This window comes from Salvelinus namaycush, chromosome 7 (genome assembly GCF_016432855.1).
Source record: "Salvelinus namaycush isolate Seneca chromosome 7, SaNama_1.0, whole genome shotgun sequence".
Lineage (NCBI taxonomy): Eukaryota > Metazoa > Chordata > Actinopteri > Salmoniformes > Salmonidae > Salvelinus > Salvelinus namaycush.
Window position 1 is genome coordinate 50949068 of NC_052313.1, and position 72089 is coordinate 51021156.

Sequence of the window (72089 nt, forward strand, 5' to 3'; positions counted from 1 at the left end):
GATGAGACAAGATCATAACTACCCCCTTGGATATCATGAAAAAGGGTTAAAAAAAAACCCGAAAAAGACAATGGGGTGTAACTTTTAATGTCTCAACATTATGTAGTTAGTGTCTCCTGCATTTGAGGCTTTTTCTTCACGTAGTCAACCTGTCATTTTGTTCACCTGTGCTTGTATGTATTGTGACTGGAGGTATTCTATCCCTCTCATAGGCCAGTCCAGTGGGGGGTGGGGGGGGGGGGACACGCTCAGGGATTTCACCATGAGGCCAATGGTGACTTTAAAACAGTTGGAGATTAATGTTTTTTATTTGATCCCTGTCCCTGCAGGAGGCCTTCTGGTAGACTGTCATTGTAAATAAGAATTTGTTCTTAACGGACTTGCCTCGTTAAATAAAATGGCTGTGATGGATCAACATTGTAGTTAATCCACAATACTGACAGTGAAAAGGAAGCCTGTACAGGAATATTCCAAAACATGCATCCTGTTTGCAACAAGGTACTAAAGTATTACTGCAAAAAAAATGTGATGCAATTAATTTTGTATTCAGGACGAAGTTATGTTTGGGGTAAATCCAACACATTACTGAGTACCACGCTCCATATTTTCAAGCATAGTGCTGGCTGCATCATGTTATGGGTATGCTTGTAATTGTTAAGGACTGGGGAGTTTTTCAGGATAAAGAAAGTGAATGTAGCTTAGCACAGGCAAAATCCTAGATGACGAGCTTGTCTGCTTTCCACCAGACACTGGGAGGTGAATTCACCTTACAGCAGGACAATAACCTAAAACACAAGGACAAATCTACATTGCAGTTGCTTACTAAGAAGCCAGTGATTGTTCCTGAGTGGCAGTTTTGACTTACATCTATGGCAAGACCTGAATGTTTGTCAAGCAATAATCAACAACCAATTTAACAGAAGTTTGAAAAGGATAATAGGCTAATGTTGCACAATCCAGGTGTGAAACTCTTAGACTTACGCAGGACTCTCAGCTGTAATTGATGCCAAAGGTGACTCTGACATGTGTTGAATACTTATCTAATCAAGAGATGCATTTTATTTGATGTGTATGGTGTAGCTCGTTGACAAATCTATTTGAATCCGTTCTGTGTAAAGTTAAGGGGTGTGAATACTTTCTGAAGGCACTCTAGAGCATCACTTGTGTTCATGGTTGTCACACTCACTGCTTAGTTCAGGGACCTCACATCAGACATATGTATGATCTGCTACAGGGCTCTTTGCAGTGAGAATGTGCACCACTGCAACGTGACCACCTGTTGGTGTAAAGTGTGCTTGATTTGACCCTCTGCAGGAATGGAACGCAGATTGACTTCCTGGCTGTGGATGAGAACTATATCTTTGAGATGCAGGGGTTCATCAACCTGGCAACCATTAAGACCATCAAACCAGTAAGCATCCATGTACTTCCTGTATTTCATGGGATTCTTGATCAGGTCAACTGGTATTGTTAGTCATTAGGTCTTTCTAAAAGCAGTATCTCCTTTCTGCAGGGTGATGAGATTGTGGTGGAGTGCACCTATAACACAGCCACTCGCGAGGGAATCACGCAGTTGGGGCTGGCCACCACTGAGATGTGTCTGGCCTTTATCATCTACTACCCAGCCATCAGTGTTGACCACTGCTGGAGCCAGCCAAACATGCATGCATACACGGCCATGATGGGGAAGACCGACTACCAGTAAGAGCCTTCACACTGTCAGTTTCACCCAGTAAATGCATGCTCTTCAATCGATCACTGCCCGCACCTGCCCGCCCGTCCAGCATCACTACTCTGGACGGCTCCGACTTAGAATATGTGGTTAACTACAAATACCTAGGTGTCTGGCTAGACTGAACTCTCCTTCGACTCACATTAAGCATCTCAATCCAAAATGAAATCTAGAATCGGCTTCCTATTTCGCAACAAAGCATCCTTCACACATGCTGCCAAACAAACCCTTGTAAAACTGACCATCCTACCGATCCTCGACTTCGGCGACGTCATTACAAAATAGCCTCCAACTCTACTCAACAAATTGGATGCAGTCTATTGGTGCCGTCCGTTTTGTCACCAAAGCCCCATACACTACCCACCACTGCGACCTGTATGCTCTCGTTGGCTGGCCCTCGCTTCATACTTGCCGCCAAACCCACTGGCTCCAGGTCATCTACAATTCTCTTCTAGGTAAAGCCCCGCCTTATCTCGGCTCACTGGTCACCATAGCAGCACCCACTTGTAGCACGCGCTCCAGCAGGTATATTTCACTGGTCACCCCCAAAGCCAATATCCGCTTTGGCTGCCTTCCCTTCCAGTTCTCTGCTGCCAATGACTGGAACGAACTGCAAAAATCACTGAAGCTGGAGACACATCTCCCTCACTAGCTTTAAGCATCAGCTGTCAGAGCAGCTCACAGATCACTGCATCTGTACATAGCCCATCTGTAAATAGCCCATCCAACTACCTCATCCCCATACTGTATTTATTTATTTATCTTGCTCCTTTGCACCCCAGTATCTCTACTTGCACATTCATCTTCTGCACATCTACCATTCCAGTGTTTAATTGCTATATTGTAATTACTTCGCCACCATAGCCTATTTATTGCCTTAACTCTATCTTACCTCATTTGCACTCACTGTAAATATACTTTTTGTTTTCTTTTATCTACTGTATTATTGGTAACTCTGCTGTATGTGTCGAACTGCTATGCTTTATCTTGGCCAGGTCGCAGTTGCAAATGAGAACTTGTTCTCAACTAGCCTACCTGGTTAAATAAAGGTGGGAAAAAATAATAATCTGTTTCTAATCTGTCTGGTTGGTTCAGTGGATAGTCCAGACTATGTAAACCATAATGTCTGTGCCCCACAGAGGTATTGTGGAGATGTTGAAGACTAAAGCTTGGGACCAGGCGTCCATTGCTGTGCATGAGGCCACAATGAAGAAGGTCCCTCAGATCGGGTTAATCAGCAACGAACATGTAAGCAGCCACTCAATGACAATGTTACAACATCCAAACCTCCTGTTTATTCTGCTCCTCCAGAATAACTACACCATATGAGGGAAGCATCCTCAACATGATGGCTACCCCTTCCGTGAGTTGCAGGAGTGATCCAACTGGACTGGGTCTGTGACGAGTTACCTGGCAACAATGGCTTCTGGTTCAGAAGGCTGAATATCTTCAAAATGAGTCTCCCATGCAATAGTAGAAAGTGTCAACTTGTGTTTATTCATGATGTATAAAATGTAAGAAATCCATTGACGTCTTCCTATGATTTATGTTAAATGTCTTACCATGTCATTTAGGCTATAATAATCATTGTGGAAGTAGACCACGAAGCCTGTCATGCTATTGCACAGAGTTTTTATATTTATTTATGAGTAGACTGGCTGGCTAGGTACTAGAGTTTGGCTTTATGGACCCAATAACACTGCAATATGTACAGTTGAGTGTTTGTGCTGTAGTGTTCAGGCGTCCCACCTTAAGTTTCTTGACCACAGAAGTCCAACCCTTGCTGCCATAGCTCTTTGTTCAAACTCATTTTTGGTTCTATGGCCTTATGAGTTTTGAGAATTTTCTGTGCAGTCTAATTTTGATTGTACTGCTTAAACACGTTCCATCCTTGAAGAATGCCACAAGTGAATTATACAGTCACTGATTTCCTTTTTAAAATATGTAACAGTAGGCGATTTGGCTTTCCTTTACAGTCATTAACTTGTTCCAGCCCTTACATTTATTTTAAGTGATTGTCTTTAGCTTTCCTGCTGTAGTTATCAATTGTAATATGAACTATAATTTATATTTTTATGATGCACAGAATTTTGATGCAGATTTTTATTGACGGCAAAATCTGAGAACCGGAACTCTTAACGCTAGAATCCTTTATTTTAAAATGGTGTCACCATTTGATTCTTGGAGAATATATCTCGGGCCTATAAATGCCTCGAGTTTAGTTCAACTGTCATACCCCACCAGAATCCAAAATATACGCCTTTTCTACGCCAATGTTTGTGCATTGTATCGCCTCAACGGTGACATATCTGGCCTTTTCCTCAGCTTTTTATCAAAATGAGCACTGTTGCAGAGTATCTTTAATGTGGATATTCACATGTTGCTGCTGAGAAGGTAATTACATTAATCTCCAATTGCAGCTGACGCTTCATACAGCATGTGCTGCCTTTCCAGCTGCTTGTCAGCCATCAAGTATTCATGACGTGTAACTTCAAAATACATAAATCATCCCTGTATGCTACGTTTTGTATCATGCAAAATGCATCATACATGGATGAGTTCTGTATTTTGAAAGTTGCATATTTTAACTGGATGGCTGAGAAGCAAAAACATCTCCATGAACAAACAAAACAAATACCTAAGGTCCCGCCGACTGTCTTCTTAAATGGAAGAAAACGAAACTGAGGGACCTACCTGAATTTACCCAACAGAATTAACCCAACAGTTGAATAATTAACGTAGCCGGTCAGGAGAATGAGGTTAAGGATAGGGTTAGCTAAAATGGTAGTTTTCAACAACTGTGGTCCCCGACACGGCCACTCGTTTGAGCTAAACCATTCTAGGCACAGCTTCAGAAACCATCAGTATTATAACACCGGTACTCAGTTCTGGTGAGCTCCTGCCAAAGTCATGCTCCGCACCACAATGGAGAAAGACATGACACGGCAGTGTAAACACTTTCCCCTGTCATGTTCTGAATGTCCAAAGTGAAGAGAAATTCTGCTTGTTTCTCTTCAGCATCCCATAATGTGGCACGACATCAGGCTTTTCCCTCTGCTGGTTGTCATAAATCATGAATGGGTTAGGCATCTTTTACAAAACTATTCACATGTGAACAAATAACGTTTTAGTAGAGAGTTTGCATTAGTTTAATGTGGTGCATGTCAATGCTACCTCAAACATCCTCTACATTTCTCAAGTAAAGCAAGGACCATACAGCCTCACCTTCCCAAAGACATTTCCAATATTGCACAATGTTTACAATTAGCTTCATTCATGGACAAATAACAATAGTTTTAAAGCATGTAAACAGATGTAAGTTCCCCAAAAAGTAGATGTCCGAGCTCAACTAAAGTATAGAGGGTAGGAGGGGAAACGTAATGCACAAAACACAAGTGAACAACAATGCTTTCTTCCCCCTCAATAAGGCATGAAATGCTTGAGACTGAGGAGCAGGATAATAAGGAAACACTTCCCGTTATGTCGGAATATAACTGATGTTTTTATCTGCATGAGATCTGGTTTGTCAGATTGTCGAACATTTACATCAGGTGTTACTGCGACAGCCGATGTGATACGTTCCACAACTGTTGCAGTAGAAGTACATTATTCAACTGATTGTCGTTCCCCAATGACTCGTTTAAATTGCTCAAGGGAGGACATAGTATTTCAGACGTTAAAAGCTGGTGATATTTTTCCTCAAGTACCAGTATAATTTTCATCACGTGGCACAAACAATGAGATGAATAGGATAATCCTGATTATAAACTGGGTGGTTCGAGCCCTGGAAGCTGATTGGCTGACAGCCGTTGTATACCACGGTTATGACAAAACATGTATTTTTACTACTCTAATTACGTTGGTAACCCGTTAATAATAGCAAGGCACCTCGGGGTTTGTGATATATGGCCAACAAATAGCTCTTAGCCGTGGTATGTTGGCCATATACCACACCTCCTCGGGCCTTATTGCTTAGTTAATATTGTGCCATGTGTATTTCCACCCATCTGATGTACTTGACATATACCTACGGAGACACACACATATACAACATAAAAATAAACATCACCTTACACATTAACATCAGACTTTGGCTTGGGGGACAGGAGGGAGCAGAGTGCATTTTCATTTCAAAATATATTGACAATAAAAAAAGATTATACATGAAACACACTCCTTTTTAGTCTTTCTTCCTCTGTGGATGGATAAACTTGCTGGAGCAGACATGGACCCCAAGTAGCACAGAGAGATAGTGCCACGTGTTACAGAGAACAGAGAGAGATTAATGATTGGGAAGAAATGCTTTAGGGGTAATCATGGCACAGGGCGACATAAGAGCTATGAGAGGATAGGTCCTCTTAAGAGCTATTGGAGGAGGATAGGTCCTCTTAAGAGCTATTGGAGGAGGATAGGTCCTCTTTGCTGTCCGTTTGTGCAGAATATTCCCCCTTCACAAGTTAGTTGAGGAGTCCAGCCTCGGTCACAGTCAGTGAGGAGTGTTCCCAGGGTCAGTAACACGTTCCCTCTGTGTCTCTTGGTGAATCACTGGATATACTGTACAGATGGGCACAACACTGAATGAATCTGGGATTACAATATGTGTGGATATGTTTCATTGAAGCTTTTGCTCCAGCAAGTCCTCGCTTGGTTTGAATTTTCTGGGTGTGTGTTAATAGAATGCCTGATAGATCAAAGTTCAAAGATCATAGGGAGGTCAGAGATGCAAATAGCCATGACAACCAATAAGTACATCACTGCTGGGCCAATAGGGCGCTCCGATTAGCCTTCATCTTCTCCAGGCGCTTGGCCAGGTGGCTGTTACTGGCCTCCAGCTCATCAATCCTGTCCAGGGCAGACCTCAGCTAGAGAGAATGGAGAGAAAAAGTTTAGAGTTTGAGAGGGGAGAAGCAACCTAAAGGCAACAACGTATACCTGGCGTAGACTTCATGCAAAAAAATGTGGGGTTGACATACTAGATATGACCCAATGACTTGTGGGTTCTGTGATTCTTTGGTTGTTTTTGTAAACCTGACATTATAGTAGCCTACCTCTCTCTGTAGCTTGCGTTTCTCCACTTTGAGCTCGTCCTCTACTTTCTCTGCGCTCTCAGAGGCCGACTTGTAACGAGTCACCTGACCCTCCAACCGGATGATCTGGCCAAGAGAGAAATTAGGGGGTGAATAAATAGATTGATGGATGAAATGTGATATGCCTCATACTAGACTGAACACATGACTTACGCGACATATTCCATGGAGCTCCTAGTGGAGCAAATGGTCAATAGTCTCCAACCCAGACTGTACAAGATACTGCTTATTATCTCACGTTTACCATGAGGAACGTGATTGGTCAGGTGTTTCATGGATATAGTCATACAGGTCTTCCTCTGTCTAGGAACTAAAACGGTACTTACATTCTGTTCCAGGGCTGTGACTTCCTGTTCTGATTTCACCAGTTTAAACTTGAGGTCACTGATTTGCCGGTTGGCATCCCCTGTAGAAGAAGAAATAAAGATAGAAGGATGTTGTATAGGTTTCATAATGTATACTACACTCACACACTTGACAAAGTACACTAGGGAGACAGCCAGGTAAAAGGCTAGATCTGTCTTAGTAAACGTGAGATGTGACTCACTCTGTAAGTCGAGGATGTGGGGGTCCATGCCGTTCTCAAGTCCGTCCTCCTCAGGACTCAAACCCTCTGTCCCGTTCCTCTGTTTCCCCTCCAGCTGAGACTTCAGCCTCTTCACCTGATCAGCTAAACTCTCCCTCTCATCAACTATTTTCCTCAGTCTGACTTCTGCAATACAACCAGACAGCTGACTTTGAATCAGCAGCATGAAATTCTAACAGTTGGTTAGTAAAAGGGTAGTTTGAGTAGTCGAGGTCAGTAATAGAGTAGTTTTGTACGTCAACATTTACCACACGGTTCAATTAACAGCCTTGTTTTTTAGTTTCTAATCTGTATTATTTTTTTAATAGATACAACACATTGTACTTAATTCCCCAGATTTTTTTATATATATATATACACAGTACCAGTCAAAAGTTTGGACACACCTACTCATTCAAGGGTTTTTCTTTATTTAGACTTTTTTCTACATTGTAGAATAATAGTGAAGACATCACAACTATGAAATAACACATATGGAATCATGTAGTAACCAAAAAAGTGTTAAACAAATCAAACTATATTTTAGATTCTTCAAAGTAGCCACCCTTTGCCTTGATGAGAGCTTTGCACACTCTTGGCATTCTCTCAACCAGCTTCATGAGGAATGCTTTTCCAACAGCCTTGAAGGAGTTCCCACATATGCTGGGCACTTGTTGCTGCTTTTCCTTCACTGCGGTCCAACTCATCCCAAACCATTTCAATTGGGTTGAGGTCGGGTGATTGTGGAGGCTAGGTCATCGGATGCGCACTCCATCACTCTCCTTGGTAAAATAGCCCTTACACAGCCTGGAGGTGTGATGGGTCATTGTCCTGTTGAAAAACAAATGATAGTCCCACTAAGTGCAAACCAGATGGGATTGCATATCACTGCAGAATGCTGTGGTAGCCATGCTGGTTAAGTGTGCCTTTAATTATAAATAATTCACTGACAGTGTCACCGACAAAGCACCATCACACCCCCTCTTCCATGCTTCATGGTGGGAACCACATATACGGAGATCATCCATTCACCTACTCTGCTTCTCACAAAGACACTGCGGTTGGAACCAAAAAAAAAAAAAAAAAAATGTTTTCGCAAATTTGGACTCATCAGACCAAAGGACAGATTTCCACCAGTCTAATGTCCATTGCTAGTGTTTCTTGGCCCAAGCAAGTCTCTTCTTATTATTGGTGTCCTGTAGTAGTGGTTTCTTTGCAGCAATTCAACCATGAAGGCCTGATTCACACAGTCTCCTCTGAACAGTTGATGTTGAGATGTGTCTGTTACTTGAAATCTGTGAAGCATCTATTTGGGCTGCAATTTCTGAGGCTGGTAACTCTAATGAACTTATTCTCGGGGTGGCAGGTAGCCTAGTGGTTAGAGTGTTGGACTTGTAACTGAAAGGTTGCAAGATCAAATCCCTGAGCTGACAAGGTAAAAATCTGTCATTCTGCCCCTGAACAGGGCAGTTAACCCACTGTTCCTAGGCTGTCATTGAAATTAAGAATTTGTTCATAACTGACTTGCCTAGTTAAATAAAGGTAACATTTTAAATAATACGTTTTTTATCTGCAGCAGAGGTAACTCTGGGTCTTCCTTTCCTGTGGCGGTCCTCATGAGAGCCAGTTTCATCATAGTGCTTGATGGTTTTTGTGACTGCACTTGAAGAAATGTAAAACGTTCTTGAAATTTTCCGGATTGACTGATCTTCATGTCTTAAAGTAATGATGGACTGTCGTTTCTCTTTGCTTATTTGAGCTGTTCTTGCCATAATATGGACTTGGTCTTTAACTATTTGGCTATCTTCTGTACACCACCCCAACCTTGTCACAACACAACTGATTGGCTCAAACGCATTAAAAAGGAAAGAAATTCCACAAATGAACTTTTAACATGGCACACCTGTTCATTTAAATGCATTACAGGTGACTACCTCATGACGCTGGTTGAGAGAATGCCAAGAGTGTGCAAAGCTGTCATCAATTCAAAGAGTGGCTACTTTGAAGAATCTCAAATATAAACAATATTTTAATTTGTTTAACACTTTTTTACTACATGATTCCATATGTGTTATTTCATAGTTGTGATGTCTTCACTATTATTCTACAATGTAGACAATAGTAAAAAAGAAAAGAAAAACCCTGGAATGAGTAGGTGTGTCCAAACTTTTGACTGGGACTATATAAAATAGACAGTATATACTTAATTCATTGCAATTATAAAACATTTCACCCAACTGATCACAATCTGCAGTTCATTGAAAACCTGAGAATATGGACACAGTTGCTTACCACTGAAATACTGTACAGTATGTTGGAGGGACTGTGAGTATGGATGAAAAGAGTTTAAAACAGCTGACACATACAAATGAGTGGAGATAACATGTCATGGGATTGATATATTCTCCCACGTATTACCTATTTAATCATGTAATTGTTATCTAGTATGTTGCATGTAAAAACCTGACACATGAACAATACAGAATTGTTGTTGTGTAATATAATCCTGTCCCCTGTGCATAAATGGAAGCTTGGTGAGGTTCATGGAACCCAGAAATCAGTGCAATAGTGCAAAATAAAACAAAACCAATCGTTCTTCAACATGGTTCATTTATTCAAGGCACTAAATAAGTCATTAAATAAAACATGTAATTCCTTTGAGTAAAACAAAGAAACCCACAGAGACTGGCTGCAACCCCAGTCAGTAGTCTATTACACATCAAATAACACTTTGAGAGTAGTGATCATCAACTAGTTTACTTTGCAAGGATCTTTGCCTTTGCCCTTTCTATTGCCCTTTACTCCCTTTCTTACGCCTCTCTCCTGTTTCTGGGCTTCTTCCACTGGGGGGCGCTCTCTCTCCTCCTCCACCGCCTCAGGTAATGGCTGTATCTCTTGGCCAAGTGCCGAGGGTCCGGGTGACGAGCTGATGTGCTCTTCTTCTACAGGTAGATATGTTTCCTCCTTTTTCACAAGTAGAACGGCTTCTTCACAACTGTCTATATATCCAGTGGCCCCATCGTTTAACTCATTGTCTCCCCCTGCTGGTGAACTTGTTGAAGCCTCCTTCCGTTCTGTCTGTTGCTCCTCCTGAATGGCTTCCTGCTGGAGATTCTCCTCATAGATGTTCTCCTCAATGATGCACCATTCTTCTCTCTCTACACAACTGGGTGATTCTGACCTGATCCTGTCTGGGCTGGGCTCTACCTCCTCTGTCCTGTCCGAGATAACCTCTCCACTAGAGTCGCTGATCCTCTGAGTTATAGCTACATCCAGTGAGTTTTCCGTCAGTACCTGATCACTCTCGGATAGTTTACATATACATTTACAGGTACATCCTTGTTTCTCCCTTGATTCTGCTACATCCATCTTCTGATCACCTTGAACTCCTGGTAAGGTCATTTCTAAGCTGGTCTCTAGCCTCTCTGGTAAATCAGGGATCACCTGTTTGTCTAGTTTAGTCTTCCCCTCTGTTATGATAGGTGTTACCGTTTTGTCAGAGATAGTGGATGGGGGCTCCTTTGCCTGAAGCTCTTTGTTATTTGGTTCATCTTCCTTCATGCCACATAGAGATTCCTGCCAAATCTGATCTGGCTTGCTCTCCACTGAACTCGACTCCAGCTCTTCAGCCCTCTCAGATAATTTCTGTCCGTCAGAGTCTGTGATCTTTGGCACAGTTTCCACAGAGCTTTCTGTACTGAAATGATCATTCTTATGTTGCTGAAGTTCTAGAGAATTCTGTCCATCTTTCTCAAATTCACTTAACGTGTTTATTATGAGCTGATCTGTCTTGATTCCAACCTCGTCAGGACATTCAGAGATAAACAGTTCAATAGAGACTGTAGATGAGACAGCAGATGTTCCAGTAGATGTTACTTGGCCAGTCTCTGCCTGATGCCCTGGTTTATTCTTCATCTTCATCCCTATTGTTTCTGTTTTGTTTAATGATCCCTGAGAGATGTGATTTGGGCTGGTCTTTGCCTCCCCTAGACATACAGAAATCCTCAGAATCATCTTCATCATCTCAGATTCCGTGATCCTTGAGTTTTCTGGAATGACTTGATCTTTAGTCCCAGGATCATACTCCTGGGTGTTCTCTCCTTGCAGGTCACTTTGAGATTCACTTTGGATTTGACTAAGAGTGGCCTCTGTCTCAACACAGAGAGTTGGGCCAGAGATGTCCTGTTCTTCAAAGTTAGTAGACATAGCTGTGAGAAGCTCTGTGTTTTCCCGTCCATTCTCGAGGTTTGTGTTTTCCTCACATTGTCCGTCAGTGCCACCGCTTACTGGTACAGCTTCCTTGTTACTTTCTCCACTGTTTTCCTCATTCTCTGCCTGTTCCAGAGATTCTGGTTCAAATCCTCTTTGATTCACCCCATCTCCATTGTCACCGCTACCATCTGTATTTTCCTTTTGAACCAAAATGTCTCCCTCAAGTTCAGCAGGTTCCACCAGGGTTTCTGTGTCGCAGTATTGGGGTTTCTCTACTTCATATTCAACCTGAGTCTCTTTGTCACCAAAATGCACCAAAATGGCTTCTTCAGGTGCAGCAACATCCACCTGGGTCTCTTGGTTACAGTACTTGGACTGCTCTGCTTCAATGTCTGTTTGTTGCTGCAGGCTGTCATTCAACTTGTCTTGGTTCAACTTGTCAGAAGAGTCTATCTCCAGTAGTGCCCTCTCCTGGTCATGTGAGTAGTTGTCAGCCTCATGTAGAAGTCTGCTTCCCCCTGGTGTCCTCACCTCGCCATGGTCCAACTGCATCTCTGGTGCTTCGCCTGGAAGATCACAGGGAATAGATTGGAGGGCCAAACACAGGTCATTCTTCAGCGTCTGAGATTGCAAGCACGGAAATTCAATGATTGCTGGAGGGGAATTAATTTGGAGCCATTTGTAGAGAATACAATCAAGGCCTTGATCCCGGCTGAATTAGAATGCAGAATCAGCAACTGACTCAACAGGATTAATTAACATTATGATGATAATCCCACGGAGGACAATACTGCAAAACAATGACATCAGAAAAAAGAAAAAGAAAGCCAACCATCCTCGTTTTGTATCCCATCATGCAACACAAACATAACCCTGACATTTCAAACAGTGATTCATCCAAATGACAGAAGACAAATCAAATACAAAACATGACTGCACAATATCATTCAACATGATTTGAGTAGGATGGTGGTAAATAAGCAGAGATCAGATATGAGCAATTGCACCGGTGGGTTATTTTCTTACCAAGCATGCTCTCCCCACCATGAGATGGCTGAGCCAATCGGGAGGTAGAGTCTGCACTGAGAGGCCCGTCAATCATCTGTCCTGCATCCCCATTGGTGGTTACTTCAGGTGACAGCACTATCCCATTTTTCTGATTTGGGAGAGAACGAGCAAAATAAATCTGAATAATCTTTCAGAAAGTCTTTTGCCCATTAGAACTTCCTATTGTTCTAGTGTTTGCTGACATGTGCATGGAGGCCCTCTTTGAAGTCATGATGAGGAAACCTTCACTCAGCAGTACTTCAAGGTGCTGTACCTTCAGAGTGTCTTTGAGGTGGACCACCTGATCCCTGAGCTTATCCCGCTCATCCCGCGCGCCGGCGTCTGAGAATTCCCTCTGCCTCTCTAAGGCCTGAGCCATACCCAAGCAGCAGCAGCAGGGGGAGGAGGAGGAGGAGGAGGAGGAGGAAAAGTGGGTAAAGAAGGGAGAGAAGCATTGAGGGGAAAAAAGAGATACAGTGGAAATGTCTTGGTTAGTTTGGAGCGTTAAACTTGAGTAGCTGACAGAGGAATGGAAGCGTTTTCTGTAGAACTTCCTGGAGCAATAATGCGGCTAACAGTTTGAGGTTCACCCTCTATTCCGCGAGCGTACCCCAATCTTTTTCTCCTTCCATCCGAGGGTCTCCTGCAGGTCGGAGATCTCCCTAACACAGCTGTCCCGTTTGAGACGGAGCTGGCCCACCTCCTGGCCACGGGACGAAAGCAAGATGGAGGAGAAGAAGGGACAGAGGAGAAGGGAGGGACAATCAGCATGCAGAGAGTATGCAGCAGGAAAAGAGACTACAGCAAGTTTAGCAAGAGGCCTAAGTTAGATCTATGTTAGTGTTATGTTCTGAGAGGAAGTACTGTTTTTGTTACCGTATTGTTGTTAGCAGGAAGTCTTTGTGATGACCTGAGTACTCACGGTTAGCAGTTCTTCACTCTGTTTCAGCGTCTCTCTCATCTCGTTAAACTGGCGCTGCAGAACACTGTGGGCGTGTCTCTCCCTCTCAAACTCCTTGGCCTTGTCGTTGTACTCTCGTTTAGACTCGTACAGCTGCTCCTCCAGCTCAATGAGCGAGTCCTTCAGCGTGTCCACCTGGTACATGAGGTTGGACTTCTCGTTGTGTAGCTGGGCGTTGGACACCATGGCCTTACGGTACTTCTCCTCAGACTCCACCAGGGAGTCCTGTTGAGAGACAAAATGGAGGACAGTGGAGGGGTGAGAGGTCAGGGGAGAAACAAAGCAAAACAGTTAAGCAGTTAGTATCTCAACAACAACTACGCAGACGTTGTTCGTCTTCAACCGTGGAATACTTACTGTAATAATCGTGTTTCTGGAGTCAACAAAATAATTCTAAAAACATGGACTGTAGACCATGGAACATCTCTTTCTCAGATATACTGTATGGTCCTACTCATAGAAGTATCTCTATGGTCCTACCTTTATCTCTCGAATGGAGGCCTCTGTCTCTACTGAGATAGAGGTGTCACAGCTGCCTCTGCGAGAGGAGGGCCCGCCCAGCGATGCTAGAGTGGCTGCTGAGAGGGTAGAGGCAGTCCTGGAACCCTGGGAGGAAACAAGACAGGGCCGTCTTGAAGGCTGTTTCACAACAGCCATATTCCCTACTTCATCTTTAATACATTAAAAGCTAGAGTTTCAGATCAGGTGTGTGACCCGTACCTTTTCCGGGAAGTCCCTGTCTGATCTCTCCTCCACCTGTAGAGGGAAAAACAACTTGGTTACTCTCAGGAGAGGAGATACACATATTTACAATGTCACTAATTTAGTTGATTGACACACCATAAATCGAGGCCATGCCCATACTGTATCCGTCTCTGTATATCCACACACTGCATCACAACAAACATCTTTAGAGTCATTAACCCTCTCTGGAACCCCATCTGATTCTGAACCACGGAACCACTGGACACTACAGAGTTAGTCATATCATATCCACTGGACACTACAGAGTTAGTCATATCATATCCACTGGACACTACAGAGTTAGTCATATCATATCCACTGGACACTACAGAGTTAGTCATATCATATCCACTGGACACTACAGAGTTAATCACATCATGTTCACTGGAGACTACATAATTAAATTAGTCATATCCACTAGACCCTACAGAGTTAGTCCTATCCACTGGACACTACAGAGTTAGTCATATCATATCCACTGGACACTACAGAGTTAATCACATCATGTTCACTGGAGACTACATAATTAAATTAGTCATATCCACTAGACACTACAGAGTTAGTCCTATCCACTGGACACTACAGAGTTTATCATATCCACTGAGACTACAGAGTTAATCTTATCATATCCACTGGAGACTACAGAGTTAATCACATCATATCCACTGGAGACTACAGAGTTAGTCATATCATATCCACTGGAGACTACAGAGTTAGTCATATCATATCCACTGGACACTACAGAGTTAGTCATATCATATTCACTGGACACTACAGTTAATCATATCCACTGGAGACTACAGAGTTAGTCATATCATATCCACTGGAGACTACAGAGTTAGTCCTATCCACTGGACACGACAGAGTTTATCGTATCCACTGGACACTACAGAGTTAATCATATCATATCCACTGGAGACTACAGAGTTAGTCATATCATATCCACTGGACACTACAGAGTTAATCATATCATATCCACTGGAGACTACAGAGTTAGTCATATCATATCCACTGGACACTACAGAGTTAATCATATCATATCCACTGAGACTACAGAGTTAATCATATCATATCCACTGAGACTACAGAGTTAATCATATCATATCCACTGGAGACTACAGAGTTAATCATATCATATCCACTGGACACTACAGAGTTAATCATATCATATCCACTGGAGACTACAGAGTTAGTCATATCATATCCACTGGACACTACAGAGTTAATCATATCATATCCACTGGACACTACAGAGTTAATCATATCATATCCACTGGAGACTACAGAGTTAGTCATATCATATCCACTGGACACTACAGAGTTAATCTTATCATATCCACTGGAGACTACAGAGTTAATCATATCATATCCACTGGAGACTACAGAGTTAATCTTATCATATCCACTGAGACTACAGAGTTAATCACATCATATCCACTGGACACTACAGAGTTAATCACATCATATCCACTGGACACTACAGAGTTAGTCATATCATATCCACTGGAGACTACAGAGTTAATCTTATCATATCCACTGAGACTACAGAGTTAATCATATCATATCCACTGGACACTACAGAGTTAATCATATCATATCCACTGAGACTACAGAGTTAGTCATATCATATCCACTGGAGACTACAGAGTTAATCATATCATATCCACTGAGACTACAGAGTTAGTCATATCATATCCACTGGAGACTACAGAGTTAATCTTATCATATCCACTGGACACTACAGAGTTAATCATATCATATCCACTGGACACTACAGAGTTAATCTTATCATATCCACTGGACACTACAGAGTTAATCTTATCATATCCACTGGACACTACAGAGTTAATAATATCATATCCACTGGACACTACAGAGTTAATCATATCATATCCACTGGACACTACAGAGTTAATCTTATCATATCCACTGGACACTACAGAGTTAGTCATATCATATCCACTGGACACTACAGAGTTAGTCATATCATATCCACTGGACACTTCAGTTAATCATATCACTGGACACTACAGAGTTAATCATATCATATCCACTGAGACTACAGAGTTAATCTTATCATATCCACTGGACACTACAGAGTCAGTCATATCATATTCACTGGACACTACAGTTAATCATATCACTGGACACTACAGAGTTAGTCATATCATATCCACTGGACACTACAGAGTCAGTCATATCATATTCACTGGACACTACAGTTAATCATATCACTGGACACTACAGAGTTAGTCATATCATATCCACTGGACACTACAGAGTTAGTCATATCATATCCACTCCAGTCCAGGCTGCATGTTAGTTGTCAGTGTCACCCACACACCAATGCGTCCACACAGAGGCCCACCTCACATTGGCCAGGTCGGGACCATATATTCTTTGCTTGTACCAAAGCTGCAGTCTTTGTAATGTCCACCAAGGGGCATAAGGAACCTGAGCACTGTCAGCTGTCTATGAGCATTACCTTGGTGCAGAGGACACACAGGACAGACCATAGAGTTCAGTTCTCTGGACAATACACTCTTCATTGGGATGATAATAAGTGGGCAGTCATTTAACAGAATAGAGAACAGAGAAAGGGATGTAAGGACTAGGCCTAAAGAAGGCTGCGGGTTAGAGGGAGTGACCAGTGAAGAGAGCTCACCACTGGGCTGGCACGGGCAGAGCTGGCCCTGGACGAGGCCCGAGAGTTGGAGCCCAGAAAACCACTGTAGTCTGAAGGCTGGCATAAAAAGAAGATGGATAAAATAGGAAAAGAGAAGGAAATGAAAAAGAGAGAGAGACGTTAGTCACAGAGTTTGTCAGTCAGCAAGCAGGGACAGACAGAGCGGAAGCAGGGACAGACAGAGCGGAAGCAGGGACAGACAGAGCGGAAGCAGGGACAGACAGAGCGGAAGCAGGGACAGACAGAGCGGAAGCAGGGACAGACAGAGCTGAAGCAGGGACAGACAGAGCTGAAGCAGGGACAGACAGAGCTGAAGCAGGGACAGACAGAGCTGAAGCAGGGACAGACAGAGCGGAAGCAGGGACAGACAGAGCGGAAGCAGGGACAGACTGAACGGAAGCAGGGACAGACAGAGCGGAAGCAGGGACAGACAGAGCGGAAGCAGGGACAGACAGAGCGGAAGCAGGGACAGACAGAGCGGAAGCAGGGACAGACAGAGCGGAAGCAGGGACAGACAGAGCGGAAGCAGGGACAGACAGAGCGGAAGCAGGGACAGACAGAGCGGAAGCAGGGACAGACAGAGCGGAAGCAGGGACAGACAGAGCGGAAGCAGGGACAGACAGAGCGGAAGCAGGGACAGACAGAGCGGAAGCAGGGACAGACAGAGCTGAAGCAGGGACAGACAGAGCGGAAGCAGGGACAGACAGAGCGGAAGGAGGGACAGACAGAGCGGAAGGAGGGACAGACAGAGCGGAAGCAGGGACAGACAGAGCTGAAGCAGGGACAGACAGAGCTGAAGCAGGGACAGACAGAGCTGAAGCAGGGACAGACAGAGCTGAAGCAGGGACAGACAGAGCGGAAGCAGGGACAGACAGAGCGGAAGCAGGGACAGACAGAGCGGAAGCAGGGACAGACAGAGCGGAAGCAGGGACAGACAGAGCGGAAGCAGGGACAGACAGAGCGGAAGCAGGGACAGACAGAGCTGAAGGAGGGACAGACAGAGCTGAAGGAGGGACAGACAGAGCGGAAGCAGGGACAGACTGAGCGGAAGCAGGGACAGACTGAGCGGAAGCAGGGACAGACTGAGCGGAAGCAGGGACAGACTGAGCGGAAGCAGGGACAGACTGAGCGGAAGCAGGGACAGACAGAGCGGAAGCAGGGACAGACAGAGCGGAAGCAGGGACAGACAGAGCGGAAGCAGGGACAGACAGAGCGGAAGCAGGGACAGACAGAGCTGAAGCAGGGACAGACAGAGCTGAAGCAGGGACAGACAGAGCGGAAGCAGGGACAGACAGAGCGGAAGCAGGGACAGACAGAGCGGAAGCAGGGACAGACAGAGCGGAAGCAGGGACAGACAGAGCGGAAGCAGGGACAGACAGAGCGGAAGCAGGGACAGACAGAGCGGAAGCAGGGACAGACAGAGCTGAAGCAGGGACAGATAGAGCGGAAGCAGGGACAGACAGAGCTGAAGCAGGGACAGACAGAAGGGAAGCAGGGACAGACTGAGCTGAAGCAGGGACAGACTGAGCGGAAGCAGGGACAGACAGAGCGGAAGCAGGGACAGACAGAGCGGAAGCAGGGACAGACAGAGCTGAAGCAGGGACAGACAGAGCAGAAGCAGGGACAGACTGAGCGGAAGCAGGGACAGACTGAGCGGAAGCAGGGACAGACTGAGCGGAAGCAGGGACAGACAGAGCGGAAGCAGGGACAGACTGAGCGGAAGCAGGGACAGACAGAGCGGAAGCAGGGACAGACAGAGCGGAAGCAGGGACAGACAGAGCGGAAGCAGGGACAGACAGAGCTGAAGCAGGGATAGACAGAGCTGAAGCAGGGACAGACAGAAGGGAAGCAGGGACAGACAGAAGGGAAGCAGGGACAGACAGAAGGGAAGCAGGGACAGACTGAGCTGAAGCAGGGACAGACTGAGCGGAAGCAGGGACAGACAGATCGGAAGCAGGGACAGACTGAGCGGAAGCAGGGACAGACTGAGCGGAAGCAGGGACAGACAGAGCGGAAGCAGGGACAGACAGAGCTGGAGAGACAAGGGAATACATTGATAGACAAGTCAACCAGGCCCTGTTAGACCAAAGACAACCCTCCCACACATCAAAAACCCAGACACATACAATTCCATGCGTACGCTCCACTCTCCACCATTGTAGACATACTGCAAACCCCACGCAACAAAGTCACAATCAAACTGTGACTTGACACAGTGTTTGCAAAGGTCATCGACACACAAGACGCACTGTAAGATAATTCAGGATGGTTATTGGTTGAATACAGCTAACTGAAAACATGGATTCCTTCTTCTGGAAGTCTGAAATCCACAGGTGGGAAAGAAACAAGAAACCCCAATAGAAAGAAGTAGTGGGGTGACGACACTGTCATGCAGACTTCTCCTGGGGTGGCCAACCCTCCTACTGGAGAGAATCAGGTGTGTTCAAGCAGGGCTGGAATAAAAGCCTGCACACCCAGCCTGCCGCTAGTATCGCTTCAAGAGGAGGGTGGGTCGACCCCACAATGCAATTCCACGTTGGCACATGGGGCATGCCAAGCAAGGCCCCCTCATCAGGGTAACACAGTGATACATTACATGCATGCTGTCTATTCAAGCCTCCCTTTTGATTTGAAAACCGTCACAACAACCACAATTCCAGACATACTTGAAAACCCCACACAATCTCACTAGGACTTTGCACTGTGTTTCCAAAAGTCATCAACACACAAGACAGGGTGGGAATTAGTGGAATACAACGAGTTAAAGAAGGATTCCTTGTTTGGTGTGTCTGATAAAAACAGAAGACACCACTGACCCTGATAGAAGTAGAGACTGACAACACTGTCATGCAGACAGACTATGGCCAGGGCTGGCCAACTGTCTTCCCAGAAACCTATTGGATGTGTAGGCTTTTGCTCCAGACCTGCTCCAATACAAATGGTTCTACTAATCAGCTGCTCATCTGGGTGTTGATTAGCTGAATCATGTTAGAGCAGGGCTGGATCAAAAGCCTGCATACCCAGTAGCTCGTATCTCTCCAGGAGGAGGGTTGACCACCGCTGGACTATGCAGTCCCATGTTGCCACAGGGGGCATGCCAAGCAACCTCCCTCAGGGTAAGAGAGGGGGCGTCAGCGCTTCTTACACCGCGAGAGATGGAGCCACTAAAGCGCCGTGTGCTACTCTGCACAGCCTCGTCACACACAGAGCCCTGTAGATAGGAGAGAGACACACACACACTGCATCAGACTTCACCTCACAAACACACGCATACATACACGCTCTGGATCAGACTTCAACTCACAATCACAATCACACACACACAAACACACTGCATCAGACTTCACCTCACAAACACATACACACTGGATCAGACTACACCTCACGCACGCACGCACACATACACATCCATCTCAGTAATCATGCAGGAAAAGGACCAGTCTTATAGCATGCCACCTTGAAGACACCACTGTACTTCTGCAACTCAGCTTACTGTCTCACGTTCTCCTTAACACATCAAAATGTTTTGGAAATGTAACTTTTAGGGCCAGGACTGTATGTGGGTCTTGATAACATCTAGCCCCTCTGCCAAACCATTCTCACATGCCTTATAATGACACTAGCAATGACACATCACAGATCTATCTATCTACTGTCTAAACAGGTGGTGAAGGGTCAGAGGTCATAGGAAAGAGGAACCAACCCTGTGACTCTGGGTGCGTGGGCCATCAATAAAGAGCATGGAGGGCTGAAGATGGACAGAGAGGGAAACAATCCAACATTCTACTGTAAGTGATAAACAACAGTGATTCTATCTAGTATGTACAACTGGAAAAAGCTCTACGTTTTGAGAATCTCCTATTCTGTCATTCTAAGAAACCAACAGGAGGGTGAGGTTGAGTGGGTAGGGAAGGAGGGAGAAGTTGAGTGGGTAGGGAAGGAGGGGGTGAGTGGGTAGGGAAGAAGGGAGAGGTTGAGTGGGTAGGAAAGGAGGAAAGGAGAGGGTGAGTGGGTAGGGAAGGAGGGAGAGGGTGAGTGAGTGAGTGGGTAGGGAAGGAGGAAAGGAGAGGGTGAGAAGGTAGGGAAGAAGGAAAGGAGAGGTTGAGTGGGTAGGGAAGGAGGGAGAGATTGAGTGGGTAGGGAAGTAAGGAGGGGAAAAAGGAAATGGGAAAAGGTGGAGCAGCATTGGGAAATGGAAAGAGGGATGAGACGTGAAGGAGAGAGGAATAAATGAGTGGGGACAGACCCGGCCATTTTGAGTGGAATTTTGATGTCTGAGGGAGGGGAGACTGTTGGAGCTGCAGTACAGATCAGATGAGAAGTTTCTCTACAACGCCACAACACACAGAGAGAGAGAGAGAGAGAGAGAGAGACACAGAGATGAGGGGAGAGTGAAAGAGAGAGAAACAAAATAAGAATAGAGAAATGATTCCTCTGGAAAATGAACCCAACAGAGAGAGATAAAATGTGTCAACTCCTTTGACAAGGGACCAAAACAAAAAGGCATGTTGTTATGTCTAGAGGCATTTCAGACATTCATTAGTGACAGTTATTATGACAAGGGAAGTGCGGTGACAATACAGTCGACAACCAGACCGTCCTGTTAAACCACGTTCACTGTCTGGGGTGTGCTGATAACTAGTTGGGTTATGAGCCATTTCAAGCGCATGCATGCCTTCCCGGCCAAAAGTCTACAGTTTCATTACCATAACAACTGTCTGTGTACCAGTGTTAACTTAGTCCTACTAGCCTAGCTTATAACCATGTAGTCTTGCTTGTTTGATAATGCCTCAACTCTCAGTGTGTGAACCTTGTGTGTCTTCAAAACCCCTTTTCAATAGAACACCTTCACCGTCAGTGATTCCATCATCATCACCTCAGATTTAAATAGAGGTGTTTTTCACACGACAGGTGGTGTTCCCACATCAGGCGGGGTCCCATCGCCATATTGGGACGAGGCATGGAGGAGTTCCTTTAAAAAGGTAGAGAGAAAATCGCCCAGACTTTTGCAACGGTTAAACCATGTTTCAAAGGCCACATTCCAACTCTGATACCGGAGACATGTACCGGAATGTTACCTCAGTTGTGTGTAGTATCTCTGAGACATCATGACACATGGAGGAAGAGACTTTTACAACCGTCTCATTGCTGACATTCTTGATGTCAAATATGACCGGTGGGAGTTCAATGAGCTGTGTGTTATGTCAGGGCCCTATTCAGCCTGGATAGCTGAAGCGTTACAGATTGCGTGATGGAAATGTAAAGGTGATTTCCCATTGAGCCGACATATGCAGTGCTTACGGTGAATGCAGTCTTCGCTAACGTGGGAACATTGCCTTTACTGCAGCGATACAGATTGAATGGAGCTCTTAGTCTGTCCTATATACAGTAGGCCTTATACTACGAGATGTTAGAGAAGCAGGAAGTAGATATCATAGAACTAGTCATTTAATAGGATCTCTATGGTATATACTAACCCTAAGGCTTCCTCGGCTCCCCACCGACATCCGTTCCTCATCGTCTGAGATCTGGGAGGGAAAGGGACACATAAACACAAACACACAACAATCAATCAATGCACAAGGTGTATCATTGTGCGTTGTTGAGCTGTAGCAGTGGATTGAAGCTGCCCCTAGACACTGACCTAAAAGTTCCCATTTGAATCCTAACCCAGTTCTGCTTTGGATTTGGAGAGGATGAGCTGATCCTAGAGCTGTGTATAGAGGCAGCCTCTACCTCAGAGCGTTCCGGAATCATTACTTATATACACAATAACATACAGGAAAGAAAGCACACGTTTGTCAGACAGGCCGTATAACGGTAGAGAGAGGTGAAGATGGGGGAGTCAGGCCGTATAACGGTAGAGAGGTGAAGATGGGGGAGTTAGTCTGTATAACGGTAGAGAGGAGAAGACAGGGGGGGTCAGGCTGGCCGTATAACGGTAGAGAGGAGAAGACAGGGGGGGTCAGGCTGGCCGTATAACGGTAGAGAGGAGAAGACAGGAGGAGTCAGGCCGTATAATGGTAGAGAGAAGAAGACAGGGGGAGTCAGGCAGGCCGTATAACGGTAGAGAGGAGAAGACACGGGGAGTCAGGCTGTATAACGGTAGAGAGGAGAAGACAGGGGAGTCAGGCAGGCCGTATAACGGTAGAGAGGTGAAGACAGGGGGAGTCAGGCTGTATAACGGTAGAGAGGAGAAGACAGGGGAGTCAGGCAGGCCGTATAACGGTAGAGAGGTGAAGACAGGGGGAGTCAGGCTGTATAACGGTAGAGAGGAGAAGACAGGGGAGTCAGGCAGGCCGTATAACGGTAGAGAGGTGAAGACAGGGGGAGTCAGGCCGTATAACGGTAGAGAGGAGAAGACAGGGGGAGTCAGGCTGTATAACGGTAGAGAGGAGAAAACAGGGCAGTCAGGCAGGCCGTATAACGGTAGAGAGGTGAAGACAGGGGGAGTCAGGCTGTATAACGGTAGAGAGGAGAAGACAGGGGAGTCAGGCAGGCCGTATAATGGTAGAGAGAAGACAGGGGGAGTCAGGCAGGCCGTATAACGGTAGAGAGGAGAAGACAGGGGGAGTCAGGCAGGCCGTATAACGGTAGAGAGGTGAAGACAGGGGGAGTCAGGCTGTATAACGGTAGAGAGGAGAAGACAGGGGGAGTCAGGCTGTATAACGGTAGAGAGGTGAAGACAGGGGGAGTCAGGCTGTATAACGGTAGAGAGGTGAAGACAGGGGGAGTCAGGCTGTATAACGGTAGAGAGGAGAAGACAGGGGGAGTCAGGCTGTATAACGGTAGAGAGGAGAAGACAGGGGGAGTCAGGCAGGCCGTATAACGGTAGAGAGGTGAAGACAGGGGGAGTCAGGCTGTATAACGGTAGAGAGGAGAAAACAGGGCAGTCAGGCAGGCCGTATAACGGTAGAGGTGAAGACAGGGGGAGTCAGGCAGGCCGTATAATGGTAGAGAGGAGAAGACGGGGACTCAGGCCGTATAACGGTAGAGAGGAGAAGACAGGGGGAGTCAGTCCGTATAACGGTAGAGAGGAGAAGACAGGGGAGTCAGGCAGGCCGTATAACGGTAGAGGTGAAGACAGGGGGAGTCAGGCAGGCCATATAACGGTAGAGGTGAAGACAGGGGGAGTCAGGCAGGCCATATAACGGTAGAGGGGAGAAGACGGGGACTCAGGCCATATAACGGTAGAGAGGAGAAGACGGGGACTCAGGCCATATAACGGTAGAGAGGAGAAGACAGGGGGAGTCAGTCCGTATAACGGTAGAGAGGAGAAGACAGGGGGAGTCAGTCCGTATAACGGTAGAGAGGAGAAGACAGGGGAGTCAGGCAGGCCGTATAACGGTAGAGAGGAGAAGACGCGGACTCAGGCCGTATAACGGTAGAGAGGAGAAGACAGGGGGAGTCAGGCAGGCCGTATAATGGTAGAGAGAAGACAGGGGGAGTCAGGCTGTATAACGGTAGAGAGGAGAAGACAGGGGGAGTCAGGCCGTATAACGGTAGAGAGGAGAAGACAGGGGGAGTCAGGCCGTATAACGGTAGAGAGGAGAAGACAGGGGGAGTCAGGCCGTATAATGGTAGAGAGAAGACAGGGGAGTCAGGCAGGCCGTATAACGGTAGAGAGGAAAAGACAGGGGGAGTCAGGCCGTATAACGGTAGAGAGGAAAAGACAGGGGGAGTCAGGCCGTATAACGGTAGAGAGGAAAAGACGGGGGGAGTCAGGCCGTATAACGGTAGAGAGGAAAAGACAGGGGGAGTCAGGCTGTATAACGGTAGAGAGGAGAAGACAGGGGGAGTCAGGCTGTATAACGGTAGAGAGGAGAAGACAGGGGGAGTCAGGCTGTATAACGGTAGAGAGGAGAAGACAGGGGGAGTCAGGCTGTATAACGGTAGAGAGGAGAAGACAGGGGGAGTCAGGCTGTATAACGGTAGAGAGAAGACAGGGGAGTCAGGCAGGCTGTATAACGGTAGAGAGGAGAAGACAGGGAGAGGATACAGACCGACGTGTGTCTCCGTGAAGGACGGGAGGAGTACCTCTCACTCTCCTCCTGGAAGGCCCGGAAGGAAAGAGGAAAAGAAAGTACCCGGTTAAAGGTTAGAGGTCAGGAGGAAAGGTCAAGGAAGTGGTTCTGGGTCTGCCACCAGATGTGGATTTTATAGACAAAGACCAAACAAAAACACAATCTGCACGAGGCAAAACTGGATTGGTTTTGGGAACGCTGGGGCTGGGGTTATTTCCATTCCCATTCCTGTCAGTTGACCTGGATGTAGAACATCTCTAATTGACTGAAATTGAAATGGAATCAAACCCATATCTGGACATGACACTGCATGCGTTTATTTACAGTACACTACTTATGCATTCCCTGGCCTCTCTACTCTGATGCAGGCATACAGCCACTGGTTAGACAAGCCCAGAGAGAGGTGGGGGTGGGGTGAGGAGGGTCTACTGTAAACTCCTAGGTCATGTGGCATGGATTTAATCCTCCTGGTGGGTTGTCATGGCGATCCCAGTACCGTGAAAAGGGTTTAACCCCTGTCAGATGGCATGGGAGACCCCCGTAGCGGTACAGGATCTAGTGAAGTGAGGATCAACTCTGTCCCTGTCTGGCCTGGTTCACGACAGACCTTTAAAAGCACACATGCTGCCCCTGTGCTGCCTGAGAGCACCTACACATGCCAAGCTTCTAGGTCCAGCTATATCCAGGACAACTATGATATTATCAACAGGATGGGACATAGAAATAGAGAATACTAAACACATATATTGCACAACACTGTGCAATATATTGTGTTCAACACTGTGCATGCCTCACATTTGCCTCACATTTACTAAACACTTCCTCGATGCAGGCGATGCAGGCAATGCACTGTACACAGTGAAACACTACTACTACCTAGGGTTTGCAGTAAGCTGTTTCAACAGACAGTGTATATTATATTACCAGTGTGCAGTAAGCTGTTTCAACAGACAGTATATATTATATTACCAGTGTGCAGTAAGCTGTTTCAATAGACAGTATATATTATATTACCAGTGTGCAGTAAGCTGTTTCAACAGACAGTATATATTATATTACCAGTGTGCAGTAAGCTGTTTCAATAGACAGTATATATTATATTACCAGTGTGCAGTAAGCTGTTTCAATAGACAGTATATATTATATTACCAGTGTGTAGTAAGCTGTTTCAATAGACAGTATATATTATATTACCAGTGTGCAGTAAGCTGTTTCAATAGACAGTATATATTATATTACCAGTGTGCAGTAAGCTGTTTCAACAGACAGTATATATTATATTACCAGTGTGCAGTAAGCTGTTTCAATAGACAGTATATATTATATTACCAGTGTGCAGTAAGCTGTTTCAATAGACAGTATATACACTGCTCAAAAAAATAAAGGGAACACTTAAACAACACAATGTAACTCCAAGTCAATCACACTTCTGTGAAATCAAACTGTCCACTTAGGAAGCAACACTGATTGACAATAAATTTCACATGCTGTTGTGCAAATGGAATAGACAAAAGGTGGAAATTATAGGCAATTAGCAAGACACCCCCAATAAAGGAGTGATTCTGCAGGTGGTGACCACAGACCACTTCTCAGTTCCTATGCTTCCTGGCTGATGTTTTGGTCACTTTTGAATGCTGGCGGTGCTCTCACTCTAGTGGTAGCATGAGACGGAGTCTACAACCCACACAAGTGGCTCAGGTAGTGCAGCTCATCCAGGATGGCACATCAATGCGAGCTGTGGCAAGAAGGTTTGCTGTGTCTGTCAGCGTAGTGTCCAGAGCATGGAGGCGCTACCAGGAGACAGGCCAGTACATCAGGAGACGTGGAGGAGGCCGTAGGAGGGCAACAACCCAGCAGCAGGACCGCTACCTCCGCCTTTGTGCAAGGAGGAGTACTGCCAGAGCCCTGCAAAATGACCTCCAGCAGGCCACAAATGTGCATGTGTCAGCATATGGTCTCACAAGGGCTCTGAGGATCTCATCTCGGTACCTAATGGCAGTCAGGCTACCTCTGGCGAGCACATGGAGGCCCCCCAAAGAAATGCCACCCCACACCATGACTGACCCACCGCCAAACCGGTCATGCTGGAGGATGTTGCAGGCAGCAGAACGTTCTCCACGGCGTCTCCAGACTCTGTCACGTCTGTCACATGTGCTCATGTGCTCAGTGTGAACCTGCTTTCATCTGTGAAGAGCACAGGGCGCCAGTGGCGAATTTGCCAATCTTGGTGTTCTCTGGCAAATGCCAAACGTCCTGCACGGTGTTGGGCTGTAAGCACAACCCCCACCTGTGGACGTCGGGCCGTCATACCACCCTCATGGAGTCTGTTTCTGACCGTTTGAGGAGACACATGCACATTTGTGGCCTGCTGGAGGTCATTTTGCAGGGCTCTGGCAGTACTCCTCCTTGCACAAAGGCGGAGGTAGCGGTCCTGCTGCTGGGTTGTTGCCCTCCTACGGCCTCCTCCACGTCTCCTGATGTACTGGCCTGTCTCCTGGTAGCGCCTCCATGCTCTGGACACTACGCTGACAGACACAGCAAACCTTCTTGCCACAGCTCGCATTGATGTGCCATCCTGGATGAGCTGCACTACCTGAGCCACTTGTGTGGGTTGTAGACTCCGTCTCATGCTACCACTAGAGTGAGAGCACCGCCAGCATTCAAAAGTGACCAAAACATCAGCCAGGAAGCATAGGAACTGAGAAGTGGTCTGTGGTCACCACCTGCAGAATCACTCCTTTATTGGGGGTGTCTTGCTAATTGCCTATAATTTCCACCTTTTGTCTATTCCATTTGCACAACAGCATGTGAAATTTATTGTCAATCAGTGTTGCTTCCTAAGTGGACAGTTTGATTTCACAGAAGTGTGATTGACTTGGAGTTACATTGTGTTGTTTAAGTGTTCCCTTTATTTTTTTGAGCAGTGTATTATATTACCAGTGTGCAGTAAGCTGTTTCAATAGACAGTATATATTATATTACCAGTGTGCAGTAAGCTGTTTCAATAGACAGTATATATTATATTACCAGTGTGCAGTAAGCTGTTTCAATAGACAGTATATATTATATTACCAGTGTGCAGTAAGCTGTTTCAATAGACAGTATATATTATATTACCAGTGTGCAGTAAGCTGTTTCAACAGACAGTATATATTATATTACCCGTGTGCAGTAAGCTGTTTCAATAGACAGTGTATATTATATTACCAGTGTGCAGTAAGCTGTTTCAACAGACAGTGTATATTATATTACCAGTGTGCAGTAAGCTGTTTCAACAGACAGTGTATATTATATTACCAGTGTGCAGTAAGCTGTTTCAATAGACAGTATATATTATATTACCAGTGTGCAGTAAGCTGTTTCAATAGACAGTATATATTATATTACCAGTGTGCAGTAAGCTGTTTCAATAGACAGTATATATTATATTACCAGTGTGCAGTAAGCTGTTTCAATAGACAGTATATATTATATTACCAGTGTGCAGTAAGCTGTTTCAATAGACAGTGTATATTATATTACCAGTGTGCAGTAAGCTGTTTCAATAGACAGTATATATTATATTACCAGTGTGCAGTAAGCTGTTTCAATAGACAGTATATATTATATTACCAGTGTGCAGTAAGCTGTTTCAATAGACAGTGTATATTATATTACCAGTGTGCAGTAAGCTGTTTCAATAGACAGTGTATATTATATTACCAGTGTGCAGTAAGCTGTTTCAATAGACAGTATATATTATATTACCAGTGTGCAGTAAGCTGTTTCAATAGACAGTATATATTATATTATCAGAGTCATCATGCAGTCACAGCAGTCTAGCAGAAACTAGCAGGGATCTTATACTGCAGTACACGTCCTACCATCCACTGCTCAATGTGGCCCCATTTGTTGTCCAGACCATAGTATTTCTGGGGGCGGAGAGGAGAGTGCAGGAAGAGGAAACCAGAGGAAGGAAGGCATTAGAAAGGAAAGACAAGGAAATGGAAAGAGATAAAAAGCGACTTGTTTTTTAACAGTGCTGAACCCAAATAATCGTACATGTTAGACAAAAGATACACACAGCGAGTGATTTGATTTAGGTCAAGCGATTTGAAAGATACATTCATTGATCTTTGATCTGACAACGACAGTTAGCATTCAGATGCCAATAGGAGTGAAACGTGAACAGGAAAGAGAGAAGGAGAAAATTTGAAGAAAGGAGGCCTACCTTCTGGCTTTGATACACCTAAAACAAAATGGAGGCCTACCTTCTGGCTTTGATACATCTAAAACAACATGGTGGACAGAAGGAGCAGGACACCACGGAGAAGAGAAGGCAGGACAATAGAAAGACAGTAGGTTAGGACATGTTGTTAGTATGGAAGACGAACAGGTTTTTGGTAAAGTATATTACCACCGTGCAGAGGTGTGTGTGTGTCACCTCTTTCTGCTGTCTCTCCAGTTCCTTCATGCGTATCTCCCGTGCCTCTGCTCTGGCCGCCCGCTTCGCTGCCAGTCTCGCCTCAGCCTGAAGAAGACACAGACAGAGAAAGACAATATGCATTCAACAGGGTGTATGTATAACAGTCAAATCAAAGCAGACCATACAATATTCCATGGTCTCTAATAAGTATCTCTGCAGTGACTACCATTACTGCTAGCGTTAGCGTAAGCAAGCTGAGCAGAAAGTTCAACATAAAACTCAGTAAGCCCATTAGGTAAAGATGACACATTGAGCTGTGCTACTATCAAATAACTAATAATTTACATGGAAACAGTTAATGAAATAATAGTTGATTATTAAGTTTCAAATGAGAGGGAAGCGTTACCATAGCAGCTAAGAGTGAGGGACTGGGAGCTTGGTGTAGAGGCTATGGTTCCTGTCTTTCTGTTAGTGTTTACTATGCAGCTAGCTGGCTAATATAGCTTGAAACAAGCCTTTGAAGTTAAATTAGATCAGAGTGCTTTTAAGTCTGCCCGTCCTCAATAACCTTTAGCATTTGGTTATCAATGCTGCTGTGATCTCGTCACTCATTTCATTGTTTAAGAGAATACCATGATGACCAATAGCCATGCTTAACACACACACACACACACACACACCACACACCACACACCACACACCACACACCACACACCACACACACACGATTCTGAGCTGATTGCTGTATAGGTTCCAGGTAATCCACTTATTCTAATACACTGTATGATATTATATTTGTAAAAAAATATATATATATATTTAACTAAGCAAGTCAGTTAAGAACAAATTCTTATTTACAATGACGGCCTACCGGGGAACAGTGGGTTAACTGCCATGTTCAGGTGCAGAACGACAGATTTTTACCTCGTCAGCTTGGGGATTCGATCCAGCAACCTTTCGGTTACTGGCCCAACACTCTAACCACTAGGCTACCTGCCGCCCCATATTATTATTATTATTCAGTGGTGGGCCGTCAGGGCCTGCAAGGCCTTCTCTGCTGGCCTAAACATCATCAGAATATATATATTTTTTTAAATATATTTTCCCACAAATATGTATTAAATTATTCCCCAGAGTAAGAGTTATACTCTTCATTTCATAGCTTTCCTCTTGGTTGCACTGCTTCCAGCCCCAGGTTGAGATTTTAAGGGCTGGTCTTTATGTTAGATCTTTTATCCAATCATATTCAGCCATCATGTGTTGCCAGGGGTCTAAAATCTGCCCTCAGGCCTTCAGAATCAACAGTGCGGGCGCTTGTAGCTTATAGTGAATGGAAATGAAAATTTAGTGTCAACCAATCAGCTTTAGAGTTGGCTATTGTACGCCTTCTGGCTGGCTCCAGTGTTACACAGGAGCCAGCTAGCAGGCGTAGTGCGTGCACGTCTTTTGATTGGATTACCAATATTGAGAGGCAGGTCCTATGGAGATCTAGGAAACTGAATTTGATAAACAAATTAATTCGCGTACTACTAAGCTGTTTTTTCAACCCACAATGGCGGAAGGAGGAGAAGATATCGATTTGGTCGAGGATATAATTATAACGCCATTCTCAAGACTAACTTTTCAAGAAAAGTTAGACATTGTAAGGAGAGGTCGCCCGACGCCACAAAGCCTGTCACAGGCGGGAAAGTGCTTAGTTCGCTCGCCACTTTCAAAGTTTCAACTACGAGCGCTGTCAATGGCTCACAGGCTCCTTGGCTCCGAGAAGCACTGCAAACTGTACTGCTGGGAATGCCTATTATTTGCAAGTGATCGATTTGGTGTTTGGAGCCACACTGGCTTTGCAAACTTGAGTTGTCTAACCAAGGCAGCAACGAGACACCAAAGTACGGCTGGGCACTAACAAGCAATGGTGCTTTTGAAAACTTTTGGGGACACCGGAGTGGATCGACAGCTCAAAGAACAAACGCGCAGGGCAACGGAGCTGCACAATGAAAAGGTGAAGGGAAATATTGAAAAGACTCATTGATTGTGTCATGTTTTTGGGTAAACACTGTTTACCCAAAAATGTCAATTTGTCAATTTCAAGGTGACGCAACGCCTGGTTATACTGCGTTTCTGTCTAAATGTATAGTTTCTAGAGTCATGGCATCATAATGAGGTGGATTAATTTGGGTGGGACTGTGTAGTACCTCACTGAAGGCCCAGGCCCCAGGCCCACGGCACGCCACTGTTATTATTATTATATTATTATTATCATTATATTGTTCTAAACATAGAACAAAAATTATTTGGTACGTATGATCAGTCTTTTCTAGTTCCGCTTCAGTCTTTTCTAGTTCCGCTTCAGTCTTTTCTAGTTCCGCTTCAGTCTTTTCTAGTTCCGCTTCAGTCTTTTCTAGTTTAGCTTCAGTCTTTTCTAGTTCCGCTTCAGTCTTTTCTAGTTCCGCTTCAGTCTTTTCTAGTTCCGCTTCAGTCTTTTCTAGTTCCGCTTCAGTCTTTTCTAGTTCCGCTTCAGTCTTTTCTAGTTTAGCTTCAGTCTTTTCTAGTTCCGCTTTAGTCTTTTCTAGTTCTGCTTTAGTCTTTTCTAGTTCTGCTTTAGTCTTTTCTAGTTCTGCTTTAGTCTTTTCTAGTTCTGCTTCAGTCTTTTCTAGTTTAGCTTCAGTCTTTTCTAGTTCCGCTTCAGTCTTTTCTAGTTCCGCTTTAGTCTTTTCTAGTTCTGCTTTAGTCTTTTCTAGTTCTGCTTTAGTCTTTTCTAGTTCTGCTTTAGTCTTTTCTAGTTCTGCTTCAGTCTTTTCTAGTTTAGCTTCAGTCTTTTCTAGTTCCGCTTCAGTCTTTTCTAGTTTAGCTTCAGTCTTTTCTAGTTCCGCTTCAGTCTTTTCTAGTTCCGCTTCAGTCTTTTCTAGTTCCGCTTCAGTCTTTTCTAGTTCCGCTTCAGTCTTTTCTAGTTCCGCTTCAGTCTTTTCTAGTTCCGCTTTAGTCTTTTCTAGTTCCGCTTTAGTCTTTTCTAGTTCCGCTTTAGTCTTTTCTAGTTCAGCTTCAGTCTTTTCTAGTTCCGCTTCAGTCTTTTCTAGTTCCGCTTCAGTCTTTTCTAGTTTAGCTTCAGTCTTTTCTAGTTCCGCTTCAGTCTTTTCTAGTTCAGCTTCAGTCTTTTCTAGTTCCGCTTTAGTCTTTTCTAGTTCTGCTTTAGTCTTTTCTAGTTCTGCTTTAGTCTTTTCTAGTTCTGCTTTAGTCTTTTCTAGTTCTGCTTTAGTCTTTTCTAGTTCTGCTTTAGTCTTTTCTAGTTCTGCTTTAGTCTTTTCTAGTTCTGCTTCAGTCTTTTCTAGTTTAGCTTCAGTCTTTTCTAGTTTAGCTTCAGTCTTTTCTAGTTTAGCTTCAGTCTTTTCTAGTTTAGCTTCAGTCTTTTCTAGTTTAGCTTCAGTCTTTTCTAGTTTAGCTTCAGTCTTTTCTAGTTTAGCTTCAGTCTTTTCTAGTTCCGCTTTAGTCTTTTCTAGCTTCGCTTCAGTCTTTTCACACACACACACACACACACACACACACACACACACACACACACACACACACACACACACACACACACACAGTTTTAATGTCATCAGCTGATATCTGGTCTGGTGACACAGAGCTTCCAGACCAGCTATCAGAGGTCATGATTGCATCGACAAAAATGAATAAGGTCCCGAGTCGTTCAGTGAAAGCTGAGATCAGGGCCCCAAAATAAAATACTAAACAAATCACTGGCTATCTTACCTTCAACTGAGAAACTGCAGACAGAAAATCCATTCAGGACAGGAACCCACTACTTTAAGATTGTCTCTCTATTCCACAACCAAACCATACGAGAACGGCTTTCACTTTCTAGTTCACCACTGAAGTGGCCTTTAGGAAACATATGCGCCTGTTTACAGCTTCTACCACAATCTTCAATCACAAGAATAAAAGTGATTCTGAAAAACACAGGACCAGCAGCAGCCACAAGAGGGGAGTGTTCCCTATGTAGTTTTATTACTGAGAGAGGCTGTGGATGAGCCAGCATTTCTGTCTGGACACTGGTGAGGACACACCCAACCTCACTCTGACCATAACAACACTGCTTCCCCTAGCAACAGCCCAGCCTACAACCAAGCACATCTGATTCCCTTTAAAACATATTCAAATAATCAGATTCCACATTTTGATGTCCATGTCATCTTTAATGCTTGTTTCGTTGTCTATTTGCAGAAGAGATCAAATCCGTAAGATCGTTGAGGATTCAATGGCACCATTCCAGTTCATCCGCTGTCATACTATTAATCTGAATGTGTAGAAGTACTGTGAAGAGGGCAATGGCATAGGGCCAGGCAGTGCTGGCAATGTGCATCCACTGGATCCCTTGGTTATGGGGGGCCTGCAAACTCTCACTATCAAGTGTTGCATTGGCCTTCTAGGGATCTGCATAGCAGCAGATCCCTAGAAGTTGCATTGGCCTTCTAGGGATCTGCATAGCAGCAGATCCCTAGAAGGCCAATGCAACACTTGATAGTGAGAGTTTGCAGGCCCTAGAATTTGTACACTATAGACCATTGCATAAGTCATTACATTGTTTAACTGAAAGATGGGCCTACATGTCATTTGCCCAGCAACACATCCCAGTCATGGTAATTTGTAACTTTTTTAAATGTATTATATTTGAATGTATTGATGACTAGTACATCTATTTGGTTCACATAACAAACCTCAATGAACAGTTCCAATGTTATTTGTGTTTGTTGTGCAAAGACTGCTGGCAAATATGCAAATACAGTTCAATAATATTGTAGAGGAGATTCAGAGGCATCGCTTATTGGGGGTGTGGCTTTCAATTTGTTATTTTTGGCCACCCGGAAGTGTGAATGTCTTTCCAGTTCATCTGGTCTGTTCCCTTTCATTTACTGTTGTGAATTGTGATGGGAGGCCAAGTGATAATTTTGTTCACACAGGCCTGTGAAGATTTAGTCACGGCACTGGAAGAGGGTGTAACTACAGAGATCATCAGGTACTGAAGGGCCCACTTCTGCCTAACTACAACACAGACAAAGGTAAATGGAATACCAGTCTGCTAGTTGAGGCTGGTGCTTTATGTTAGCCTGGAAAGGCCTTGATCCAGTCGGGCCTGTTTCCCCCATTGTGCTCGTTTCACAGCTTGTTGAGAGGACGGCGATAGTGATCAGCACACAGGAAACCGTTTGAGTAGTAACACTGCAAAACTGTTTGTAAATGAACACAGGCCGTTAAAGGCCCAGTGCCGTCAAAAACATGATTCATTTCCTGTGTTTTATATATATTTCCACACGATGAGGTTGGAATAATACTGTAAAATTGTGAAAATTATGATAATGCCCTTTTAGTGTAACAGTGTAAGAGCCTGAAATCGCAGCCTGTTGTGGTGGCATGGAATTTTGGCCTGCCTCAGGCAGTACATTAGTTAATAGACCAATAAGAAAGAGGGTTCCAACCCCCCCTGCCAATAACAGCTAGTTTTAACTAACAGACCACTCCCAGACAGTCCTATAATTGTTATTGCTTGAGAAATTGCTCTTTGCTAAAAAAGCTATTTTTGTATATTTTTGACCATTTTGATTTAAAACAATGACAGGAAGGTACTTAATTGTTACCCAGAAATGATTTAATATTGAGATAAAAATAGCTGCATTGGACCTTTAACATGAATTGAACAGGATGAAATGTAACTGAATTATATATTTATTTAACCTTTATTTAACTAGGCAAGTCAGTTAAGAACAAATTCTTATTTACAATGACGGCCTACCCGGGCCAATTGTGCACCGCCCTATGGGACTCCCAATCACAGCCAGATGTGATGCAACCTGGATTTGAACCACGGACTGCAGTGACACCTTTTACACTGAGATGCAGTGCCTTAGACCGCAGCGCCACTCAGGAGCCCACTTGGGAGCAATCTTAATGTTCTCACCCCAAGAGATGTTCTCACTCCAAGAGATATTCTCACGCCAAGAGATGTTCTCACGCCAAGAGATGTTCTCACTCCTAGAGATGTTCTCACTCCTAGAGATGTTCTCACGCCAAGAGATGTTCTCACTCCTAGAGATGTTCTCACTCCTAGAGATGTTCTCACTCCTAGAGATGTTCTCACGCCAAGAGATGTTCTCACGCCAAGAGATGTTCTCACTCCTAGAGATGTTCTCACTCCTAGAGATGTTCTCACTCCTAGAGAGCTAGTGGTGCAAAGCATTCAACAACATCACGTTAACAATCCAAAACGAAACAGAAAATAGAACCTGGATAAGAATGCCAGCCAAGCCAGTAAACAAACCAAACTCAAGAAACAAAGGAAAATGCAATAACCACTAAAGGTATTTATCTTCACTAAAATGTGAAGCAAAGAGCTATTACTAACTAATTACAACCACATGTGACTGCACTGCTGTGTGCCTATTGCCTCAAGCAGTCAAGAACCTGCAGAGAGAGAACTGAGAGACTGAGGCAAGGATTCAATCTGGCTTGGCTGTTGGAGAGAAGTGAAATAGCTTGGATGCTGCCTTGAGCCTGAGACACATGGGTTATTCATTAGTAACAAGCAGCATTCCACGCTGTGAGTCTCAGACTCATAGTCTCACATTGAGCGTCACTGGTACAGTACGGTGGCCTCATTGGGTCACTATTCACTATTCAGGAGATTAGGATACTGGATTATGTCAGGGTAGATTAGGCAGGTAAGCCTGGTGAGACTCAGTCCGGTTTCATGGGCCTTCACTGTGAAGAAATCATATGGCAGCCTGCCCAGCCCAGCCTGCCTTACAGCTTGCCCGGTCTGCCTGTCAACAAAGACCGATGTGGAGGGTGGAGGTCTGGGGCTGCCTGTCAACAGGGACCGATGAGGAGGGTGGTCTGGGGCTGCCTGTCAACAGAGACCAATGAGGAGGGTGGAGGTCTGGGACTGCCTGTCAACAGAGACCGATGAGGAGGGTGGAGGTCTGGGGCTGCCTGTCAACAGAGACCAATGAGGAGGGTGGAGGTCTGGGGCTGCCTGTCAACAGAGACCGATGAGGAGGGTGGTCTGGGGCTGCCTAGGCAAGTGTAGACCATATCAGAGTCAGCATCGTGGATAATTTCAGACACTCAATCACATCCTAGCCTGCCTTAAAGCTATAATATGTCACTTTTTGGGTGACACAACCAAATTCACAGAGAAATGTGAGTTATAGATCTGTCATTTTCATTGAAAGCAATATACAGGGGGTACCGGTACCGAGTCAATGTGCGGGGGTACAAGTTAGTCGAGGTAATTGAGGTAATTTGTACATGTAGGTAAGGGTAAAGTGACTATGCATCGATAATAAACAGCGAGTAGCAGCAGCATAAAAAAAAGGGGGAGGTGGGAGTCAATGCTAATAGTCGGGGAGCCAATTTTCTTGCTGTTCAGCAGTCTTATGGCTTGGGGGAAGAAGCTGTTAAGAAGCCTTTTGGACCTAGACTTGGTGCTCTAGTACCGCTTGCCATGCGGTAGCAGAGAGAACAGTCTATGACTATAGGTTGGCTGGAGTCTTTGGCAATTGTTAGGACCATCCTTTGACACCGCCTGGTATAGAGGTCCTGGATGGCAGGAAGCTTGGTCTGGGCTGTATACACTACCCTCCGTAGTGTTATTTTAACCACTAGGGTTGTGAAACTAAGTGGATCTATGGAAATATCGCCACTAAATCAAATTCAAGTGTAGGGACATGTGACAATAAAGTGAATGACTAAGTTAACAGAATTTATATAATTTCATTGGGGGAAAAGTAATGGAAGATGAACCTGTGAAAATGGTGTCTATGCTTCAAGCCATAACTGTATATCTCTGGTCACAAAAAAAGTAACGTTGGATCACGCATTGTAGGCCTATATCCAGGACAGAAATACCAGAAATATAATCCAGGATTTTTACAACTGGCTGCATCCATCCCCTTCGAGACAAAACACTCCCCCTGGTTTCTTTTTCATTTAACCTTTATTTAACTAGGCAAGTCAGTTAAGAACAAATTCTTATGTACAATGACGGCCTACCCCAGATGACACTGGGCCAATTGTGCGCCGCCCTATGGGACTCCCAATCACAGCCGGATGTGATACAGCCTGGATTCGAACCAGGGACTGTAGTGACGCCTCTTGCACTGAGATGCAGTGCCTTAGACTGCTGCGTCACTCGGGAGTCCAGTTCTTAAAGACTGCTGTGATAAAACTAGCCACTGGTCAGTACTATGAGGCCTGGAAGCTTGTCGGCTTGGACAGCAGCAGCTCCCATCCAGAGCGGACCTCATGGAGGCTTGGACAGCAGCAGCTCCCATCCAGAGCGGACCTCATGGAGGCTTGGACAGCAGCAGCTCCCATCCAGAGCAGACCTCATGGAGGCTTGGACAGCAGCAGCTCCCATCCAGAGCAGACCTCATGGAGGCTTGGACAGCAGCAGCTCCCATCCAGAGCAGACCTCATGGAGGCTTGGACAGCAGCAGCTCCCATCCAGAGCAGACCTCATGGAGGCTTGGACAGCAGCAGCTCCCATCCAGAGCAGAACTCATGGAGGCTTGGACAGCAGCAGCTCCCATCCAGAGCAGAACTCATGGAGGCTTGGACAGCAGCAGCTCCCATCCAGAGCAGAACTCATGGAGGCTTGGACAGCAGCAGCTCCCATCCAGAGCAGACCTCATGGAGGCTTGGACAGCAGCAGCTCCCATCCAGAGCAGACCTCATGGAGGCTTGGACAGCAGCAGCTCCCATCCAGAGCAGACCTCATGGAGGCTTGGACAGCAGCAGCTCCCATCCAGAGCAGACCTCATGGAGGCTTAAAAGCAGAACAGCTTTGTAACTCCAGATGTTTTCCTTCACCAGTGTCAAGACCTTCACAGGCATGATGCATCCCCACGGATCTATTCATAGCCAGGCTCTCTGAATGAGAGGAGAGGGAAGGGCCACCTCAACACTTACTGGAAAATAAAGTCTCTTGGAAGTTATTCAGTGCACTCCTCTCATAGGGGCAAATCCCAACTTCCCGTTAAGACGAAATTCTCTGTTCTGCCATTGACCTCAATGAAAGTTAGGCTTCGCCCCATCGTGAACACATAAGTGCAGGAAAATATGATCATTATAAACGGTTGATCACTTGAACCTAAATAGTTTAGTAAAAGCGTAATGCCCTGTACTGTATAGTACATTCTAGTCTCATGCTGTGCTCATGAGGCCTTGTTGGGGGCAGTGTAGAGTGTCCCATTCAGGTGTGTTGTGACAACACCATAATACCATAGAAGTACATTCTAGTCTCATGATGTGTTGAAGCAGTAGTCCTATTTGAGGGTTGAGCACTTAGCTTGGAGTTTTCTGGGGTGTTTTGAGACTAATGTCTGTCCAGAGAACACATGTATCTGTCTGATACATCCCCGTACAGGCCAGTGCCCTGATATATACATAGCAGCATTTTACAGTGATAATCTTCTTAGCAGGAGCCTCATGCAGAGATGTATGCACTTTGAAGAGCAGCACTTCTGCTGTGTGTGTGTGTGTGTGTGTGTGTGTGTGTGTGTGTGTGTGTGTGTGTGTGTGTCGCCTGTTCATCACGCTTCACTAATTGCCTGCCACCTCGCCCAACGCTACACAGCGACTTAACAGTTCCAATGCAGTCGTTTTTATTTCAATATCAAATCATTTCTGGGTAACAATTAAGTACACTACCGTGATTGTTTTTCAATTAAAATGGTCAAAAGAAACTAAAATAGCTTCTCAGCAAAGAGCAATTTCTTTAGCAAGAATTTTGCTCGGACTGTCTTAGAGTGGTCTGGCTGGAGGAAAACTGAAAACTAGCTGTTATTGGCAGAGAGGTTTGGAACTCTCTTTCTTATTGGTCTATTAACTCATTTACCGGTGATGTCACCAGGCAGGCCAAAACTCCATCCCACCAAAACAGGCTGAAATTTCAGGCGGTCCTCTCAAACTCATTGGGAATCCCTTTTGGATTAAATGGGTCAAATAATATTTGATTTGAGACATGATGATGACATAATGATTTAGCCAGAATACAGTAAAAGCTGGTTATTGTTGCCATGCCACTATGCCAGCAGTGATTAAAGCGCAGGTTCACGTTTTTCTTCATGAATGTTGTTCTGGAGGCAGCTCTGCAGAGTACTAGCTGGCACAGCCACAAAGTCATAGAATCTGATTTTAAACCTAACCCTAACCTTAACCAGACTGCTAACCCTAATGCCTAACCTTAAATTAAGACCAAAAAGCACTTCTTTTTTTCAGGAATTTTTACAATATAGCCAATTTTGACTTTCCAGCTGGTCTATCTAAGGGGAAATCGCTAAATTCTGCCTTCAGGACAAGACTCATGACAATAAATGTCAACCTGCGATTAAAGCAGGATGTGGATGATGCTGAGAGGCTTAAGAGATGCAGGTCACTGGCATAGACACAGTCCAATCCCCTGGTGCAGAGGGGCTGCTGAGTGCTTTTACACACAAACACACACATGCACAGATCGCATGCACACATATACACACACATGCACACATATACACAAACACACACACAAAAGTGGATACACACACACATGAACATGTACACACACCAATACACACATATATGTGAAACCCAAGGGAACAGCTGTCAGCTTGCCCAGTAGGTCAGACTTCACCAGCTAGAACATGAAAGTCAGCCAAAAGCCCATCTCTTCCTCCTCACATGCCCCCAACCCAAGCCCACCATGGGCCCCTGTACTGCCCCCCACCCCCACCCCTCCTTTTAATACTGGAGCTGTCTATCTGTTAATTCCTCCTAATTCCACAGGGACACACCCCCAAACATCGTGTTTAATCATTGACTAAGGATTCTGAATCTGGCCTGTCTGTATTTGTCAAACAACACCCTGGCACTAATGATACGACTAGCAGGTACCTGCTGAATATCACTGTCAAACAACACCCTGGCACTAATGATATGACTAGCAGGTACCTGCTGAATATCACTGTCAAACAACACCCTGGCACTAATGATATGACTAGCAGGTACCTGCTGAATATCACTGTCAAACAACACCCTGGCACTAATGATACGACTAGCAGGTACCTGCTGAATATCACTGTCAAACAACACCCTGGCACTGATGATATGACTAGCAGGTACCTGCTGAATATCACTGTCAAACACCCTGGTAGTAATGATATGACTAGCAGGTACCTGCTGAATATTACTGTCAAACAACACCCTGGTACTAATGATATGACTAGCAGGTACCTGCTGAATATTACTGTCAAACAACACCCTGGCAGTAATGATATGACTAGCAGGTACCTGCTGAATATCACTGTCAAACAACACCCTGGTAGTAATGATATGACTAGCAGGTACCTGCTGAATATCACTGTCAAACAACACCCTGGTACTAATGATATGACTAGCAGGTACCTGCTGAATATCACTGTCAAACAACACCCTGGTACTAATGATACGACTAGCAGGTACCTGCTGAATATCACTGTCAAACAACACCCTGGCACTAATGATATGACTAGCAGGTACCTGCTGAATATCACTGTCAAACAACACCCTGGTAGTAATGATACGACTAGCAGGTACCTGCTGAATATCACTGTCAAACAACACCCTGGTACTAATGATACGACTAGCAGGTACCTGCTGAATATCACTGTCAAACAACACCCTGGTACTAATGATATGACTAGCAGGTACCTGCTGAATATCACTGTCAAACAACACCCTGGTAGTAATGATATGACTAGCAGGTACCTGCTGAATATCACTGTCAAACAACACCCTGGCACTAATGATATGACTAGCAGGTACCTGCTGAATATTACTGTCAAACAACACCCTGGCACTAATGATATGACTAGCAGGTACCTGCTGAATATCACTGTCAAACAACACCCTGGCACTAATGATATGACTAGCAGGTACCTGCTGAATATCACTGTCAAACAACACCCTGGCACTAATGATACGACTAGCAGGTACCTGCTGAATATCACTGTCAAACAACACCCTGGTACTAATGATATGACTAGCAGGTACCTGCTGAATATCACTGTCAAACAACACCCTGGCACTAATGATATGACTAGCAGGTACCTGCTGAATATCACTGTCAAACAACACCCTGGTAGTAATGATATGACTAGCAGGTACCTGCTGAATATCACTGTCAAACAACACCCTGGTAGTAATGATATGACTAGCAGGTACCTGCTGAATATCACTGTCAAACAACACCCTGGCACTAATGATATGACTAGCAGGTACCTGCTGAATATCACTGTCAAACACCCTGGTACTAATGATATGACTAGCAGGTACCTGCTGAATATCACTGTCAAACAACACCCTGGCACTAATGATATGACTAGCAGGTACCTGCTGAATATCACTGTCAAACAACACCCTGGCACTAATGATATGACTAGCAGGTACCTGCTGAATATCACTGTCAAACAACACCCTGGTAGTAATGATATGACTAGCAGGTACCTGCTGAATATCACTGTCAAACAACACCCTGGTAGTAATGATATGACTAGCAGGTACCTGCTGAATATCACTGTCAAACAACACCCTGGCACTAATGATATGACTAGCAGGTACCTGCTGAATATCACTGTCAAACACCCTGGCACTAATGATATGACTAGCAGGTACCTGCTGAATATCACTGTCAAACAACACCCTGGCACTAATGATACGACTAGCAGGTACCTGCTGAATATCACTGTCAAACAACACCCTGGTACTAATGATATGACTAGCAGGTACCTGCTGAATATCACTGTCAAACAACACCCTGGCACTAATGATACGACTAGCAGGTACCTGCTGAATATCACTGTCAAACAACACCCTGGTAGTAATGATATGACTAGCAGGTACCTGCTGAATATCACTGTCAAACAACACCCTGGCACTAATGATACGACTAGCAGGTACCTGCTGAATATCACTGTCAAACAACACCCTGGCACTAATGATACGACTAGCAGGTACCTGCTGAATATCACTGTCAAACAAACACCCTGGCACTAATGACATGACTAGCAGGTACCTGCTGAATATCACTGTCAAACAACACCCTGGTACTAATGATACGACTAGCAGGTACCTGCTGAATATCACTGTCAAACAAACACCCTGGCACTAATGATATGACTAGCAGGTACCTGCTGAATATCACTGTCAAACAACACCCTGGTAGTAATGATATGACTAGCAGGTACCTGCTGAATATCACTGTCAAACAACACCCTGGTACTAATGACATGACTAGCAGGTACCTGCTGAATATCACTGTCAAACAACACCCTGGCACTAATGATATGACTAGCAGGTACCTGCTGAATATCACTGTCAAACAACACCCTGGCACTAATGATATGACTAGCAGGTACCTGCTGAATATCACTGTCAAACAACACCCTGGCACTAATGATATGACTAGCAGGTACCTGCTGAATATTACTGTCAAACAACACCCTGGCACTAATGATATGACTAGCAGGTACCTGCTGAATATCACTGTCAAACAACACCCTGGCACTAATGATATGACTAGCAGGTACCTGCTGAATATCACTGTCAAACAACACCCTGGCACTAATGATATGACTAGCAGGTACCTGCTGAATATCACTGTCAAACAACACCCTGGCACTAATGATATGACTAGCAGGTACCTGCTGAATATCACTGTCAAACAACACCCTGGCACTAATGATATGACTAGCAGGTACCTGCTGAATATCACTGTCAAACAACACCCTGGCACTAATGATACGACTAGCAGGTACCTGCTGAATATTACTGTCAAACAACACCCTGGTACTAATGATATGACTAGCAGGTACCTGCTGAATATCACTGTCAAACAACACCCTGGCACTAATGATATGACTAGCAGGTACCTGCTGAATATCACTGTCAAACAACACCCTGGCACTAATGATACGACTAGCAGGTACCTGCTGAATATCACTGTCAAACAACACCCTGGCACTAATGATACGACTAGCAGGTACCTGCTGAATATCACTGTCAAACAACACCCTGGCACTAATGATACGACTAGCAGGTACCTGCTGAATATCACTGTCAAACAAACACCCTGGCACTAATGACATGACTAGCAGGTACCTGCTGAATATCACTGTCAAACAACACCCTGGTACTAATGATACGACTAGCAGGTACCTGCTGAATATCACTGTCAAACAAACACCCTGGCACTAATGATATGACTAGCAGGTACCTGCTGAATATCACTGTCAAACAACACCCTGGTAGTAATGATATGACTAGCAGGTACCTGCTGAATATCACTGTCAAACAACACCCTGGTACTAATGACATGACTAGCAGGTACCTGCTGAATATCACTGTCAAACAACACCCTGGCACTAATGATATGACTAGCAGGTACCTGCTGAATATCACTGTCAAACAACACCCTGGCACTAATGATATGACTAGCAGGTACCTGCTGAATATCACTGTCAAACAACACCCTGGCACTAATGATATGACTAGCAGGTACCTGCTGAATATTACTGTCAAACAACACCCTGGCACTAATGATATGACTAGCAGGTACCTGCTGAATATCACTGTCAAACAACACCCTGGCACTAATGATATGACTAGCAGGTACCTGCTGAATATCACTGTCAAACAACACCCTGGCACTAATGATATGACTAGCAGGTACCTGCTGAATATCACTGTCAAACAACACCCTGGCACTAATGATATGACTAGCAGGTACCTGCTGAATATCACTGTCAAACAACACCCTGGCACTAATGATATGACTAGCAGGTACCTGCTGAATATCACTGTCAAACAACACCCTGGCACTAATGATATGACTAGCAGGTACCTGCTGAATATCACTGTCAAACAACACCCTGGCACTAATGATACGACTAGCAGGTACCTGCTGAATATTACTGTCAAACAACACCCTGGTACTAATGATATGACTAGCAGGTACCTGCTGAATATCACTGTCAAACAACACCCTGGCACTAATGATATGACTAGCAGGTACCTGCTGAATATCACTGTCAAACAACACCCTGGCACTAATGATACGACTAGCAGGTACCTGCTGAATATCACTGTCAAACAACACCCTGGCACTAATGATATGACTAGCAGGTACCTGCTGAATATCACTGTCAAACAACACCCTGGTAGTAATGATATGACTAGCAGGTACCTGCTGAATATCACTGTCAAACAACACCCTGGTAGTAATGATATGACTAGCAGGTACCTGCTGAATATCACTGTCAAACAACACCCTGGTACTAATGATACGACTAGCAGGTACCTGCTGAATATTACTGTCAAACAACACCCTGGTACTAATGATACGACTAGCAGGTACCTGCTGAATATCACTGTCAAACAACACCCTGGCACTAATGATATGACTAGCAGGTACCTGCTGAATATCACTGTCAAACAACACCCTGGCACTAATGATATGACTAGCAGGTACCTGCTGAATATCACTGTCAAACAACACCCTGGCACTAATGATACGACTAGCAGGTACCTGCTGAATATCACTGTCAAACAACACCCTGGTACTAATGATACGACTAGCAGGTACCTGCTGAATATCACTGTCAAACAACACCCTGGTAGTAATGATATGACTAGCAGGTACCTGCTGAATATCACTGTCAAACAACACCCTGGTACTAATGATATGACTAACAGGTACCTGCTGAATATCACTGTCAAACAACACCCTGGTACTAATGATATGACTAGCAGGTACCTGCTGAATATCACTGTCAAACAACACCCTGGCACTAATGATATGACTAGCAGGTACCTGCTGAATATCACTGTCAAACAACACCCTGGTAGTAATGATATGACTAGCAGGTACCTGCTGAATATCACTGTCAAACAACACCCTGGTACTAATGATATGACTAGCAGGTACCTGCTGAATATCACTGTCAAACAACACCCTGGCACTAATGATATGACTAGCAGGTACCTGCTGAATATCACTGTCAAACAACACCCTGGTACTAATGATATGACTAGCAGGTACCTGCTGAATATCACTGTCAAACACCACCCTGGTAGTAATGATATGACTAGCAGGTACCTGCTGAATATTACTGTCAAACAACACCCTGGCACTAATGATATGACTAGCAGGTACCTGCTGAATATTACTGTCAAACAACACCCTGGCACTAATGATACCACTAGCAGGTACCTGCTGAATATCACTGTCAAACAACACCCTGGTACTAATGATATGACTAGCAGGTACCTGCTGAATATCACTGTCAAACACCACCCTGGTAGTAATGATATGACTAGCAGGTACCTGCTGAATATCACTGTCAAACAACACCCTGGTACTAATGATATGACTAGCAGGTACCTGCTGAATATTACTGTCAAACACCCTGGCACTAATGATACGACTAGCAGGTACCTGCTGAATATCACTGTCAAACAACACCCTGGTAGTAATGATATGACTAGCAGGTACCTGCTGAATATCACTGTCAAACAACACCCTGGCACTAATGATACGACTAGCAGGTACCTGCTGAATATTACTGTCAAACAACACCCTGGTACTAATGATATGACTAGCAGGTACCTGCTGAATATCACTGTCAAACAACACCCTGGTACTAATGATATGACTAGCAGGTACCTGCTGAATATCACTGTCAAACAACACCCTGGCACTAATGATATGACTAGCAGGTACCTGCTGAATATCACTGTCAAACAACACCCTGGTAGTAATGATATGACTAGCAGGTACCTGCTGAATATCACTGTCAAACAACACCCTGGCACTAATGATACGACTAGCAGGTACCTGCTGAATATCACTGTCAAACAACACCCTGGTACTAATGATACGACTAGCAGGTACCTGCTGAATATCACTGTCAAACAACACCCTGGTACTAATGATATGACTAGCAGGTACCTGCTGAATATCACTGTCAAACACCCTGGCACTAATGATACGACTAGCAGGTACCTGCTGAATATTACTGTCAAACAACACCCTGGCACTAATGATACGACTAGCAGGTACCTGCTGAATATCACTGTCAAACAACACCCTGGCACTAATGATACGACTAGCAGGTACCTGCTGAATATCACTGTCAAACAACACCCTGGTACTAATGATATGACTAGCAGGTACCTGCTGAATATCACTGTCAAACAACACCCTGGTACTAATGACATGACTAGCAGGTACCTGCTGAATATCACTGTCAAACAACACCCTGGCACTAATGATACGACTAGCAGGTACCTGCTGAATATTACTGTCAAACAACACCCTGGCACTAATGATACGACTAGCAGGTACCTGCTGAATATCACTGTCAAACAACACCCTGGTAGTAATGATACGACTAGCAGGTACCTGCTGAATATCACTGTCAAACAACACCCTGGCACTAATGATACGACTAGCAGGTACCTGCTGAATATCACTGTCAAACAACACCCTGGCACTAATGATATGACTAGCAGGTACCTGCTGAATATCACTGTCAAACAACACCCTGGCACTAATGATACGACTAGCAGGTACCTGCTGAATATCACTGTCAAACAAACACCCTGGCACTAATGATATGACTAGCAGGTACCTGCTGAATATCACTGTCAAACAACACCCTGGTAGTAATGATATGACTAGCAGGTACCTGCTGAATATCACTGTCAAACAACACCCTGGTACTAATGATATGACTAGCAGGTACCTGCTGAATATCACTGTCAAACAACACCCTGGTACTAATGATATGACTAGCAGGTACCTGCTGAATATCACTGTCAAACAACACCCTGGTACTAATGATATGACTAGCAGGTACCTGCTGAATATCACTGTCAAACAACACCCTGGCACTAATGATATGACTAGCAGGTACCTGCTGAATATCACTGTCAAACAACACCCTGGTACTAATGATATGACTAGCAGGTACCTGCTGAATATCACTGTCAAACACCACCCTGGTAGTAATGATATGACTAGCAGGTACCTGCTGAATATTACTGTCAAACAACACCCTGGCACTAATGATACCACTAGCAGGTACCTGCTGAATATCACTGTCAAACAACACCCTGGTACTAATGATATGACTAGCAGGTACCTGCTGAATATCACTGTCAAACACCACCCTGGTAGTAATGATATGACTAGCAGGTACCTGCTGAATATCACTGTCAAACAACACCCTGGTACTAATGATATGACTAGCAGGTACCTGCTGAATATTACTGTCAAACACCCTGGCACTAATGATACGACTAGCAGGTACCTGCTGAATATCACTGTCAAACAACACCCTGGTAGTAATGATATGACTAGCAGGTACCTGCTGAATATCACTGTCAAACAACACCCTGGCACTAATGATACGACTAGCAGGTACCTGCTGAATATTACTGTCAAACAACACCCTGGTACTAATGATATGACTAGCAGGTACCTGCTGAATATCACTGTCAAACAACACCCTGGTACTAATGATATGACTAGCAGGTACCTGCTGAATATCACTGTCAAACAACACCCTGGCACTAATGATATGACTAGCAGGTACCTGCTGAATATCACTGTCAAACAACACCCTGGTAGTAATGATATGACTAGCAGGTACCTGCTGAATATCACTGTCAAACAACACCCTGGCACTAATGATACGACTAGCAGGTACCTGCTGAATATCACTGTCAAACAACACCCTGGTACTAATGATACGACTAGCAGGTACCTGCTGAATATCACTGTCAAACAACACCCTGGTACTAATGATATGACTAGCAGGTACCTGCTGAATATCACTGTCAAACACCCTGGCACTAATGATACGACTAGCAGGTACCTGCTGAATATTACTGTCAAACAACACCCTGGCACTAATGATACGACTAGCAGGTACCTGCTGAATATCACTGTCAAACAACACCCTGGCACTAATGATACGACTAGCAGGTACCTGCTGAATATCACTGTCAAACAACACCCTGGTACTAATGATATGACTAGCAGGTACCTGCTGAATATCACTGTCAAACAACACCCTGGTACTAATGACATGACTAGCAGGTACCTGCTGAATATCACTGTCAAACAACACCCTGGCACTAATGATACGACTAGCAGGTACCTGCTGAATATCACTGTCAAACAACACCCTGGCACTAATGATACGACTAGCAGGTACCTGCTGAATATCACTGTCAAACAACACCCTGGCACTAATGATATGACTAGCAGGTACCTGCTGAATATCACTGTCAAACAACACCCTGGCACTAATGATACGACTAGCAGGTACCTGCTGAATATCACTGTCAAACAAACACCCTGGCACTAATGATATGACTAGCAGGTACCTGCTGAATATCACTGTCAAACAACACCCTGGTAGTAATGATATGACTAGCAGGTAGCTGCTGAATATCACTGTCAAACAACACCCTGGTACTAATGATATGACTAGCAGGTACCTGCTGAATATCACTGTCAAACAACACCCTGGTACTAATGATATGACTAGCAGGTACCTGCTGAATATCACTGTCAAACAACACCCTGGTACTAATGATATGACTAGCAGGTACCTGCTGAATATCACTGTCAAACAACACCCTGGCACTAATGATATGACTAGCAGGTACCTGCTGAATATTACTGTCAAACAACACCCTGGCACTAATGATATGACTAGCAGGTACCTGCTGAATATCACTGTCAAACAACACCCTGGTAGTAATGATATGACTAGCAGGTACCTGCTGAATATCACTGTCAAACAACACCCTGGCACTAATGATACGACTAGCAGGTACCTGCTGAATATCACTGTCAAACAACACCCTGGTACTAATGATACGACTAGCAGGTACCTGCTGAATATTACTGTCAAACAACACCCTGGTAGTAATGATACGACTAGCAGGTACCTGCTGAATATCACTGTCAAACAACACCCTGGTACTAATGATACCACTAGCAGGTACCTGCTGAATATCACTGTCAAACAACACCCTGGTACTAATGATATGACTAGCAGGTACCTGCTGAATATTACTGTCAAACAACACCCTGGTAGTAATGATACGACTAGCAGGTACCTGCTGAATATCACTGTCAAACAACACCCTGGTACTAATGATACCACTAGCAGGTACCTGCTGAATATCACTGTCAAACAACACCCTGGTACTAATGATATGACTAGCAGGTACCTGCTGAATATCACTGTCAAACAACACCCTGGTACTAATGATACGACTAGCAGGTACCTGCTGAATATCACTGTCAAACAACACCCTGGCACTAATGATACCACTAGCAGGTACCTGCTGAATATCACTGTCAAACAACACCCTGGTACTAATGATATGACTAGCAGGTACCTGCTGAATATTACTGTCAAACAAACACCCTGGCACTAATGATATGACTAGCAGGTACCTGCTGAATATCACTGTCAAACAACACCCTGGCACTAATGATATGACTAGCAGGTACCTGCTGAATATTACTGTCAAACAACACCCTGGTACTAATGATATGACTAGCAGGTACCTGCTGAATATCACTGTCAAACAACACCCTGGTACTAATGATATGACTAGCAGGTACCTGCTGAATATCACTGTCAAACAACACCCTGGTAGTAATGATATGACTAGCAGGTACCTGCTGAATATCACTGTCAAACAACACCCTGGCACTAATGATATGACTAGCAGGTACCTGCTGAATATCACTGTCAAACAACACCCTGGTACTAATGATATGACTAGCAGGTACCTGCTGAATATCACTGTCAAACAACACCCTGGCACTAATGATACGACTAGCAGGTACCTGCTGAATATCACTGTCAAACAACACCCTGGTAGTAATGATATGACTAGCAGGTACCTGCTGAATATCACTGTCAAACAACACCCTGGCACTAATGATATGACTAGTAGGTACCTGCTGAATATCACTGTCAAACAACACCCTGGTACTAATGATATGACTAGCAGGTACCTGCTGAATATCACTGTCAAACAACACCCTGGCACTAATGATACGACTAGCAGGTACCTGCTGAATATCACTGTCAAACAACACCCTGGCACTAATGATATGACTAGCAGGTACCTGCTGAATATCACTGTCAAACACCCTGGCACTAATGATATGACTAGCAGGTACCTGCTGAATATCACTGTCAAACAACACCCTGGTACTAATGATACGACTAGCAGGTACCTGCTGAATATCACTGTCAAACAACACCCTGGTACTAATGATATGACTAGCAGGTACCTGCTGAATATCACTGTCAAACACCCTGGTACTAATGATATGACTAGCAGGTACCTGCTGAATATCACTGTCAAACAACACCCTGGTACTAATGATACGACTAGCAGGTACCTGCTGAATATCACTGTCAAACAACACCCTGGTACTAATGATATGACTAGCAGGTACCTGCTGAATATCACTGTCAAACAACACCCTGGTACTAATGATACGACTAGCAGGTACCTGCTGAATATCACTGTCAAACAACACCCTGGTAGTAATGATATGACTAGCAGGTACCTGCTGAATATCACTGTCAAACAACACCCTGGTACTAATGATATGACTAGCAGGTACCTGCTGAATATCACTGTCAAACAACACCCTGGCACTAATGATATGACTAGCAGGTACCTGCTGAATATCACTGTCAAACAACACCCTGGTAGTAATGATATGACTAGCTAGCAGGTACCTGCTGAATATCACTGTCAAACAACACCCTGGCACTAATGATACGACTAGCAGGTACCTGCTGAATATCACTGTCAAACACCACCCTGGTAGTAATGATACGACTAGCAGGTACCTGCTGAATATCACTGTCAAACAACACCCTGGCACTAATGATATGACTAGCTAGCAGGTACCTGCTGAATATCACTGTCAAACAACACCCTGGCACTAATGATACGACTAGCAGGTACCTGCTGAATATCACTGTCAAACAACACCCTGGCACTAATGATACGACTAGCAGGTACCTGCTGAATATCACTGTCAAACAACACCCTGGTACTAATGATACGACTAGCAGGTACCTGCTGAATATCACTGTCAAACAACACCCTGGTACTAATGATACGACTAGCAGGTACCTGCTGAATATCACTGTCAAACAACACCCTGGTAGTAATGATATGACTAGCAGGTACCTGCTGAATATCACTGTCAAACAACACCCTGGTACTAATGATATGACTAGCAGGTACCTGCTGAATATCACTGTCAAACAACACCCTGGTACTAATGATACGACTAGCAGGTACCTGCTGAATATCACTGTCAAACAACACCCTGGTACTAATGATATGACTAGCAGGTACCTGCTGAATATCACTGTCAAACAACACCCTGGTACTAATGACATGACTAGCAGGTACCTGCTGAATATTACTGTCAAACAACACCCTGGCAGTAATGATATGACTAGCAGGTACCTGCTAATGATGTCTGTCTGTCATCTGCAGCTCTCAACGGTTTGTTATCACATGACTGGGGGCTTCAGGCCTCACTGCACTTGGTTTGGTTTGAGAGACACTTGGCGTCTCATTGAGAACCATTTCCACTGAGCAACAGATTGGAGTATTATGGCGTCTTGTCAGTGCCATAGATTATAGTGTGTAGAGATGGGAGAGAGACAGGACTGGAGTAAGCAGATTTTATATTGCAGTAGTTGCATTAGAACATTCCTGTGTGTGTGTGTGTGTGTGTGTGTGTGTGTGTGTGTGTGTGTGTGTGTGTGTGTGTGTGTGTGTGTGTGTGTGTGTGTGTGTGTGTGTGTGTGTGTGTGTTCAAAACAACCCCATATTCTGCTTAAGAACAGCTGTATAGCTTTGTCAACACTGTTCTGAGGACGAGGCACACAGTGTGTTATTATATTCCAGTATGTCAACATCCCATTTCAGATCATATTCTCATTAGCATGCGGGTGGGAGTGTCTTCTGAAGGGCCTTCACATCATGTTGCCACTCATATGGTGACCAAGCCCTCCTCTGATGTAGGAACTAAACAAAACACTGCCTTCCTGGTTGCTTAGTTCCCACCACACCCATGACAATTAGGGACGTTTATGTGTTCAAGGATCTGACTAGTGGTTCTGACTGATAGAACCTTTCTGTGTTTCTGTACAGACACATATGATTCTTATTGCACATTGACTTATTATCTGTATACTTCTTTATTTAGAAGAATGGCAGGGGAGCAGGAGAGAATAACAAGCCCTTTGATATTTAGTGAGGACGTGTAGAACCTTTCAGGGGGAATATGATGGTCCACATAGTGAGGCTTTTACGTCAGTTTACAGACGTGGCTGGTCAGAAAACCTACAGCACACCATTACACTGGTGAGTTGTTTTAATATCATCAAGGACCGGGGTTACATGTTGATAAAATCAACCAGATGAAAATGGAAGAGCTGGACTCTAGTGACATTTTGGAGGCCATTTGCAATGGGCACCGGGCGCGGCAAGTCAATATTTTGTGGTCACTGGTCAACAGACTTCAGTCTATAGTTGGTCCGAAGCCTGTCCTTACAAATACTAGCCGGAGTCTCACTAGAGCCCTGGACTTTTTTATTTTAACCTTCATTTAACTAGACAAGAACAAATTCCCATTTACAATGACAGCCTACCGGGGAACAATGGGTTAACTGCCTTATTCAGGGGGAGAACAACAGATTTTTACCTTGTCAGCTCAGGGATTTGATCCAGTGACCGCCCAACGTTCTAACTACTAGGCTACCTGGCGCCAGATTTCAATATAGTATGATGACAAACTGTCTGTTGGTCTCCCTATGATTGTATCCCCATCAACTTCTGATTGTGTTTCCTCCACCCCAAAAAACATCATCTCACATCACATTTGGTCTCTGTGGCTCAGTAGGTAGAGCATGGTGCTTGCAATGCCAGGGTTGTGGGTTTGATTCCTGCTGGGATTGCCACATGAAAAGTGTTTAAAAGCATCTGCTAAATTTGGATATTATATGATGTGGTTTACTTTATCTCCTGTCATTGGTCTGCACTGATTTGTTTTCACCTATCATGTGACCTCAAATTGTTGTAAAGAGAGGAGACAAGGGGAGAAAGCCAGTTCAGACTCCCCTCAGTATTGAGATGCACCCCTCATTGCAGTATGACCTACATCTATCTTTTTCTCTCTCTCGCTCGCTCTCTCTCTCTCCTGCTTCTTTAATAAGCGTCATGGATAGATGATAGACAGATAGATGAATAGGTGATGATGGATAGATGATATATGATAGGTGATAGATGATATATGGATAGATGATATATGATAGGTGATAGATGATATATGGATAGATGATATATGATAAGTGATAGATGATATATGGATAGATGATATATGATAGGTGATAGATGATATATGGATATATGATAGGTGATAGATGATATATGGATAGATGATAGGTGATAGATGATATATGATAGGTGATAGATGATAGGTGATATATGATAGGTGACAGATGATATATGGATAGATGATGGGTGATATATGATAGGTGATATATGATAGGTGACAGATGATAGATGACAGGTGATAGGTGAATAGGACATGGATCAATAGCTAGGAAATCTGACATTACAGTTGGTACCCATTTCAACGTGCAAGGAGAAAACAAACGTGTCCTTGCCACAAAGGTCATCCCCAATTGTCTTTATCAAGCAATTTACCCCTCAACAATTCCCCCATTCATTGTGTCGCTTTGATCTACTGTCCATCCACATGCCAGTTTATGTAGGCCAAGCAAACAATGTCCGTGTTTCCTTTTACAAATAATGCGTCTTTGTCTGTTAGTCCAGGGAATGCCTTGCATACAGCATCGGAGAGGCAGTACGATACACGTCCATTACACCCAGTGAATAATAATTACCACGCTGTGTTCGTCAGTTGAGAAGGGTGTGGGCTGCAGCAACTGATGCATTTTGAATAGTCCTGGTGTAGCCTAGGCTAAGTGGTTCCCAACCTTTTTCGGTTACTATTCCACCAACTAAATGTTGCTCTGTCCGGAGTACCCCTGAAGTACCCCCTCATGTGCATTTTACCAGTAAGCTTATAGTCTCACGAGTCTTCTTAAGTACCCCCTGTGGATAGGCCAAGTACCCCCAGGGGTCCTACTGCCCCAGGTTGGGAACGTCTGGTCTAGGCTATACTATGTGTGATAGACATGCTCGTGTCTTTATGTTGGCATAATATATATGTATAACATAGGCTTAAATTGAAGGCACTCCGTGGAATAGTTTTGGCGCAGTATGACGAGCACTGCCTCCCAAAATAAGAAGAAAAAACATATCCCAAAACTTACCTCTCGAGCAATTTGACTGAGGGCATCGTCCTCCGCGGTCAGTCTCTCCCTGTTGGGGATTCTTTTTCTTCCACTGCCAGTAATCTGAGTTCCCATGTTTGTGTATTCTGTGATAAAGTCCTTACTGTAGCATACGTGTCAGCCTCGAAGAAATTCAAAAATGGAACACAGGAGCCGAATGATGACGATGAAGGGCACGCTGGAAAAATATAATCACCATCTCCACGTAATGGAAAAATAGCTCACCAATAACACGCGAAAAGAAGTAAACTATTTTCAATCGGGTAGCTACAATGTAACAACAATCCATCATCAATTCGCTTCCCAGGCACGAGACGTGATGCCATTCTGATACATTGTTTCAATGTAACCGCCTTCAAACGTAACAAACTGCATCACGAATATCCTTGATTCCTGTTGCTGATAAACAACTAATATCACACGCGTCACTTTGATGTGTCAAAACACCCTCATAGCATCAGGCTACCTCTTTGGGTGCCTTGGAAAACGAATTGTCATCTAGCTAATCCTAGGTTTCGGTATGGAACACTAAAACAAGAACACACGCGAGCCTGATAAATAATCGTTCTGTAGGTAGACCTAATAGCGATTGAATAATGTCCTCGTTATTTGCTTTAGTAGGACGCGGGAGTCGACGAGATGTCAAAGCAGATGGAGGAAAGTTTTATTGCAGCGCAATCCCGGATGATGACCACAGCGGGATGAATACACGTTCCGGGGCAGAGCCTCGAGCCTGCTGTAGATAGATAGTGGACACAGTATGGACGGGATGGGTGTACTCAAAACAGTCGAATTTTACTGGTCATACAATTGTCAAAGCAGTTCCTTTGTGGTGTTTTCGTTCAGAATGTATCGTATAGCTTGAGAAAGGTTTGATGCCTTAACAAATATTCTGTAGCCTAATGACCCGAATGGAATAACCCTGGAATGCAAGAAGCAGGCCTGTCAGTTGACATGGTCTTTAGACGTCTCCAATAGTCTCGATGCAAACAGATAGGCTATTATCCTACTACTATTTTAGAAGGTAGGTCAGCACTGAGTTCAACCAAATAAATCTCACTTGCCATGTCGAAATTGTGGCATAGGTCTGTAATGGCAATTCTCTGAATAGCAGCGTGTTTATCTTATTCCTTTGTTTCGGTGCATTTCTGATTCAAGCCTAAATTATAATATCAGACAATTTTAATCTGTAACGTTAACTCTGACCTCATGTCTAGTCAGTAAACTAGATGAACGCCTTCTGTTTATGCCGGAGAGCTCAGTGCCAATCCATAGCTACTGCGGGGAAATCACTCTCTCTAGTGGAGAAAGATAAGATAACAGATTTGCCCTGAATTATTGTTTTTTTAGTGTAATTCATGTTATTGCAGTTGAATTTATGTTATTTGGTGTCATTCAAATCAAATCAAATGTATTTGTCACATGCACCGAATACAACAGTTGTAGACCTTACAGTGAAATGCTTACTACAAGCCTTTAACCAACAATGCAGGTTTAAAGAAAATACCTATAAAAAAGGTAAGAGATAATAATAACAAATGATTAAAGAGCAGCAGTAAATAACACTAGTGGGGCTATATACAGGGGGTACCGGTACAGAGTCATCAATGTGCGGGGGCACTGGGGTTGAGGTAATTGAGGTAATATGTACATGTAGGTAGAGTTATTAAGGTGACTATGCATAGATAATAACAGAGAGTAGCAGCAGCGTTCCGGGGGGGGGGGGGTGGGGGGGTTGCAATGCAAATAGTCTGGGTAGCCATTTGATTAGCTGTTCAGGAGTCTTATGGCTTGGGGGTAGAAGCTGTTTAGAAGCCTCTTGGACCTAGACTTGGTACTCTGGTACCGCTTGCCATGCGGTAGCAGAGAGAACAGTCTATGACTGGGGTGGCTGGAGTCTTTGACAATTTTTAGGGCCTTCCTCTGACATTGCCTGGTATAGAGGTTCTGGATGGCAGGAAGCTTGGTCCCTGTGATGTACTGGGCCGTACGCACTACCCTCTGTAGTGCCTTGCGGTCGGAGGCCGAGCAGTTGCCATACCAGGCAGTGATGCAACCAGTCAGGATGCTCTCAATGGTGCAGCTATAGAACCTTTTGAGGATCTGAGGACCCATGCCAAATCTTTTCAGTCTCCTGAGGGGGCATATGTTTTGTCGTGCCCTCTTTACGACTGTCTTGGTGTGCTTGGACCATGTTAGTTTGTTGGTGATGTGGACGCCAAGGAACTTGAAGCTCTCAACCTGCTCCACTACAGCCCGTCGATGAAAATGGGGGCGTGCTTGGTCCTCCTTTTCCTGTAGTCCACAATCATCTCCTTTGTCTTGATCACGTTGAGGGAGAGGTTGTTGTCCTTGCACCACACGGTCAGGTCTCTGACCTCCTCCATATAGGTTGTCTCATCGTTGTCCGTGATCAGGCCTACCACTGCTGTGTCATCAACAAACTTAATGATGGTGTTGGAGTCGTGCCTGGCCGTGCATTCATGAGTGAACAGGGAGTACAGGAGGGGACTGAGCACGCACCCCTGAGGGGCCCCCGTTTTGAGGATCAGCGTGGCGGATGTGTTGTTTCCTACTCTTACCACCTGGGGGCGGCCCGTCAGGAAGTCCAGGATCCAGTTGCAGAGGGAGGTGTTTAGTCCCAGGATCCTTAGCTTAGTGATGAGCTTTAAGGGCACTATGGTGTTGAACACTGAGCTGTAGTCAATGAATATCATTCTCACATAGGTGTTCCTTTTGTCCAGGTGGGAAAGGGCAGTGTGGAGTGCATTGATATGGTATTACAGTTTAATTTATGTTTTTAGTGTCATTGATATGTTATTACAGTCTAATCGGAATCTTAAAAGTACACGTGTTTGTTTAAAAAGTGCTACAATTTATATTGTTAATTATTGCAATACCCTGTGATCATTATGTCAAGTGCGCTCGTTCACCAGAATAACAATTGACATCTTAAACATGGACTTGGTTGAACATCAATGAAAATCCTTGGCAATGCTTTGCCACAGTATGTTGAAGACAATGTTTTTTCCTCATCGACGGTCGAGAATGCTACGCTAACAGGATCTCAAAACTACCATGATTGGCTAAGCAATAATGTTAAATAATATGAATGTGAAAACGCTGTGTCACTAGGTGGCAGCACGTGTCTGCCTGCAATCACTATACCAATATGGGTTGGGCAGAGCGGGCCTTCTTACCTGTAGTGTATGTTAAGATCCTCTCAGAATAGAAACACTCAAACACTCAACAGTTGATGTGATACAATTTATTAGATGCAGAAGCCCAGTGACAGCATAATACACTGCAGCTTTTCAAATGATACAGTATATATATATATATATTCATCCTACTGCAATATTTATAATTGTCTTGAAAATGGTTTCAAACATCTTTTTTTATATGAATTGAGAGAAAACAAAGATCATTATCCAGACTAGATAACTTGTTATTTCATATAATATTTGTCTGGTCAGTGTCAAGGCATCATTTCACTGTTCTTTTTCAGAAAGATATTTACTAAGATATTATGTAACAGACACTCTGTTATTTAAATTTAACACAGTTGGTGATGTAAGATAGTAAGTTGTGGTGCTTGTTTCTCAGAATCCCATGGAACCCAAAAGGTCATTATTAGACGAGGTCATGATAGTGTACAGTAACTAACACTTTACTAGTGTTCACTAATCAAACTCCATTCTAACACAGAAAGTCACTTTTGGCCTATATGGCACAGATTCATTTTTTAAATCAGGAAACTTAGACTGTTTTGCAGCAGGAAGCCCAATTCTGATATTTTTTCCCACAAATTGCCCTTTTAACCAATCACATCGGATCCTCTCATGAGTTTAGACATCAGATACATTGAGACTGAGAGGATCCTTCAGAATGCGTCTGATTCTCAGGCAGTAAACCAGGGTTGTTCTTGCATTGAACATAGCTATGGTATAGCCTGCTTTTACAGCACATAACTGCTGTGCATTGTGGGTGTGGATATACCATTAACATACTGTAACAATGTGGATATGAGAGTGACCTCAGATACACAGTGGATCAGTGACAGATACGGTTTAAGGTATATTTCAGTAACTAAGATAATACATACAGTATCATCGGGCTTATTCGTCATACAGTCCTTTACATGTGATTGTATTTCCTTTGGGATCCTGAGCCGTTGCTGGGTTCTGATGGTGGAAACAAGAGGAGAAGGTCATGAGAACAGTTGGTTAGGACTGAAAGACGACATATTAGGGGCATCACAGGGCCTTACTTGTGGGGAAGTCTTGGTTAAACCTTTTCCTGTTCTGCGAACCTGATATCTGTCAGATAGAAGAGTTGTTTTAGACAACAGCATGCGACAACAATAAGCATCGAAGCAAGCCCAAGAGGGTCTGAAGAGAATTAGTGAAGTGCACAACATAATCACCTTTTTCTTCCCTGAGGCACTTAGAGCAGCAAGCTTGTTCTCCAAATCAGACACCTAAGAGAGAAGGAATGAAAAGACACAGTACAAATTATACCCCCTCTGAAGAAAACCAAGTTATCTGTAAATAATAGATATGTCAACTAAATGAGCGCCAGTGTTTTATTGTTCTTTCTTCATGCATCCCTGTAGGCTACAATGTTTCTTGGAAAGCTACAGTTGGCGGTGTGCTTTTCAGTCCGTACAGCACATCCCTGTTGAGTAGAAAGCCTGCTCAGTAGAACCCGCAGTAGAGCCTCGTCACCTACCTCACTTTCAGTGCTCTGGACCCGATGTGCAGTCAGGGCCACCACGTCCTCCAGGTCAGAGAGCTCCGAGTCTGTGGCCCCTCCGAAGCGGTTCTTGGCACTCTGCTCCAGATGCCTCAGCTTCTTCTCCAGGTCAAAAGACTTCCCTGAGGTCATGTACACCTGGAACAGAGCACAGGACAACCACCACAAATGCACCCTTACAGATGAGCTGCTAACCAAACACCATTAGCAAGCTAACAGTTTCCAGACTAGACTGCTTGGAATACAAAGCGAATCTCTGCTTTAAGACAACACAAGACGTCTCTCCGCATGCTTTAAACAAAAGGCAGGCTTAGCTCCAGACCTACACTTCACACAGCTATTTTGATTGGATTATGATTGCTTGGGAGGAAAAGAGGAGTGTGATTTTTAAGCTTACATTTTCCTCAAGTTCTCTGTAAGACTCAGCTGCTTTCCTTACGTCAGCCACGTCAATTATCATGGGGCTGTCATTAGACGTTATTGAGGGGAAGTACTCGTTCATTGCGCTTTCAGCGGCATTAATGGTTCTTAGAAACTCTTTGGTGATGTCACAGAGGGCCGCCGCGGTGGATCTCTGAAAGCCATGTAAGGGAACAGAAATTAGCCGGTGGATCTCTGAAAGCCATGTAAGGGAACAGAAATTAGCCGGTGGATCTCTGAAAGCCATGTAAGGGAACAGAAATTAGCCGGTGGATCTCTGAAAGCCATGTAAGGGAACAGAAATTAGCCGGTGGGAAATGACCTACGTCTCCTACATGTAGAGAAGGTGATTTGGAATCCCACCTTCGCGATCAGGTAGCCCTGCCTGAGACTTGCTAGCCCAAATGTCACCCTGAGACCACAAGGATTTTGTCTTGGTCTAATGGTGAAGACATTTACATTGACATTGCGGTCATTTAGCAGAGACTCTTATCCAGAGGGACTGACAGTTGGTGCAACCACAAATCACAGTCATAGTAAGTCCAACTTTTCCTCAGTAAAGCAGCTATCAGCAAAGTGCGAGTGAGAAAAGACAAGTGTGAGTGTTAGTGCTAGAAAGAGTGTTAAGGATTGTTTTAAGATGTTAACTCTGCGTGCGAGAGGTCCCTGGTTGGATCCAATGATGTAAACCTTAGATGACTGATAGGGGGTGTTGTTTTGAAGCCACCGTACAGCCATTTTGGTACTCCCCCTGCGCTTATTAATGTCTACATTGGCTTTTGACAAGTATATTCTATTACAGACACTTTCATGCATACGTTTAAATGACATCATGTGGGGCCTCCCGAGTGGCGCAGCTGTCTAAGGAACTGCATCACAATGCTGGAGGCGTCACTACAGAACCGGGATCAATCCCAGGCTGTGTCGCAGCCGGCCGTGACCGGGAGACCCATGATTGGCTCAGCGTCGTCCGGGATAGGGGAGGGTTTGGCCGACCGGGATGTCATTGTCCCATTGCATTCTAGTGACTCCTTGTGGCGGGCCGGGCGCATGCATGCTGACTCGTGTTGCCAGGTGTACGGTGTGTCCTCTGACACATTGGTGCGGCTGGCTTCCGGGTTAAGCGAGCAGTGTGTCAAGAAGCAGTGCAGCTTGGCAGGGTCGTGTTTCGGAGGACGCATGGCTCTCGACCTTCACCTCTCCCGAGTCCGTAGGGGAGTTGCAACAATGGGACCAGACTAACTACCAATTAGACACGTAGGGGAGTTGCAATGATGGGACAAGACTAACCACCAATTGGGAAGAAACACACATATATATTATGTGAACTGAACATAAAAATACAAAATATATTCCTTAAAATATTTGTTGTTGTTGTTGTACTAATGATACTGTCCCCACTACAACAAAGAAATACATAAATACATGTTCTTTTGTCCTTGAAACATTTTATTGAAATACTGTAGAATGCCGTTAATTCCTATGGAAGAGTTCTCCTATGTAGTTCTCCTATGGAAGAGTACCAATATGGCGGCAGGTGGCTTCAAAGCCTCTCATTGGCCATTACATAGCATCCGCAATCCAGGGTTTATACACATCATTGGTTGGATCCTATCACCTCCGCTACAGCTTTTTGGTGAGTGTCTGAGATGTAACAGGGTAACAGGACCGCCAAAACTCACCTGCTGAGCCTCAGTGGGCCCCTCATCGCTGGAGGAGCTGAGGGGCTCCAGGGGGAGGACTGGGAGGTTACTCTTCACAGCGGCCCTCTTTAATAAAGGGGTCTTCTTCCCCCCTCCTGCTTCCTCGTCGGAGGAGGGAACACTGATGTTCCCCGCCAGCTCGCTGAGCTTCCTCCTCAGCTTCTCCTCCTCTATCTGTGCAGCGGTCGGGGACGTCGCCTGTGGATAGAAACAGGATTGACTTAATAGTGGAACCTGGAGCCTCAACAGTGCATCTCCAGTGAACTCTGTTCTGGGCCGTTTCCAGACTTTATTCCAGGTGGACAGAAACAGGGTTGGGGTCAGTTCCATCTAGATTCCCGTCAGTTTAAGACTTGAATGTTTAGGAGTTGAATGGCTTATGTCTTATGGAGAAATTCAACAAGGAGGAGTTGTAATGAAAATGAGCCCAACTCGAGGTGGGCAACAACAGGTTAAGGCCAGAGTTAGCTAACAAGTTACCCTTTGATGAACCCCTGTGACTCTCTCTAATATGATTATTCCAAGAAAGATAAAGCTCTGTTAGGAGAGCTGTAGGAAGCTCTGTTAGGAGAGCTGTAGGAAGCTCTGTTAGGAGATCAGTATGAAGCTCTGTTAGGAGAACAGTAGGAAGCTCTGTTAGGAGAGCTGTAGGAAGCTCTGTTAGAAGATCAGTAGGAAGCTCTGTTAGGAGAGCTGTAGGAAGCTCTGTTAGGAGATCAGTAGGAAGCTCTGTTAGGAGATCAGTAGGAAGCTCTGTTAGGAGAACAGTAGGAAGCTCTGTTAGGAGAGCAGTAGGAAGCTCTGTTAGGAGAGCTGTAGGAAGCTCTGTTAGAAGATCAGTAGGAAGCTCTGTTAGGAGAACAGTATGAAGCTCTGTTAGGAGAACAGTATGAAGCTCTGTTAGAAGATCAGTAGGAAGCTCTGTTAGGAGAGCTGTAGGAAGCTCTGTTAGGAGAGCTGTAGGAAGCTCTGTTAGAAGATCAGTAGGAAGCTCTGTTAGGAGAGCTGTAGGAAGCTCTGTTAGGAGAACAGTAGGAAGCTCTGTTAGAAGATCAGTAGGAAGCTCTGTTAGGAGAGCAGTAGGAAGCTCTGTTAGGAGAGCAGTAGGAAGCTCTGTTAGGAGATCAGTAGGAAGCTCTGTTAGGAGAGCAGTAGGAAGCTCTGTTAGGAGATCAGTAGGAAGCTCTGTTAGGAGAGCTGTAGGAAGCTCTGTTAGGAGAGCAGTAGGAAGCTCTGTTAGGAGCTCTGTTAGGAGAGCAGTAGGAAGCTCTGTTAGGAGAGCAGTAGGAAGCTCTGTTAGGAGATCAGTAGGAAGCTCTGTTAGGAGAGCAGTAGGAAGCTATGTTAGGAGATCAGTAGGAAGCTCTGTTAGGAGCTCTGTTAGGAGAGCAGTATGAAGCTCTGTTAGGACATCTGTAGGAAGTTATGTTAGGAGATCAGTAGGAAGCTCTGTTAGGAGAGCAGTAGGAAGCTCTGTTAGGAGAGCAGTAGGAAGCTCTGTTAGGAGAGCAGTATGAAGCTCTGTTAGGACATCTGTAGGAAGCTATGTTAGGAGATCAGTAGGAAGGTCTGTTAGGAGAGCAGTAGGAAGCTCTGTTAGGAGAGCAGTAGGAAGCTCTGTTAGGAGAGCAGTAGGAAGCTCTGTTAGGAGATCAGTAGGAAGCTCTGTTAGGAGAGCAGTAGGAAGCTCTGTTAGGAGAGCAGTAGGAAGCTCTGTTAGGAGAGCAGTAGGAAGCTCTGTTAGGAGAGCAGTAGGAAGCTCTGTTAGGAGATCAGTAGGAAGCTCTGTTAGGAGCTCTGTTAGGAGAGCTGTAGGAAGCTCTGTTAGGAGAGCAGTAGGAAGCTCTGTTAGGAGCTCTGTTAGGAGAGCAGTAGGAGCTCTGTTAGGAGCTCTGTTAGGAGAACAGTAGGAAGCTCTGTTAGGAGAGCAGTAGGAAGCTCTGTTAGGAGAGCAGTAGGAAGCTCTGTTAGGAGAGCAGTAGGAAGCTCTGTTAGGAGAGCAGTAGGAAACTCTGTTAGGAGAGCAGTAGGAAGGTCTGTTAGGAGAGCAGTAGGACGCTCTGTTAGGAGAGCAGTAGGACGCTCTGTTAGGAGAGCAGTAGGAAGCTCTGTTAGGAGAGCAGTAGGACGCTTTGCTAGGAGCTCTGTTAGGAGAGCAGTAGGAAGCTATGTTAGGAGAGCAGTAGGAAGGTCTGTTAGGAGCTCTGTTAGGAGAGCGGTAAGAATCTCTGTTAGGAGCTATGTTAGGAGAGCGGTAGGAAGGTCTTTTAGGAGCTCTGTTAGGAGAGCGGTAAGAATCTCTGTTAGGAGCTATGTTAGGAGAGCAATACAAAGCTCTTTTAGGAGCTCTGTTAGGAAAGCAGTAGTAAGGTTTTTAACCCTTTCTTACCTCATCGTCGGGGGGTAGAGTCATCTTGGACTCCAGCCGGTTCAGGAGACTCTCTATGGCTGACATGCGCTTGTTTAGCGCATTGACCTGTATCACAATGACAGGAGAGGAGTGAGGTGAGACCAAGTGAGGTGAGACCAATACAAAATGACAGGAGAGGAGTGAGGTGAGACCAAGTGAGGTGAGACCAATAGAAAATGACAGGAGAGGAGTGAGGTGAGACCAAGTGAGGTGAGACCAAGTGAGGTGAGACCAATACAAAACGACAGGAGAGGAGTGAGGTGAGACCAAGTGAGGTGAGACCAATTCAAAATGACAGGAGAGGAGTGAGGTGAGACCAATACAAAATGACAGGAGAGGAGTGAGGTGAGACCAATACAAAATGACAGGAGAGGAGTGAGGTGAGGTGAGACCAAGTGAGGTGAGACCAATACAAAATGACAGGAGAGGAGTGAGGTGAGACCAAGTGAGGTGAGTCCAAGTGAGGTGAGACCAATACAAAATGACAGGAGAGGAATGAGGTGAGACCAAGTGAGGTGAGACCAATACATAATGACAGGAGAGGAGTGAGGTGAGACCAAGTGAGGTGAGACCAATACAAAATGACAGGAGTGGAGTGAGGTGAGACCAATTCAAAATGACAGGAGTGGAGTGAGGTGAGACCAATTCAAAATGACAGGAGAGGAGTAAGGTGAGACCAAGTGAGGTGAGACCAATACAAAATGACAGGAGAGGAGTGAGGTGAGACCAAGTGAGGTGAGACCAATACAAAATGACAGGAGTGGAGTGAGGTGAGACCAATTCAAAATGACAGGAGAGGAGTAAGGTGAGACCAAGTGAGGTGAGACCAATACAAAATGACAGGAGAGGAGTGAGGTGAGACCAAGTGAGGTGACACCAATACAAAATGACAGGAAAGGAGGGAGGTGAGACCAAGTGAGGTGAGACCAATACAAAATGACAGGAAAGGAGTAAGATGAGACCAGGGGAGGTGAGACCAATACAAAATGACAGGAGAGGAGTGAGGTGAGACCAAGTGAGGTGAGACCAATACAAAATGACAGGAAAGGAGGGAGATGAGACCAAGTGAGGTGAGACCAATACAAAATGACAGGAGAGGAGTGAGGTGAGACCAAGTGAGGTGAGACCAATACAAAATGACAGGAGAGGAGTGAGATGAGACCAAGTGAGGTGAGACCAATACAAAATGACAGGAGCGGTGTGAGGTGAGACCAATTCAAAATGACAGGAGAGGAGTGAGGTGAGACCAATTCAAAATGACAGGAGAGGAGTGAGGTGAGACCAAGTGAGGTGAGACCAATACAAAATGACAGGAGAGGAGTGAGATGAGACCAAGTGAGGTGAGACCAATACAAAATGACAGGAGAGGAGTGAGATGAGACCAAGTGAGGTGAGACCAATACAAAATGACAGGAGAGGAGTGAGATGAGACCAAGTGAGGTGAGACCAATACAAAATGACAGGAGAGGAGTGAGGTGAGACCAAGTGAGGTGAGACCAATACAAAATGACAGGAAAGGAGGGAGGTGAGACCAATACAATACATCTGTCTCATGTCAGGGTAGTTTAATAGTGTAGAGAGACGTCATCTGTCTCATCTCTGTTTCAGCTCTATTTCACTCTCTCTTTCTTACAAACACACAGAAACACACACCCTACCGGTGGCTGTGTTGGGACCTGCAGGTTCTCGTGAGAGCCAACTCGGCTGTAGGAAGGGCGTCGGCGATAGGGGGTCTGGTACATGGTGTTGCGCCCTCCCTCCTCCTCTTCTGACGTGTCCACATAGTGCTGGCGGTTCATAGAGGAGCTGATCTTGGACAGGGAGCGGGCACGCACCATCCCATACTGCCCATCATCTGAGGACCATCGCTTTAGCTCAGGTTATATTAGAAAATGTCAGTTTGGCGTGAGATTACTGTTGTTGTAGTATTGTAATGCCATTACATTGCAAACTAACCAGCTCTGATTGAATGTCTGTGTGTGGGAGTGTGTGTGGGAGTGTGTGAGGGAGTGTGTGTGGGAGTGTGTGTGCTTGTTGCTTACCAGGGCGCATGTTGTACCTATCCAGGCTCTTCCTACGGTTCATGCGGTGTTGTTGTTGCTGCATGGAGTCCATGTACTCCGTGTCACCCCGGTGACCACCGCTTCGCTCCTCCTGGATCTGCTGTACAGAGGTGACATAACCGTCACAATCTCAAATAACCCCCTATTCCCACAATGCACTACTTTTGGCTAGTAGAAACCAGGAGAGTTTTGTCCGTCTACCTGGTAGGATTGTCGACGAGAGTGAGTGCGAGAGTGGGGTGGAAAATACTCTTCTATATCCACATCCAAGTCCATGGGATGAACAGAGAGCAGGCGCTTGTTCTTTCGCATCTGACAAAACAACAGGATGGAGACATAAAGAGAAGTAGTGAGTCTGGGATATGATATCCAGGTTCTCGAGAACGACATTGAGAGGAGAAACTGTTTACCATTTTGTATCGCTGAGCTTCTGCTTCTGCATAGTCCTCATCATGACCATTGTACCTATCATCTACAGAGGGAGAGAGGGAGAAGAAGGGGTGACTTTTTTTTCTTCTCAAATTGTGTAACCCCGTGTTACGTTTGCATATCATAGTGCTTATGCTGGTGTTGTCAACTCCGCTATGATATGCAAAAGTACCACGGGGTTAAGCAGTTTTCAGGTATGTTGAGATATTTATATATTTTTCCCCATTGCCTTCATCTATTCTACTTACTGCGGATATCGGGCATGCTTTGTGTGTCACTGTCACGACGGGCGCCTGTGAAGACAGAGAGAAGTGATATTCTGTTACTAATAATTATATAGACAGTACCAGTCACCTACTCATTCAAAGATTTTTCTTTATTTTACTATTTTCTACATTGTAGAATAATAGTGAAGACATCAAAACTATTAAATAACACATATGGAATCATGTAGTAACCACAAATCAAAATATATAATATTTTTTGAGATTCTTCAAAGTAGCCACCCTTTGCCTTGATGACAGCTTTGCACATGCTTGGCATTCTTTCAACCAGCTTCATTCATGAGGTAGTCACCTGGAATGCATTTCAATTAACAGATGTTCCTTGTTAAAAGTTAATTTGTGGAATTCCTTTCCTTCCTAATGCGTTTCAGCCAATCAGTTGTGTTGTGACAAGGTAGGGGTGGTATACAGAAGATAGCCCTATTTGGTAAAAGACCAAGTCCATATTATGGCAAGAACAGCTCAAATAAGCAAAGAGAAATGACAGGACATCATTACTTTAGGACATGAAGGTCAGTCAATCCGGAAAATTTCAAGAACTTTGAAAGTTTCTTCAAGTGCAGTCGCAAAAACCATTAAGCACTATGATGAAACTGGCTCTCATGAGGACCGCCACAGGAAAGGAAGACCCAGAGTTACCTTTGCTGCAGAGTTCATAAGAGTTGCAAAGTTCATAAGAGTTACCAGCCTCAGAAATTTCAACCCAAATAAATGCTTCACAGATTTCAAGTAACAGACACATCTCAACATCCACTGTACAGAGGAGACTGTGTGAATCAGGCCATCATGGTCGAATTGCTGCAAAGAAACCACTACTAAACGATAAGAAGAAGAGACTTGCTTGGGCCAAGAAACACGAGCAATGAACATTAGACCGGTGGAATTCTGTCCTTTGGTCTGATGAGTCCAAATTCGAGATTTTTGGTTCCAATCCTAGTGTCTTTGTGAGACGCAGAGTAGGTGTATGGATGATCTCCGCATGTGTAGTTTCCACCGTGAAGAATGGAGGAGGTGTGATGGCGTGGGGGTGCTTTGCTGATGACACTGTCAGGGATTTATTTAGAATTCAAGGCACACTTAACCAGCATGGCTACCACAGGATTCTGCAGCAATACGCCATCCCATCTGGTTTGCCCTTAGTGGGACTATTATTTGTTTTTAAACAGGACAATGACCCAACACACCTCCAGGCTGTCTAAGGGCTATTTGACCAAGAAAGAGAGTGATGGAGTGCTGCATGAGATGACCTGGTCTCCACAATCACCTGACCTCAACCAAATTTAAATGGTTTGGGATGAGTTGGACCTCAGAGTGAAGGAAAAGCAGCCAACAAGTGCTCAGCATATGTGAGAACTCCTTCAAGACTGTTGGAAAAGCATTCCAGGTGAAGCTGGTTGAGAGAATGCCAAGAGTGTGCAAAGCTGTCATCAAGGCAAGAATCTAAAATATATTTTGATTTGTTTAACACTTTTTTGGTTACTACATGATTCCAGATTATTTCAAAGTTTTGATGTCTTCACTATTCTACAATGTAGAAAATAGTAAAAAATAAAGAAAAACCCTCGAATGAGTAGGTGTGTCCAAACTTTTGAGGTCTGGGTCAAGAGGACTGTTAGAATACAGAACAGACAACAGCCACTCAGTTCTAGAACACTGTTCCCAGTTCTAGAACGCTACATGTGAGCATTAGTGGAGGCTGGTGGCAGGAGCTATAGGAGGACAGGCTCATTGTAATGGCTGGAATGGAATCAATGGAACGGAGTCAAACAGGTGGTTTCCATATGTTTGATGTGTTTGATACCATTCCGTTTACAATGAGCCCGTCCTCCTATAGCTCCTCCCACCAGCTGCCAGTGGTGACCATTTGTCATCATAGCATGGGCATGTCACCCCGATGTCAAGTACAGGCCCTACCATGTGACTCTTCATTACAGCCAGCCATGTGTCACACTACTGATCATTTGGTGACCAAAATGTGACACTTGGACACGTCTCAACAACAACCACAACTGTAACATGTGCTTACATTTAGAAGTATGCACAATGAATCAATAATCAAACAAAAAGAACCCACCCTCTCCGTTGAGTCGCTTGTAAAGAGACTTCATCACCTTGGCACTGCCGAAGCGCTTGAAACGGGTGCGCACGTTGTCATGGTACCATCCCACCGTTCCGATTTTCAGGACCCTGCAAGGTAAACACAAGTCACTTCAGTCTCAATATGAACCCCATAGAGCTAGGAGAGTCACTTCAGTCTCAATATGAACCCCATAGAGCTAGGAGAGTCACTCCAGTCTCAATATGAACCCCATAGAGCTAGGAGAGTCACTCCAGTCTCAATATGAACCCCACAGAGCTAGGAGAGTCACTCTAGTCTCAATATGAACCCCATAGAGCTAGGAGAGTCACTCCAGTCTCAATATGAACCCCATAGATCTAGGAGAGTCACTCCAGTCTCAATATGAACCCCACAGAGCTAGGAGAGTCACTCCAGTCTCAATATGAACCCCATAGAGCTAGGAGAGTCACTCCAGTCTCAATATGAACCCCATAGAGCTAGGAGAGTCACTCCAGTCTCAATATGAACCCCATAGAGCTAGAATAGTTTCCTGACCATGTCACCTGAACAGGACTCTTGACCCTCTTCTCTAATTATATATTATTACTAGCCTTCTAAGAGTTGGCCCTCTTATCTAACTATATATTATTACCATCCTTCTAAGAGTTGGCCCTCTTCTCTAACTATATATTATTACCATCCTTCTAAGAGTTGGCCCTCTTCTCTTACTATATATTATTACTATCCTTCTAAGAGTTGGCCCTCTTCTCTAACTATATATTATTACCATCCTTCTAAGAGTTGGCCCTCTTCTCTAATTATATATTATTACTAGCCTTCTAAGAGTTGGCCCTCTTCTCTAACTATATATTATTACCATCCTTCTAAGAGTTGGCCCTCTTCTCTTACTATATATTATTACTATCCTTCTAAGAGTTGGCCCTCTTCTCTAACTATATATTATTGCTATCCTTCTAAGAGTTGGCCCTCTTCTCTTACTATATATTGTTACTATCCTTCTAAGAGTTGGCCCTCTTCTCTAACTATATATTATTACTATCCTTCTAAGAGTTGGCCCTCTTCTCTAACTATATATTATTACCATCCTTCTAAGAGTTGGCCCTACTATAACTATATATTATTACTATCCTTCTAAGAGTTGGCCCTACTATAACTATATATTATTACTATCCTTCTAAGAGTTGGCCCTCTTCTCTAACTATATATTATTACTATCCTTCTAAGAGTTGGCCCTCTTCTCTAACTATATATTATTACTGTCCTTCTAAGAGTTGGCCCTCTTCTCTAACTATATATTATGTGGAAGGACCACCAGAGGGCAGGCTGGGCTGACGGATAGTAGCCCAACAAGGCATGGGAGACAAGGTAACCAGAGGCAATTAAGCACAGCTGACGGTACTAATGAGATATTCTCCTTCCCCTATAAGAGAGAGTATGGAACCAGCAGGCAGTGGAAAAATACTATCTCTTATCTTTACAACCGTTCTCACCTCCTGCGATTACGGGCGGTGCTCATGAGTTTGGAAGTCACAGGGTTGACCTAATCCAAATAAATGCTGCCTGGGCCTGTCCGAAGCGGAATACCTGGGGTACACCGTGGGGAATGGGAAAATACGCCCACAGGCAGAGAAGACCAGGGCAATTCGGGACTGGCCTCGACCCCGGACCAAGCGGGACGTTCGGGCCTTCTTAAGGATAACGGGATATTATCGCCGTTTTATCCCGGGATATGCAACCATTGCCAACCCCCTCACAAACCTCATCAATAAAAACTTGCCAAACCAGGTAGAGTGGAAAGACGAGACGGAAGAGGCCTTTCAATTGCTAAAAGATGGCCTGTGTTCTGATCCCGTCCTACAGGCTCCGGACTTCTCACAAGAGTTCATTGTGCAGGTCGACGCCTCGGATACGGGGCTCGGGGCCGTACTAGCTCAGGGTAAAGGCGAAGCAGAGAAGCCGATTCTCTTCATAAGTAGGAAGCTCAGCGATCGGGAACAGAGATATGCTACCATAGAGAAAGAAGCCTTAGCCATTAAGTGGGTCCTCGATTTTCTCCGGTACTACCTACTGGGTCGGAGGTTTGCATTAGTTACGGACCATGCGCCCCTCACGTGGATGGCTGGTAAGAGAAACAATAACAACAGAATAGCCAGATGGTTTCTGGCTTTACAACCGTTCTCTTTCCATGTCATCCACGCGGCAGGATCGAGGAACGGGAATGCAGACGCGCTGTCCCGACGAGACCAAGACGGTGCGTCTGGCGCCCGACCCTCCGGTTCGGTCCTGAGGGGGAAGGTATGTGGAAGGACCACCAGAGGGCAGGCTGGGCTGACGGATAGTAGCCCAACAAGGCATGGGAGACAAGGTAACCAGAGGCAATCAAGCACAGCTGACGGTACTAATGAGATATTCTCCTTCCCCAATAAGAGATAGTGTGGAACCAGCAGGGAGTGGAAAATACTATCTCTGGAAGATGGCCACCGAGACAGAGGAGCTATCCATGAAGAACCACTAAGACGGTGACAAGCCCGTGACTTTTGTTGTAGTTTAAAGATAATCGTATTGTGTTCCTGTTTGATCTGGAGAAGAAGATGTATGTTTTTTTCCTTGGGAGATTTTTATTGATCATGTTGGGGTGTTTGTGTTAACCGAATGCCCTCAATAGAGAACTGTGTTCAAACAAGAAAACCTACTCCTGACTCGTTTGTTCCACCTTCCCGCTTTAGAGTGACGCCCAATTACTTGGTCCTCTCACAATTATTACTAGCCTTCTAAGAGTTGGCCCTCTTCTCTAACTTTATATTATTACTATCCTTCTAAGAGTTGGCCCTCTTCTCTAACTATATATTATTACTAGCCTTCTAAGAGTTGGCCCTACTATAACTATATATTATTACTATCCTTCTAAGAGTTGGCCCTCTTCTCTAACTATATATTATTACTAGCCTTCTAAGAGTTGGCCCTCTTCTCTAACTATATA

The 72089-nt window shown here is 44.6% G+C and overlaps 2 protein-coding genes across 2 annotated transcripts in view; both read right to left on the bottom strand.

Moving 5' to 3' along the window:
- Positions 1-4871: 4871 nt before the first annotated feature.
- On the bottom strand, positions 4872-55621 carry LOC120051386 (leucine-rich repeat flightless-interacting protein 2-like). Its single transcript, XM_038998226.1, has 11 exons — positions 54945-55621; positions 29455-29568; positions 22512-22562; positions 14325-14360; positions 14085-14210; positions 13566-13829; positions 12623-12752; positions 7367-7531; positions 7146-7225; positions 6781-6885; positions 4872-6594 (listed from the first exon to the last, which is right to left on the bottom strand). Exons 1-11 carry the CDS (start codon positions 55038-55040, stop codon positions 6484-6486), a joined length of 1278 nt encoding a protein of 425 aa, XP_038854154.1. The 5' UTR covers positions 55041-55621; the 3' UTR covers positions 4872-6483.
- A 3481-nt stretch (positions 55622-59102) lies between these two features.
- LOC120050816 (melanophilin-like) overlaps positions 59103-72089 on the bottom strand; it is a 16813-nt gene continuing 3826 nt past the window's right edge. The window contains exons 3-14 of the mRNA XM_038997347.1: positions 69104-69216; positions 66990-67038; positions 66727-66781; positions 66518-66628; positions 66296-66416; positions 65912-66108; positions 64233-64319; positions 61823-62041; positions 59697-59858; positions 59392-59445; positions 59236-59284; positions 59103-59149 (exon numbers count right to left, since the gene is read on the bottom strand). Coding sequence (XP_038853275.1) covers positions 59103-59149; positions 59236-59284; positions 59392-59445; positions 59697-59858; positions 61823-62041; positions 64233-64319; positions 65912-66108; positions 66296-66416; positions 66518-66628; positions 66727-66781; positions 66990-67038; positions 69104-69216 — 1264 coding nt within the window. The remainder of the gene's footprint in view (positions 59150-59235; positions 59285-59391; positions 59446-59696; positions 59859-61822; positions 62042-64232; positions 64320-65911; positions 66109-66295; positions 66417-66517; positions 66629-66726; positions 66782-66989; positions 67039-69103; positions 69217-72089) is intronic.

Excerpts from the sequence above, each read along its gene's own strand:
- LOC120051386 (XM_038998226.1), bottom strand. The coding sequence starts at position 55,040 with ATGGGAACTCAGATTACTGGCAGTGGAAGAAAAAGAATCCCCAACAGG. Across the intron at positions 7,226-7,366 it reads CCACATCCTCGACTTACAGA|GGGATGCCAACCGGCAAATC; the intron begins GTGAGTCACATC and ends CTTCTTCTACAG. Across the intron at positions 6,886-7,145 it reads TCACAGCCCTGGAACAGAAT|ATCATCCGGTTGGAGGGTCA; the intron begins GTAAGTACCGTT and ends TCTCTTGGCCAG.